We start from the raw sequence: 60,948 nt of genomic DNA on the forward strand, positions 1-60,948 counted from the left end.
ACAAAGGCGTGTTAAGATCTTAATTAGACCTCGTTGATCTCAACAAAAGAACAAAGCACTTCGCTTAACATGGCTGGACGTGGAAAAAATAAAGCTAAAGGAAGCAAAACTTGACTAAACGAGTGGTAATTTTTTTTATCCGTGTATATCCGCGGTTGCCAAAGCTAAACCGTAAATTAATTATTATAGAGTAATATTTTACACCCACCTTAATCTACTAAAAGTCATTCCCAAATACATACAAAGGCTTGGATTCTAGCCAGACAAAAAAAGAACAGTAAAAATACCCGATTTTTTTGGTGTCATGAATTCCATAATCTTATTTGCTGCATGCGCATGTCCTTCCCTTTGTTATCGTCAGACGTGCCCTAAAGTAGTGGTGTAATCTTAATGGTAACTAAATTTCTGCAACACAGATATGGTAGCTGTATGGTAAGATGTTCTGGACTATTGATCTCTAAGTCACTGCCACCTACAGAAATCCCGCTGTGCCGTCAACTTTCTTCACGGAATTTAAGGTGCCCGACGAACGAATAAATGGAGAGCTGAGAATTCAGACGCAATTGCAGGATGCTAGGAAGAATTCAAGCGAGTATTTCTGTATTGCAGGAACTGATAAGAATAAATCACCCTTTAAAAAATCATAATGGTGCCGACTGTTCGTTCTGAGATGATCTAGTCACGTGATCTAATACTTCGCTGGCTGGAGACCCCTCGCACGCAGTGTTGTGCGTTGTAAGCTGTAGGGACAGACAGCGGTGGCTAAACCATTGAGTAGCGATGTAAAGATTAAGTCTTGGCCACCTTTAAACCACATGTTATAATTTCAATTTTACTGTTTTATGGCTATTACAGAGATAAGCACCTTTTACTCGAATTCTGGATATTTCGAAACGAGGCGTTTATTGCAGTGCACGGCAGTACATTGGCCGCAAAATTATATATATAAATACTTCTCGCAAACGCTCTTCTTCTTCCCGCTGCAGGAACTTCACGTTGAATTCGTCAAAACGTCTCAGCAGCTGTGCTTGTTCGGAGAGACTGACGGAGCAGCTTGCGTCGTTTTGTGAAAAAAAAAAAACTGCGAGTTAATCTGCCTCGCACATGCGAGCACAAAGGAAACCGTGGGTACTACATACTCTCTCTTAAGCGCTTCGCCTCAATAAATAAGTCTATTATTTTGTCTGAAAAAGAGAAAGAGACGACAAGAACGGCACAAGCTTGACAGATGTCGTGAAGCAGTTTTCTGCTTGGAATTACAGCAGAGAAGATAGAAAATGTTAGTTATTAGAAGGCAAGGCACTATTGATAGCTGCATGGTGATGTTTAATAGTTGCTTTAGGCACATTGCTGTCCAGGCATCAAGATTTTTACCTGAACTAGCTGTGCGCGAAGCCTCGGTATGTACAGAACGCGGCAGTGTAGGGGGCCTCTGATAATTTCGATTACCGGGGGTCTTCCATGCGCACTGAAGTCGAATAGTGCACGGCCGCTTTGTGTTTGAGCTTCACCGAAACACGGCAGAAGCGGCTGGGATTGCCATTCATTTCACCAGGCTCACTAGTGTATAGCTCAGTAGCTAATCGCTGACCAACCGATGTCGAATCAATAATCATAATGCGGAAAAAACGTTCCAGTGCTTTATATAGCGCATCGTAAAGCACCACTGCTCGTAAGGAGTCCTCCTGAGCGCACTCTTTATCCCACTTCGAAAGGATCAATATCCAAGACTTCGAGCTCTCTCAATAGCGTTTTTACATCTTCTAGTTTAAAATCTTCGTTTTCGCCAGCCTCTTCATCTCCTTCCGCCGGTGACTCTTCGGTCTCCTCGGTAGCTGTGGTGCCGCCACATTCTGCCATGTAGTGTGTGGGCAGTTCCGCATGCAGAACGCTCTCGCCGCAACGGGGACAGGGGAGAGAGTGAAAAGAACAATCATCCTCGCAGTGCGTGAGTACTTCTTCCAGGGTTCCCACGAACTCGCAGCCATGCTCCTGGTTCCAGCAGTAAGCCTGAAATGCAAGAGATAGCGGGCATGACTTTAGACAAATGTTGACTGTGTGTGCCTGCAAGCTGGCGCTATTTTCGCATTGTTTATAAGGAAGTATAGAAAAGCAGCGCAGCGCGTCGAAAATAGTTACTCTTTGTATGACCGGACAACTCTCAGGACAGAAAATATCAATTTGCGCATTAATGTTTAAACAATATAATCAAGGCAAAGTTAAAATAAGGCGGTGTGAAAGGAATCATTTGGTGGGGTTGATGCGACTAGTGTCAATTTGTTGAGAGATTTATGTATGATCTAGACAGCGATTTTCTCTCTGTATATCTTTTCAATGCCGGATATTCCACGTCCGTCAACCCAGTGCGCAATGACAGGCATAATTGATATGTAGTTGTGCAGACATCAATGCATATCTTAAGAATCACGGTGCAGATCACAAATTCTGCCTTTGGAAAGTCAACACTAAACCGACATCCTTCCCAAGCCTTAATGTTTCACAGACTTTCCTTGTACGATTGCATGTGAGGCGTGTTTTTTGGCTGCTGGTAAGATGTCCAGCAATCAAACCTGTCGTGAAAGGCAGTCAGTCAACACATAAAGGAACTCTGCAGAATATAAGTTGGCCTGCATCAATAAACTATAGTGCTTTAAACGACAGATCATATTTGCAATAAAAAATGACCTTTTATCGCATAAAAATTATACAGAAATGAAAAATAGGTTCGTAATCTTTAGCTTATCACGCAAGAAAATTAAAACGGTGATGCGTTGACGCAGCTTTCTCTGTCTGATATATCTGTACGGGCCGACGTTATACCGTCATTTCCTTCAAGACGGTAATCTCCGGTTATTGTTTTGTGTGTGAATAACATGCGTTTGAATCGAGTGACAGAAAATGTTCGATACAAATTTTTTCACCAATAAAAGTGCTTTTTTTTGCGTTAGAACAACATGTGTGCACCTACAAAAAGGCAAAAATATCGAGTGTTCTTATTAAGATGTAAATTTATAAATCGTATACGTGCTACATACCACGCATTAAATGAGCTATAAAAACTCTTTAGAATCAATTTGATTAAGTAATAATCAAATTAAAGTAATAACGCACGAAACAAGAGCTGGAAACTTGTGAACAGTGGTATTTCATCACTGCGTTAATTTCATATCGACGACCGCATTGGGGGTCATTTACTGGTATTTGCGGAGCTTTTTTATCAGCACAAAGAATGTATGGAAGAGAGGCAGGATAGATACAAAATGTGTAATAATCGCAGGCAGCTAGGCCTGCGATTATTGAGCTATGAACTAAACACTCAGTTCGTAATGACGCTTGTGAAACGGAATAAGCTTAAAATTATTGCTCGTGCGGCGTGTGACTTCTTTCTTGTGTGCTTATCCTACACACATCTTTTTAAGATGAATACAAAGGGGTGGCATGGCATCGAATCTGATGCGATGGAATGAAAGAAGAGATATGGCCAGGCGATGTAAAGAGAAATACTTTAGACCTTGGGAAAGTCTGGAGAGACCGACATATTACCGTGGCCGGCTCCTTAGCAATTGCGTAAGGGCGCATTAATGACTATGCAAATATAGAAAGCGACGATGGCAAGTAAAATTGGAGTGGGCAATGAGCTACACCTTTGCTTTCGAAATCATGACACATTCACTCATGACGAGTGCCTACGTTTACTACCTTGGGTCCAGGTGGCCATGAATACACATTAATTAACGAATACACAAATACACTATAATACACTCTAGTACACCATTCCTTTCGGCTCACTTAAACGCACTGCTCACGCAAAGATATAAAAGTTTCTGTCGTAGTGGAAGGCCACGCCCACTTGAACGACAGTCAGGTCAAGTGTTATGCTTACTTATGTTCGTGTTAGACTGAAATCTTAAAATGGCACTAATCGATAGCGCAAACCACAGGAAAATCACACTGGCATGTCTACTACACCACACACACAGTCAAAAGTTATTGACGCCAGAAATGCTACTGAGATATCAGGGGGTCTTAGATATAGGACACAATGTGCATTATCGTCAAGCTTGGAGCGCCAAGGCCATTTACCTCATAACAATATCTGTAACGTCTAATTACTGTGAAAAACTTGGAATAGAAATAAGTACTGCAGTAATGGGCTTAAAGTGAGTCGTGTCTGAAGGACCAGATATATTTAAAGTGCCTAATGCAGCGCCGCATGCTGCTTCTTCTGGTGTTCTGGGGCCTTCATCAGTTTTCAAAGCAAAACACGTATGTCTGGTATGTGCTAAAATATATGAACACATTTGTAGAGAAACACGGAGTGGCCGCGAGCCAATGTTGCTTGTTGAATATCGTAGTTGCCGGTGTACAAGAACCCGGTACCTTCCCGCTTAAAAATTCATGTTTGCTGCTTGCCACTCCAACGTTTCTAAAACTACGCAATCTATTTTAAACAACGTCTTCTTAGCCATTTCAGCGTGATTGTTCACTAGGTTAAAAACGAGATGCGTCGACGGTGATGTCCCAGGAGTGTTGTCGAAGGTAAATAAATTTCTCGACAGCAATAGCATTTTCGGTATAGAAGCAGGGCCACTCTTTAGATTGTTTTTGATGATTGAGGACATCGAAGGCTATCGACTCAATAAAGAGCTGAAGGGAGCCGTGTGCCACATGTACTTGCAAGATGGCTTGGTGCTGAGACGCAAGACAGGAAAGAAACAATCTACACATCATGGCGCTCAGTGTTGTGAGCTTCTTATATGATGTGCGCAGTGGTGCAGCGTCGCACCTTCACTTATTGCTTGAGTATAAAGTAGACTAGAAACCAAATCATCTAAGCTGTGTTATTGGCTTCACAGAGGGAAGAACAGACAAAAAGAGAGAAAAATAGTGCATAAAGAGCGCTCAGAACACCCCTCATACCCACTCTCGGGGAGATTTGATGATAATACGCGACGCTAGGCACTGACCGATAATTTATTGCTTCTTTGCATCGTTGCCTCGTTGCATACTAAATGCATAGCCGAAGCCGCTTATGATCTGCCGTATGAAATAGATAATTTCAGTGGACTCTTTTGATTACTGCGGCACCGAGCAATCGTAAGTGCCAAAAGTGTGAAAGAGGAATATAACTATTTCTAAGTCACCAGTCTAGACAAGAAAATGTGACCCATTTCAGCTTAGCACATATTAATGTAGGCGACGGTGTCGCCCTCTGTTTGCACAGAAAATGCCTTGGGCACACTCTTTGAGCGATGCGTAATTGCACTCCGTGCCATTCCCTTTCCCATTTAGCACCAAGCAGCATGACACTAATAGGTAGAAGCTAGTGACGACTATGCGGTAATAGAAAAACTAATGGTAGCGCCCACCTTAACCACCTCACTGGACATCAGAATGCACACATTCTGGTCAAATTTCATAACCACCACATGGTTTGAAGTAACAATACGAGCCACATGACGGACGACATTACCAGCGGGTCACAGGAAATGCTTAGCTATCTCTCACCCTACCCACTAGAACGTTTACACGCACCCAGTTACGACCTTAACCTGGATAACATTGTCTAAGCACAGCTCTTGTGTGCTCGACAGAAATCCCTTATATAAATTACCTGTATACATATTCTTGGACACATTGTATTCCGCATGGTGACGCTCTTTCAGACATAATGAAAACTAAATTTCCCTGCCTTTAGCCTTCCTCAGAAATGAAAATGTAACAGAAACCGCTACAACGCCCCTGCTTGCGGACTAAACGATTTTCGGGCGCTGCTTACCAAACACTGTGCACAACAAGCAAGAACGGACAATGAAAGACGACTAACAGTGTTAAGCGCACTCAGCTGGCCTTAGTCACTTAAGCGGTTATTGCGCTTAACCGAGTAAGATCGTGCTTCATTGCCCTTTCTTGCGTGTTGTGCCCAGTATTTGGTGCGCAGCGCTCGAAAATGCGTTCATTAAATTAGCGACTGCCCGAATACAAGCTACAAATATAGTTCAACTTACGCCCTGTCCATGGCAGCTTGTACTAACCGCCTAATTATTAAGGCAATGCCGTTGTTGCGCAGCTGAACAACCTTTCCTCAATCCAGAGACTAATTCTATAGTTGCAGATATTGTTGTGTCCCTAATTCGGTGCAGTAGCGTGCTTAGGAAACAATAAAAACTTACTATACGAGTATGTGTTTATAATAAAGGTGCGTGCTGGAATCATGTTCGCGCAGGTAACTAGATGGGCTACCCATGTTACCAAGGTGAGCTTCTAAGAAGCCGGAATGGTGAAGAGAAAGAAACTGTAAACCAATAAGACTCTGATGGTCAAAGTCAAGTTCACGATTTGTCACAGGTACTTTGAAGAATAACGTTTTTGCAGGCACTGCTTTCCTCAATTCTTTCGAGGCACAGGCTTTTAGCTCTGGTCGCTGCAAAACAAATGAGGCGTTTGTCGCGTATAACAAACGGCAGCCTATACTCACTAAAATTAAGTATATCTGTGATAACCTAGCTATAAATATTAGTTACGGCTATCGTCAATTCAGTTGATACAATAACAGAGTATTAACTTAATTTCTTCGGTCACTCACCTGCAGAGTGTTTACTTTTTTCCCGGACAACTGAATCCCAACACAACGGCGCGTACGAAACGCTTTCCGGTCTAGAGGGCAGACTCCACAGACACCGTCGCGTTCTTTTAGGAGGCTTCCCTTGTGGCAGGACTCGCACAACACGTGCGAACAGGGCAGCAGCATCGTCTTCTTGGGGATCACTTTGCACAGGCCGCACGTGTGGTAGAACGGCACGTCGTCCACAAACCTCGTCGGCCGCCAGTTGACGCCGGTCAAGAGTTGACTCACTCGATACAACGCCGGCTCCCGACCATTTTCCTCCATGACAGCCGAGCGGACCGAGAGCGGCGGCGGCGGACGGGCGCGCCTAGGTGGTAGGCGTTTCACTGGAAGGAAGCCAAGTACGGCGGTGCTTGTAAACAACGAACGCGACGCCCAGACAGGCGCTTGCCCTCTCCCTTGAACATATCCCATTGAGGTCACACACGTTTTGCTGTTTTTATAGAGCCGTCGCGTGTTGCTTTGGCGGCTGCAAGTGCAAGCGCTGTCAGACGTCACGTATCCCATCATACGGCTCTCCGCATGATAAAACTCCGCGTAAAAAGCGATAAAACCGCAGAGAGACGCAGGCGGGCGGAATAAATGCTCTCCGTCACTGGTAAAGGCTGAAATGTCAGTGGCACTCAGGTGAGATGCGTTTTGTGAACAGCTTCGTGCGCTCTCTTGCTGATGTCACACTATGGCTGTTGACCCGTATGGTAACTGCAATATAAAAGTCCCAAAGGAGGAAGGCCTGTATATGGACCACAGAGGCCGCTTATGCGACGAAATACGAGCTGAAAAACGGGGTGCAGCAACACAATTATTGAACTATGCTTCATTTTTAGTGTTCTAGAACTGAATGCCTCGCTATAGAAAAAGTCGCCTTGCCTATGGATAAAGACTCGTAGCATTAATGAATTAAAAAGAACCACCCCAAGGCCGTGATTTGGGCATCGAATCAGGGGTTACACGACAAAATCCGCTCTACTGGTCACATCATCGGACCACAGCGCCACAGCGCCACAGCCAACGTTTGTTTTAGTTCTGCAAAGAAATGCACAATATTTCCACACGAACCATTAGCGGCATTGAAGTGAAGTAAAATGGATAGTTAATTTGTTTCTGTGTTTTTCATTGAAAAGCCCATGTGCTACACTGACCGTCTATCCGTCACCTCAGAGGACGTAAGCTCTCGGTGGTGACAGACTATCGCGCTGTGCTTTGCGCATCGCCGTTCTTCGTCGACTTCCCACCGAGCTGTAATAAAATTAAAAACTAATGGGAAAAGCAAGTTGCTCGCGTATCGATTGCACATTTGGACTATGCACCTGGCTTGCAAGAAAAATCAACTTGGCTGAGGTAGAAGCCTCAGGGTAATTAACAGAACAGCCACATGCGAACTGTCAAGGTTTACAAGTGTCAAAATAGACAGAGGAAGATCTTTTTCGCTTTGCAGGGAGTGACAGAAGAGACGAAAGACAACTGATATAACGCTGAACCTGTATATAATGAGAGTTTCGCCTAACGAATTCTTGATTGTGCTTGTCATTACTATATAAATCGATTAGGAAGGGCATGTGTGTTCGCATTTAAAAGTAACTGGCGTGGATTTAACGTTGCATTTAACGCCAGTATCACAGTCGCCAGAGTTAAGAGAGAATACACAAAGCTAAGCAAAGCGACTTTGCTAGCGAGCCTACCTGTATTTAGTTGAGCGAAGTAAATAAGGTCGTAATTTTATGTTTGTTTGTTTTTTTCTGCACAAATGGAGACAGAGGCGAGCGTGTTCTTAAAGGGAACGAAATGACGTCGTCCACCTGTAAGAAGTGGCAATGCACGTGCAAGTGCTTTGCATTCTGGAACCTGAGCAACTACTGGAGAGTGCGGACTATTGAATGCTGTCGTTCCTCCTGGTTATCTGGCTGCTTCGTAAATATTGGTATACCTGTGTGCCTCTCTGAGATGGACTGTGGCTTGCGCACGGCACGATGATGGTTAGGGTAACACCATCACAACTGAAAACTGAAGAAACTGGTTTATGTGACCGAAGCTGTAAATGATTGATGCCGCATTGGGCTACTCTCACGGCCTGAAAACAAGAGAGGGGGGGGGGGGGGGGGGGTCAGTGAAGGTCCGCGTTTAAGGATATAACGCAATATCGTTAAATGGCTCCCGCTGGCCGGCTCTCTTTGCGATTTCTCCTCGCGTACACGCACTTTTTGACTCGCTGAATCACCAATGCCTTAATGTGTGCCTATTTTATCTTACACAAACCCCAGGACGCCCAAGGTGGATATAAATTTCCGCTTTAACTAAGCCATTCGACCCACAGCTCTTTAATATTACCAGTTTCGAAACTTCCCATAGTGCTCATGTATTAAAAACGGCAGTTTTGATTGGTAAAATGTCGGTTGTCTGCGAATAGTGAAGGTGCCCACGGCCATTAAAAGAAACTGTCTAAATTGCATGCTTTCAGATTTTTATAAATGCACAGCCACCATGAAAATAAAATATGTTCAAGAGTTGCAGGAGCGGAAATTCTTAGAAAGAAAAGCCGTAGAGGTAAATAGGATCCCGGCCTCGGCGGCAGCTTTTCGTTGGAGGCGAAAAGCAAGGCGCCCGTGTGCTGTGCGATGTCAGTGCACGTTAAAGAACCCCAGGTGGTCGAAATTTCCGGAGTCCTCCACTACGGCGTCTCTCATAGCCTGAATAGCTTTGGGACGTTAAACCCCACAAACCAACCAACCAACCAGAGGTAAATAGGGTGAAAAAGAAGGAAGATGATTACCACAAGGCAACGACGGGCAATAGCAAAAAAATTCTGTTGACCGCTTCTAGTCGGCGCGACAATTCATAAGCACGGTGCGTACTTAAAACCAGTCACTTGTTGGTGTATGATCCAAAAGCTCTGGTTCGAACGTGTCTGTGCCGTTTATGGGCAGCGTGTCGAACTCAGGATCCAAGGGTGCCGAGTTCTATTTTCTTATCTGCGAGTTCATTCCAACCTTCTTATGTCACGGCCTCGTGGCGCCACATTTCCCGCCTATCAATCAGTTTCTGGCCATGTAACCTACCATATACCATGGGTCAGAGGAACGCTCGCGAATGTTCGATCATATTAAACACCGACTGCTCCTCGGCTAAGTCCGAATCCTCCCCGGAACCGAAGGCTTAACTTAGTTGCGCTTACAGCAGAAAATAAAATTGGCGATAGCTCATGAAGTAAGTCGCGAGGGTGCATCTCTTTCCGTTCTCTAAGAGAACCCAAACTAAATTTCCTCACTGCTACACTCAGTTACGCTAGGGACAAGCAGGGATTGAATGGCAGAAAATTTAATTGACTATGAAGAACATTCTTCCCCATCACCATATTGCAGCGCAACATTTCGCAATCGCCAGCTGTCGATTTCGAGATTGCAAAAATGTACATCAAAGTAAACCACCTGTGTTTTATTTCGGCGTCACGTTAGTGTCTGTGAAGTTGAAAATGTGAGGACCCTAACACCAGAGTACTCACTGCGCATATATCTGTCTATTTTAAATGCGTGAATAGTTGGCGCTTGCTTTTCGACAAGGTGAGATTCGAGTTACCACACTCTAATTCAATATCTAAAAACTATATATCGGTATCAAAAAGAAGTGAACACCGACGTTAAATCGAAACTGTCCTCTATCAATACAGTACCGCGTTCAGGTCGCAGGGAGACTAACCTAAAACAACGTGTTATAGGTTAGTTTGAAAGAGTGACATTGCGGTATCTCACCACTCGCGCATTTCAAATGAAGCTCATGCCGCAACAGGGTCGATTTGTTTGCATGGTGATCACTAGGTCAAATAGACACAAACGTATTCTGCGAGAATCAAAAATACAGTAATGGTATGCTAAGCATCACTTTCACGTCATGTACTCTTACAAGTATGCTGAACGCAGTTTAGGTTCGCCTCCGCGTTCGTTCACTCTTCAGGCCATGCCGCGGCGAGAACGGGGAGGAGAGCATTTCTTTATTAAAATATCCCTGTATACCAGGCGAAAAGCAAGGCGCCCGTGTGCTGTGCCATGTCAGTGCACAAAGAACCCCAGGTGGTCGAAATTTCCGGAGTCCTCCACTACGGCGTCTCTCATAGCCTGAGTTGCCTTGGGACGTTAAAGCCCACAAACCAAACCAAACCAACTTGTAACCTCCACACAGCCTAAGTCACTTTGGGACATTGGGCCATATAAACCAAACAAATCAAGAAAATGAATAGTCGGTAGTAAGCAATGATAGCATGGCTTTTAGAGGTGTACTTATGGTAGTTAGGGTAGTGTGGGTAAGTGGAAATGGAACTTGCATTAGAAGTGTTGGTAGCAGCAATAGTAGCCGTATAACATTTATTCGCTGTGGTGGCTCTGTGCTTAGGGCGTTCGATTCCAGAGTCGGAGGACTCGGCTTCGATTCCTGCAAAGGCGATCCCTGCCACGTTTCTATGGAGGCGGAACGCAACAAATCCGTGAACTGTGCATTGTTGAAGTAGACGATAAAAACCTCCAGATATAAGACGCTATCCGAACCTTTCTAACACTTCCAAGCCAACTACTGATAAAACTTTTGCGCTGTCATATTGCAAAATTATGACCATTTTACGCCGCAGTCCAAATGTTGACACTTTAAAATCACGCTACATATCTCTGAACTTGTTAACCGTCAGTGCGTTGACCTTCAGCGTTCAGAATGCTGACCGTGAGCCTATCACCACCTGAGCAGGGTAAAAAAACTTATATTTCTTTTTGAGGACGATCATTCCCCGCGTTGTCCAAAGCTAAGTAGCATCCGACGCTTCTCTTAAAATTCGCATGGTTTGTGATACATTTCAGAAACCTCATTCTAAAAAAATCAGCAAAGTTCATTGGCGTCTTCAACATTATTGCATGCCAGTACACCGAAGGGACCAACAGAGCGGTCAGGTTTATGAAGCACAGATAAGTCATCGGTCGCAAAGCCTTTTTCATTATCTTTATATGCCTCTCGTGTGGCGCTGCACAGATGCTTTAATTATGTGGAGCGCCACACGAGAGGCATATAAAGACAATGTTGGATGGAACGGAATGTGTTCGTCGTAAAATCGAGTAAAATACTTGTTTGTGTGTTTCAAGTCTTGTGCACGAAAATAAAACGTAGTTCACTCTGAGTTGTTCTCCTTGTTTCTGACACAAGGGTTTGCTTGCTTCCTTTCGTCGACAAAAAAAAAATGATGCGTCATGTGTGCGTAGCCAATGTGGAGGCGTCATAAAATCATTTCTATATTTTGTTAAATGCATGCTCCTTCATCTGTGATTCAAAACGGCGCGGAAAGCGCAAAATGTTCAGAATGCGTCGTTGAATGAAGGGGCAGGAGACATTTTTAGTGTAAATTATCTCACCGAACAGGTTCGGTAGGATAGCCTGTAAAAGATCCGTTATACACGTATACTGAGTGCTGCTAGATAAAACTAATACGAGTGCTATAGGATTGAATTGATATCATTCCAGCATAATGACGCGTCTAACAGAACTCTTAGGAAGTTGAAAAAAAAAAGATATAGCCTCAATGATAATTTTGAGTTTCACTAAAGACGTGGCGAATTCACGGCCAATTCTGCTCAATTGGTTTTGTTGTTATAATTAGGCTTTAGCCAGTGCATACCGCATAAATAAGTTTAGTATATCTACTCCTTCAAAAAGACTTCATAGGCTTCACAAAAGCATCAGGAACACGAAGACAATATCCATTGAAACTTTCCAAAGCGATCTTAGGAGCTCACGTTCCTTCAGCAGCATTAATCTTTGCAGATATGTTCCTGAGACTTCTTCGTTCGGAGGCAAGAGGACGCAACCATCGTACTCGCTTTTACTGTTCCTAGACCAATGCAAAATTTCAGCCGTAAAGGCACCTGTTCTGTACAAAGCTTGAAATCATGCAGAAAGCGAAATCACAACCCGTTCAATATCTGACAGTGCATTGTTTTTCCTCGCGACCGCTTGCCCACAGCACAGTAATATACCGGTTATTTGATTTGAATAAAATACTAGGTGTATTGCACTTTAGACAGTAAATACTGCAGGAAGAAAAATAGTCTTGTAAGCCCATAAGTTTGAGAGTCATAAATAAGAGGCTGGGAAATCATCTTGGCGATGGGCCGAGTGTATATTCTCTGAACTATCTATTATTGAGTAAAAAAAAAAAAAAAAAAAAAGAGAAGGAGGAGGGGGGAGGGGGGGGGGGAGGACACAAAAAGGCATTACCTCAGTACTCCAAGCCTTTAGGCACAGTTCTGTACGTAGCGCCAATAATTATAACGAATAAAAGTTCCCTTTCGTTCGTTCCCTCGTGGATTGGACTCAGTTTTGATAGGCAAACTTTATCTATATGATCTGATGGAATGCATACATCTCCATAGACAATCGCGAGGAGTGCGAAAGGAAAGCCTTTCATACCTGTCAAAGGTACAAAGTTAAGACACCGAGATAAACAAAAAATAGCAAAGTGTATTGGTAAATCAGAATAGGACAAGCCCGAACTGAATACGAAAGGCACAAGTAGGTTATTACCCAAAAGACATCATTATGTCGTTATAAAGACCAATTAAATAAGAGAGAGAGAGAGAGAGAGAGAAGACGTAGTTCTATATATTTCCTGCCACAATAAAATGCGAGGCCACTTATAACAGCGAAGTAGAGAACCACACTTGAGATTCAAACACTGTGCAGGGCTGCGTAGGGAGGATTATCAAGAAATCTCCAATAAATCTCGGATGTTATCAGGGCACTTTCTTGTTTCAATGCATGAAGGTTTTGGCTGCCGCTGCATACTTTCTTCATTTGTTGCGTTTGCTGTAGTCGATACGATCCATAACGCCCAGGTCTGAGTGGACGAAGAGAGAGATCTCCCAACGCACGCAAACGTCACGCTTGTGCACACGAAGTGGGAGCAAGAATTCGCACTCACAATCCCTCGATGGAATAGGGTTGATTAAATTCAGAAAGAACACCCTTAAATTTTTCGCGGTCTTGTGTCAAGGTAACTGCAGTTCATGCTACGCAGGGTTTGCTTGCAGATCACGCATATGCTCACATCCGCGACCTTGTTGTTCAGTTCGAAGAAAATCATTCACTTCGATATAGCTAGATTTCCGACCTCGCCTCCGCCTTGGGTGCGGACAACTCCCGTCTCAGCTGTGCTCGACATGCTGACGACGCACACGCATGATGTGGTCAGTTCCACTGTTTTGCTGGTACCGGTACTTCTACCGCCAACGCGGTACTCCACCTTGAACGTGCTCCGCACCTCTTGGCAGCGGTAATCACCCTTTTCGCTGCACACACTTCCCGCACAATTGCACTTCACTACAGGCAGCTCAGCCGGGATCCGGTTGGGGTCGACGTTGACGGTAGTAGTAAAAGTGCAAGTGGCGCGGTCACCAATTTCGGACGACTGTGGCACAGGCGAGCAGCCGCTTGTCGCGCACACTCCAGCCTTGTCCAACGGGAGCAATCCGCACAAAAAGAAACAGGCAGCTACTAGAGCCTTGCAATGCATCTTGAGATGGCAGCTTCGCCGCAGTCTGAACTTGGTGAAAATTTACCTTCTCAAAGTGTCGTCACAGCTGGGTGAAGGACAATAAAATCTGCATACGTTGTCCTGCCGGAACCTTTAGCACACGAAGGACCTAGCTGATTAAAGGAAAAGCAACGTCTTGCCAAACTGACATAATCAAGAACTACGGGTAGTATAGGGCTGCGCTTCCCTAGATGTCTATTCTCTTACAGGTCTACACTTTTTGCACAGTGTGCACATTGTACCTTCTATCTTGTCTTTGCCGAGCGGATTAAGAAACAAGCACCGCGCTGAATCCAGACTGCTGGCATCCAGGTGAATGATGTAAGCGGATGTAGATGCACCGCACAGCCTTCGTCTGCGCGCTATGAGCTCCTAACCATGCTGGAACGGGGAGCCAGGGCAGACTGCACCGGAGAAAAAACAGCTGCATCTGTTTCGCCGGAAAAGGAAGGAGTGTAACTATAGGGTACAGGACGCCGTTCTTTCAACCCCGCCACGCGCCCAACCTTGTTTTTCACTCCGTGCTGTTGCTTGTTTTCGTCAGGGTAAAAAAAACGAATTTGATGGTATATGTAGAAGATTCATGACGCATGATTCTTCCTGTTTTCGTTTTCAACCCGCTGTTTCTGCCGAATAAAAGAACACGGCGTTCCTACTTCCCCGAACCTCGCTTCAAACTTGAATCGATTCGCCATTCTGAGAACACTCCGACGAAAGATTGAGCAGCCGTGCTGCGAGACAGGCAGGATTGAGAAGATAGAAGTGCATGGTGGCAACTACAATTTTCTGCAATATAAAGCTTCAGTATATTATACGCCCGGGCATACTACACAAATTTGCTTGTTCTGACCGTCTTCATATGTGTGTGCCAGATATTCGAGACAAGAGTTTGCGACAGAAAACCTTATAACCAGGGTGGATGCAAGGTGCAAAATGCAGGGCCGCAAGCGTGGCTACCGCTGAAGACCTCCTGCGGGGCCCCACGTACGGCTACGGCTTTCGCTTCCTGAAGAATTGCTAGTAGGTTTGATGATAGCTGTGACGACAGTATTCCAATAAGATTCATGTCCAAAATCAATCGCGTGGCTTCAACTATGCCGAGGCAGCGCTGCCACAGACCAAATCAATCCTACCCATTTTCCCAAATTTATTATCGGGAGCCGCATCAGGTATTCTTAGGTTTAACTGACCGAAAATGAAAAGCGAACAGTTGTCAGCGTCACCTATTGCTTCATCTCTCTGTCAGACCAAACGCAATACGAAACAACTGCGTCACATCCGGAAGGGGCTTCGCCCAGAGCCACGCAGTCTCCGATAGGCAACTGAAGCGAATGAAAAGAAATTTTCGAAGTGGGTATATTCGAGTATACTGGCGTGCAGAGAAAATTGTACAAAATACAATGTTTGCCCAGGCGGCATTATCCAGTGGGCCAATATTGATAATGTGTTGTAAATGTCCGGCCCAACATAGGACCATTACCAACACAAATCCAGTATAGGGCCAATGTATTGTGCTGCATGTGTAAGTACGGCTGCCTCTAAAACATCACGAAGAATATATATCCCGAGTCCATTGAATTAAAAGTAATATATATATTAGATTTTTACATACTGGATTTAAAATGAGAAATAGACTCTTAATGTATCTGCCCTGGCTTATAGCCTCAGCACGATAGCGGATTCTGTGTACTGGTGTTCGTTTTTGTGTATATGTGAAACGGTTTATTTAAAACACCTCCTTTTTTTTTTTGCAAGTGTCTTATGAAACCTCTTTGGCCTCCATCGAGGTCACTGACCTCCTTGCAAAGCGCAGTAGGGTTGCCCTGCCTAGAATGCCCCCATACCAACGCAAAATCCATTTGAGGCCTGGATCAGCAGAAAATGAGGAGGCATTGTGAGGAAAATTTCAAGATGTATATGATTCTGGCTGGTGACATCGCCAGGACTGACTGGTCAACGGGATTTGTGACATTAGGAGACCATGCAATAAGTCATGCCAGGAGCTGCCAACTGTAGGCTTCTCCTTTTAGACCGGAGGGCATTGAACCCAACGGGATTTTCGGATCCTTAACAGATACGCTACTTCTAGGCTAAGAAGTATCATTAGCCCATTTCATTGTCTCGATGGCTCAGTGGTTAGGTCGCTCGACTACTAAGCCCAAGAAGGCGAAATTACATCCCGACGGCAGCGGCTGCTTTTCGAGGGAGACAAAAAGCAAGGCGAATGTCTACTATGCGATATCAGTGCACGCATCCTCAGGTTTGTCGAATTTCTTCAAATCTCTACTACGGCGTCTTTTGTAGCCTAATTCACTTTGGGCCGCTAAAGCATATAAACCAAACCACTATAAAATGCCAGGGTGGGCACATATCCACCATCAAGTCCAAATTTAAACGACGTTAGCTTAATATCTTTAGTAACAACTCCCGAGGTGGAGTATATAGAAGTTATATCATAACTAATTCATGTGTATTGCTGAACTGACGTCGACTGGACTTTGGGGGTGTCTCTTAAAACAGCGGATTGAACCAGGACTTCCAGAAAGATTCTAGTATGGCGCACATTACATTTTCCCATCGCCTCAGGTCTGTACTGTCACATCTTCGATCCTCTTGACCACCTGTTTCTGAAAACGGCGAATATTGCCCACCTCACCTGATCTTCTTGCCTGTGATATCGGCACTTAAAATCTCTCTGCCAGTGCCTAGGGCTGCTCAAAATAAAAGTCAACCCATGATCACTTTTGATGCCAAGCCACATTTGCGTATAGAGAGGTCTTGGCAGAACAGTTTCTTATACACTCTATTCTCCTGAAATTGACTGCGGTCGCTGAGGTCCTGCGAGTCTTGGGAGGCTGCAGGCTGGAAAGGCAACATCCTCCTAACCGCAGAAGCGACAGCGGGCTCTGTTCGTCGGGGCTCAAAGGCTGTCGAACGCAGCGGGCAGGGATGTCCTTTGCTGCCGGACAAAAGCTACATGGAGCCTATACGGATCCAACAATCCACTTGACTCTCCTTCGGGTACCTCTAAGTCGCGGCCCAAATTAACTTATTCAGCCTGCCTGAACAAGCCCCCCGTGTCCTCTTTGTCGCGCAGTTTTATTGGGAAGGCTCAGCGCGGCATTTACTGCCGCGAATCATTTTCACTCTAACGCGCTCATCCACTTGCATATTGGGTCATAAATGTGGCTCACGTGGGTTCTCCGCCTCAAAGTCGATGGACCAATTGCGCGCTGATGAATTGTCTTTCAAAACGTCGCAGCTGGACCGTCGTCGTTTATGCCTTATGGCGTGCACTTGCACCTCGTCAACGATCTTCGGATATGAGACGTTCCGGAACTACTTCCTGAATCGATCGTTGTCACCTGCGACGTTATCCCCAAACTAAGCAGCCATACATCGACACGGCATCCACTGTCACTGGTCACGCCGCGTTACGGCTGCTGTAAGGTGCCCTTCCACCTGAGCAGCCATATTATCTGAGGTGAAGCCTTAACGCCCGTCCAATTTCCCGCCAAAAGAAGAAGCCAATATGTGCATTGTGTCGCTTCTCTGGTGATGCTGGGCGCTCTAAGGCTGTGATTGTTCTTTTGGTGACCGAAGACTGGCCCTTGTTTGAAACGCTGCTTTCGGAGGTCGGCGACGGGTCTCCGCCATTGAAGGGACAGGTACAAAACACCAGCTGTCGTGCGCGCACGCCACTAATGCAACATCGCCAGCATTCTGTCTTGCATCGAACCTAAGTAGCAATAAGTCGATAATTGCTCCCTAGTTTTAACCTAATTTCAATCTTAGCCCCTACATTCGTCGATGTTATCACCTCTTTACCTTCATCCATTTAACACATGATTTGACCACCATTATCTTTGTTTTTTATTATATACATGTGGAATGAGAGGCGCTGCGCTCAGATCGACAATGCTTTAATTGAAGTTCGGCATTGATAGATGAGCAGTTAATTTTCTACCATGTTACATATAACTGGTTGTTAAGATTTAAATGAATAACAATTGACCATTTTGACCTTTGTTTAGGCAGCCTGCACCGGACATGTCATATCGCCAGTGTTTATGGAGAAAAAAGAATTTGGTCATAGCATCGACCATGTCGATGAATACAAGTTCAAAAAGAGTGTCTGTGTGGTGATTCCCGTGGGCAAGAACGCATTCCTGTTACCTTAGGAATTGAGGACCATCCCGACGGGCTTGTCACACGGAAACATAATCCTGTCCTACGTCATCATTGCATTTGGATGATCAGTACAAGCCGGAACATTTAATCCGACCTGTAGACAACCTGGGCTTCCACAGCCAACACTCCGGTTGCGGAAGTATTCCGCTGCCTTCCATCTGGTTCGTATAGATTCAATCCTTCGTATCCAGCTGGGTGATTCTAGATGCGCTTTGGAGATAATTATATGAAGTATGTTTTGCGTCCGTGGGTGACATCAAGTGCTCCACAGCCAAGTGTTGCGGCAGAAAAGTCTATTTCTCATGTAGTCATGTTATTGCTTATGATATTCGCAGTGAAATCGTAAACGGACAAAATTCTCCCACGGCTAAGCTCCACATCTGGCCCAGTTTATGACGAATAGCCTATTAGAAGACTTAACGTGCACTGAATTTGCATGGGCCCAGAAACTATCTCATTGCGCTGCATTTTCATGGGCCCAGAAACTGTTTCATTGCGGCAATAGGATAACATCTAGCCACTAAGTACCAACTGCAAAAATGAAGTGGAGCAAGAACACCACCCGAAAGTCTAGCGCCAGAGCGGTTAGCTGTGCGCAGGACACAGATCAATTGGGATGCTCTAGCGGAAATGTTCGCTCTAAACCGCGGAAATTCAATTGTTTCTATCTACCAAACCTATAATACTTCTATAAAACAAGTAGTTCATGAGGAGGACAAAATTACCAATCCTGAAGACATCGCTTATACTTTCAACCTTTTTCCTGTTCCATCTTCCTCGTATGTCACCGAAGCCAGTAGCTTTTCGCAATGCATGTAACCATTTTAATCATTTCCTGGCTTATCAGAGGCGTGGAAAGAGCCTTTGATCAGAGCCTGTCATAACAACCTCTCTGTACAGCGTGTCCCCGCGAACTGACACTTAATAAAATCCTGCCACACCAGGAATTGAACCAACCTCCCAATAATTATACATTAATCGGCAGTTAGTAATCAATAATTTGTAATAATTATTAATTAGTTATTAGTAAATAGTAATTAAATATTAGTTATTACTTAGTAATTGATTATTGATTGGCATATGGCCATATAATGCTCGCATTCGAGCATATCTTAGGGGTTCTCTGTGATTGGTGGAGACCTCCATGACATCATCCCATCTCGACCAATAAGAGCCGCCGCAAAAGCGTGACACTTTTGCTGACGACAACGACGAGGCAATAAAGGCTTTCGCCTTAAAAGATGAGCTTCCTTGGCTCTGGCAGCAAAACACTGTACCATCGCCGAAGCCGATCACGCCTCGTATTGTTCTTGTTTCCTCACACTAGATGGCGCATAACCACAGAGAGGAATCGACGAATCATTGGGATGCTGAAAAATTTTGCATGTATATTTATGACCAAAAATAAAATCATTGGTGTGGAAAGAGAGAATAAAACTGAAGTAAAAAGAAGGTATCCTTATCCCAGCGAGAGATCAACACCGTTGGATCTGTAGCCAATCGATTATTAAATATATATCTTGAGAAAGCCAAGGCTACCGCCGGAAGGTCGAATCAAAAATAAAACTGGCAATAGTATGAACTACCTTTTTTTTTCGCTCGTTATGCAACCAAGTACGTCTGTTTTCTTGTATTTATTATCACATACTCTGCCACCAGGGACAAGACACGAAAGCGCGGAACTGTAATCCAGGAGAATGAGCCCAGAGAGAACGGAAGCGGCATACACGTGAATGCGCGACCAACTGTTCGAAAATACACGATACTGCGATCATCGAACTGCTGGAACTAAAGCCAAGGTATTACAATGCCTTATTCTAAAACCGCCTTCACATCATGGCAAAGCCGCGGCAAAAAAAAAAAAAAAAGGAAGAAAAATGTTCTATTGATTCCTGTTTTCCGCAGAATGCGCATATCGTAGACAGCGATAAACCAGACACTGGCAAATATAAAATTAGGGAAGGAATACGGCAGACCAGCCTCGTTAAAGGCCCCAATCTGCCGTGTTCGACATATCTTTCTGTCCCAGAAATCTTTCAAATGTTGATATTCTTCAGATGTTGGTATAAATCCTGTTTACATGTTTAGCAAGCTGATTATATCAACCACACGTCTCTGCCGTACGCTGCAGGCAGGAGATTCAGTAACACTCCGGGCCAGAATAACAGTAATGAGGGCCCGGTTCAAGAAAACAATTAATATCACCTGATACCCCCTCCCCCTCCTCATTACGCCCCACTGTCTTGTGTGAGACTTGCAGCGTTTTAGAGTTCGCTGTACAGAACATACACCATATTTGCTCCAAGAACCGGAGGAAATGTTAGTGAACATTCACTAAGCTTATACCCTCCGGTCGAGCTCATTTAGACTGAGCTATTATAAGAAATGACGGAACACACAACTTCCTCCCTTAAAATTCAGAGCGCGCATTAGTAAAAAAAATTTTCCAGTAGTTACTTTCTTGGCTGATTCGACAGCGCAGGACGAAGTAGAGATGGGTCGTATTCATAACCTGTTCGTAAATTCTTACCGTAAATACGATACCAATCATCTAATAGGTTGGTGAATTCTTTCAGCAAGACGAATTGAGGCTCGCTAAAAGCAGTGTTTCTACAGAAACTGCGATAAAATATGTTCTATGTGCTAACAAAGTACCGCAAAAAACGCTTACCACTCCAAGCGTAATTGTCAAAATGCGGAGAGCTACATCTCTTTGTGATGGTAGCATACGTAGAAAACGACATAGTTACTGAACTGGCGCAAAATTAAAGCTTTAACACGATCGAATAATCCGTAATATACACTTTCATATTATGCAGTAAAGTGGAGTTCTGGGCCAATTGGTACGACATTATTTGCTGGGATGCTTAACGCGAGACAGACGTCCTGTGTGCCTCTCTTTTCCTCGTCTTTCTCGCGCTGAGCCAGTCAAACGTCAAGATCCAAGAAGCATCACAAGAAAAAACCACAATTAGACTCATTAAAGATTAGTGACAATTTGCAGAGCAAAGAGTCGAAAAAAAATGGTAAGGCTATAAAACATTGTGAAGGTGTATGCAAAAACAACGGTGGCACGAAGGTAATTAACAGAGCTAAATTGAAAAGATGAACATAAAAGCAAGGAAAAAGCCGTTTAGGGTAAGAAACAATGGCAAAATGGAAGAAGGAGGCGCAATTGTAGAGGTGAACATTAAAACCAGCTGAAACAATCAAATGAAACAATGACGGGATGGAAGTAACAAGGAACAGCTGTAAAGGTGAGCATAAAACCATTAAAACCAGGTAAAGGAATCATGTAACGCAATGGCGGAAAGTAAATAACAAGGAACAGTTGTAAAGGTGAACATAAAACCATCAAAACCAGGTAAAATAATTATGTGAAACAATGTCGGGATGAAAAAAAAACGAGAACAATTGTAAACGTGAACATAAAACTATGTAACGAACTGCATTTTCAAACCTGAAGAATAGTTTACAACCAAGCTTGGGACATGGAAGGTACCGTCTTTGCCAAAAGTAACCAGGCTGCAGGGTTTGCTCCTTAGCTCTGTAGTGCAGCGTTTATGGGAAATCTCAAATTTTTAATCACTTTTACAGGAAGAAAACCACTCACCCTTATCTGTGGAGGCCATTTTGTGCAGTTTGTAATAGATTAAGGGATTTAAACACGCCTAAGAAGCAAAGCCTGCAGCCTGGTTACTTTTGGCAAAGACGGTACCTCAAAATTTACAAGTGGCCTTCCAAAAACTCAATTTCATTCCAGGAAAGCAAAATAGATAGAGTGCTGACACATCTCTCACCAGTTTTTAAAGTGTGAAAAGCTTGAACAACCTCCCTTTCTGCCTTATCTCCTGATTTAAACAAAAACGTGGATTTGCGCCAAATTGCTGTGCAAGGTACTTTGTGCTTTCCCTTGCCCTTGCATTCACAGCTATTTCAATGGGGCACTAGATGTCCTCCAGTGTTATTCTTTATTGCAAAGTCATGTTCACGGGCCCGTTCGTTAAAACACCTACCAATCTGCCCGATGTAAAATCTGCCGCATTTAGGTATATGCCAGGTGAACTTAACGAACAGCGATAGCGTACTGCTACTTGATAATGATTATGAATGAGATAACTGGGGCACCAGTTAGGGTATTAATCATTATGTAAGCAGCAAACTACACATAGGTGAACAAGGCTTCGCACGGGGCACCGATGACAGGAGCCATGAACTCTAAGTAGCCTCCAAATTTTTTCTACATTTGAGTTATTAAATATCAAATAATTATTCTTCCTTCACGTCTATCACGCTGACTGCATACAATACCTCATTTATAACTGGCAATGATTGTGGTCAATATTTTTGTTTTGTTTTTTGAACCATCAGCCTAATTCCTCGGTTAGAATGAGAGAATGTGCCATCATTTGCGTGGGCAGCTGTCGTGCGCTTGGCAAGAACAGGAAAATTCAGCCACTTCCTCTGCGATTCGCAGCCACCGGACCATCAAATGTGGAAGGAAGAAAATGAAGTCATCGGGTATTTGGCTGTTGTCCTACGGCAAGTCATGCAGCGGGAGAACGGTGCGGCGGTCAAGGGCGAACGCCCCCTCAATCCCGTTTCACTGGTGAAAGTCTGGAAGCATTTAAAACTTGAACCTTCAGACAGGTACGTCCGTTTCTGTGTTTCGCTATTGGGCTGATGCCATCAAAACGTTCCCCACCTAGCATGCGCCATAACTGTCCGCACGCAGGACCACTACAGCCCTGTTCAGATTTTGCGGTGGCCGCTATTATGAGCATGAAGTGTTACCGAGATAGTGGCATGGTTTCAGTCTTGCTATGCCAGAGTGTTGCACGCGTGTAATGGTAAAAAAGGTGCTATCTCATTTTTAGGCTTGCGATTAAAACGTCTTGTTTAGGCAAAGCTTAACACATCATGCGTTGCCGTCTTGCAGCTTTCGCCGGGTTTTGTTTCTGCAAGCTGCAACTCACCGACTTTCGCTAATGAATCATCACTTGAAAAAATGCACCTGGCGATTTCGTGTCCATGCAGATAACGTGCTGTCAACGATGTCAGCCAGCTAGAAATGTTTTCATTCACTTTTATTTAATTTATTTGTACATACTGCAGCTCCATCTGGAGCTATAGCAGGAGTGGGGTGGAGGTGTGCATATTTTAAGAAATGACAAAATGAAAAGAAAAATCATACAGTACAATATCGATAAACAATTGAGCAAACAATCAAACAAACGCAGAAACAAACTAATAATTGAATTCAGGTTATAAAAACAGTGATTAACAGTGGCTGATTGCCCTAACAAATTCAAGCAATGGGAGGGAACGATGTGATCCAGGTATTCTGTTCCATGCCTTCGATTCTTTCAGAAAAAACTGCCTCATTTATAGCTTCTTTGAGGCGCTGTGACATTTCTTCGCGGTACAGATACCTCCATTCTGAAAGGGAACAAAACTTCAGCATTCAGCCAATGGCCACTTCAAGCTTTTGTATGGCAAACAAACTTCTCTCCGCGTTCTGAGCATTTTTTTTTTCTGGCTTATAATAGGCGAAAGCAATTTCCAGCTTTATAAGGAAATAACTAAAACAGTCTAGATTTTCCAGAAGCTACATAGTTGACCAATTTTATAATGGAAAGACCTCTCTGTACCTGGCACAATTTCTGGGCTACATACGGATTAGTAAAATGCTTGAAAAATGTGTAGCTTCACATCGAGTGCTATAACGTGTGATTAAGCGTAGAGCAGGAGAGAAAAGGGCATTGCCGAGCAGGACAACAACAACGCTGTTTATTACCGGCAGTAAGCCTTACAGCGTATCATATAAAGTGCATGTCACGTGTGCAATCAGCCGAGGCATACGTTCACCATATCAAGCGGTGGTCTGTGTTTCTTTTTAAATGTTGCCAAAACGCGCTTCGGGCATCACCTCATCACGGAGCAATGCGAAAGGGAAACTGCGCTGTTGGCAGGACTTGGAAGCGAGTCACAGACCTAGGCTTTTCGCACCTTTAAACCCAACGATATAGCGAAGCAAATTTAGAATCTTTGGCTTCTTTATGTAGGTATTTTCCTGTTAATACCACAGAATGTTAAATTCAAAGCACGAAGATAAAAAGATGGCGATATGCGTTCAGCTCGCTTCTGTCTGATGGACAAAATAAAAATGCTAAAGCCCATCTTCCGTCCTATGCAACACACGTTCATCTCGCGGCTCTGCAGATCGCACATGACACATACGAAAAGCATCTATTAGTTAAAACTGGTTGGAGAACACCAGGAGGCTTACTAGGATGCTTTACTGCGAGCAATATTGGCGAAAATTGGAGGAATTCCTTTCAGAACTTAAAGTCAGCGGCGCCATTGCACGCTCAGTGTGATATTTAGTTCGGTGATGCAATGAGAAACAACTAAATTAATGGCAATAACTCTTCGTTATTCACCCAAGTGAAGCAAAAAAGGTAAGGAGAAAACTGTAACTAATATTCAGAAACTTCACCCTCATCCGGGAATTAATCTCCGGCTCTCTCCCGTCGAAACTTTCGCTCTACCAACTATTTTAACAAGTACCGCTAGCACGTCTCCCTGCCTCGGTGACTCAGTGGCTGAGTGGTTACGGCGCTTAACTACTGAACCCAATTACGCGGGATCACATCCCGGCGGCGGCGGCCGCTTTTCGATGGGGCCGCAAAACAAGGCGCTTGTCTACTGCGCAATATCCGTATACATTAAAGAATCCCAGGTGGTAGAAAAACTTTAGAGCTGTCCACTACGGTGTCATTTGTAGCCTGAGTCACTTTGTGCTGTTAGACCCCACAAACCAAACCACTATAACATATGGCAGGGCGGGCCCAAATCCAACATCAAGTCGAACTGAAAACGATGTTAACTTGATATATTTAGTGATAACCCTCAAGGTGGACTATTTATCAGCCCTACCATGACTAATTAGTGCATATTTCTGATATCTACTGAACTTTGCGGGTTCCCATTAAAGTAGCTGAAGGAACCACACTTGCAGAAAGATCCTCATGTGGCGCACATATTTTCACATCGCCCCTCGTCTCTATTCTCTTCCATCTTCCATCTTTTTCCACCCCCTTGTTTGTGGAAGCGGGGAATGTTGCCCACCTCGCCTCATCTCCCTACCTACCGATACGGCTCTTAAAATCTCTCTGTTCCGTGCCTAGAATCGCTCACAACAAAGTTTGCTTCAGGAGCATGCTTGATGTCGAGCCCCATTTCCTTTCCGCAGGGAGATCTTCGCGGAACTGCTTTTCGCAATCATTCTTGTCTTGAGCGAGATTGTGGTCTTGCTGGCGCTGTTCTCGCCCAGACTGCGAGGCTTGTCTGAGGAGCCCCCGCAGGAACGAGACAACCGTCCGAAAAGTTTCTACGATGCTGACGGCTGGACAGCGTACAATAACGACGTGGTACCGGACATCGTGCACATTCTCAGGTAAGCACGCCTGCAGAGCTTAGCAAGAAAATATTTCTTCCGCATTAGATTGAACGCAGCTGTGCGACGGCAAATAAGTAACCCATCTCTGAGCTCATATTTTTCATATCTCGTTCGGTTAGTTTGGTCTCCTTGAGCTTCCTTAAGGAAGTAGTAAAGAAAGTGCCTTTGTTGTCCCAGATTCATTCTGGTCTGGAGCCTTAGAGCCTAAAGCACAGACTTCTTCCAGAATTGGCAGCAATCGTTCTGAGTGACAACGAAGGCGCACACTTCCATGCAAACCTAAAAAAAGAAAAAGAAAGACTCAGTAGTGTGAAGCGGTCGCAGCAGCAGGTAGTTAAGCGGGCGTCGTGACGCTCAGGTCAACTCAAACTTGGACTTTACTATAATTTCCGAGGTGAAAACATTCTAGAGGGCACTTAGCACCACTGACGTGCAATGAGGCGAAAGCCATTATTGATGCAAAGTGCACCACTAAAGTGCGATGAGGTGAAAGCCATTATTGGTGCAAAGTGCCCTCTGGAATGTTTTCTTCTCGGCGATCCTAGAAAGCCCAAGTAGCGCGGTGATCGTAGCCCTCCACTACGGCACCTTTATATCCCTATCTTCTATCACTCCCACCTTCCTCCCTTCCTGTAACGGCGTGATACATGTGTCCGCGGAGAATTGTGACAGATACAGCGCCTTTTATATCCGATAAATCAATTTCACCGAGGCTGATGCTGCAGTACTAACGCCTCCTAGGCATCTGGTTCTGCTTTGCTGCGTGATGCGACGTTGTTTTCACGTTAAAAGATTATAGAGCACTCAAGTTCCCGTTTTAAAAATAAGACTGAGAGCGTGGCTCCCGTCTGTATATGCCTCTTCCGGGAGAACCTGCTCGCGAACATGCACTTTGTCAGTCGCGTAATCACAAACCCACAAATTCTTCCTCTGTTGTCCCGTGAAATACAGATTACAATAATGCCGTAAGATGCCACATTATATGAAAGACCACTCGATACAGATATAAAACATCGCTTAATTAATTCCTATACGAACATGAATGCTGGCCTATTGGTAGAGCGTGCAACACGACATCCGTGTGTGCCAGGTTCGATTCCTATATGTCACCTTCCATCTCATAGGAGCTATCCGAGTTGGCAGCTCCTGCCAATGGCCATGCAGTGTGGTCTCGTCATTTCCCACCAGAGTGTCCACACTGTGGAGAAATAGCTACGGCTTTTCACATGGTGTGGGCATGCCAATTAAACTCCTTTATCGATAAACTTCCTAATCCCAATTTGGAACAGCGGAGGCCATTCTGCACAGCGAGGACCCCGACCAACAACGAAGACTGGTTCGCACGGCCCACTGTGCGGCGCAGGCCACTGGGCTGCCGAAATAGGCGGGCCACCCTCAACTCCGAGAATTCCCATGCACTCAATAAAGTTTACAATCAATCAATCAATCAATCGTGATTTCACACAGCGCGCCGGCCAATCAGTGCCTCTGGCACGTCGAATTCCAACACAACCTGCGAAAGGCATGCTCGTAACTTTTAGCTCGCTACGCTGACCATGCCGACTCCATTCTTTCGCAGAATGCGACACTTAACACTCTCGCGTTAAACGCTACCGTACGTTCATGCTTCTTGTGTTAGAAGCCCCGCCGGGGTGGTGCAGTGGTAAGACGCCTGACTACTGTGCTGGAGTACCCGGGCTCGAACCCGACCTCGGCGGCTGCGTTTCGATGGAGGCTAAACGAAGAGGCTTCCGTGTGCTGTGCGATGTCAGCGCACGTTAAAGATCCCCAGGTGGTCGAAATTACTCCGTAGCCCTCCACTACGGCTCCTCTTTCTCTCTTTCCACTTTCACTCCCACCTCTCTCCCTTCCCCCGCGGCGTGGTTGAGGTGTCCACAGAAAACAAGTGAGACAGTTACCGTGTCTTTCACTTCCTCTAAATCAATCAATCTTGTTTTAGAAATTCGAGTGACAGATGGGGCAGTGTCAAATTGTCTTGCCGGTCAATGTGATTGATAGTCTCGAAAGGGACAGTGGAATGACGTTTGTGTTTACGTCGCTAATAATAAAAAATAATAATAATTGGTTCACAGGAGAGGAAAGCAGTATCTGTCACACTTGTTCTGTGGACACCTGAAACGCGCCGTAAGGGAAGGGAGGAAGGTGAGAGAGAAAGGGGTGAGAAAGTGGAAGTCTCCGGAGTACTTTCGACCACCTGGGGATCTTAAACGTGCACTGACATCGTACAGCACACGAATACAGTTCACTAGAATATTCTAGTTCACTGTAACACGGACGCCACTTCGTTTCGCCTCCATCGAAACGCCCCTCTCATTTTCGCCACTTACAGGGTACAGTGAACTTCTTTTGCTAAGTGTTTTAACATGGACTTAGACGTAGTAACCAGTCGTGATGTGTGGACGGTTGGTTTGTTTTGTGGGGTTTAACGTCCCAAAGCGAGTGTGGACAGCTGGGTCGGGCGCAGGGCAGAGGCCACGCTCATCCATCAATACAACCGGTTTCCCAGCTTCACAGGTGCGGCAATGAAGACCAGTGAGAACGAGACGGAGAAGGGCAGCTGGCAGATTACTTCATGACCTCGCCAAGCGTGTCATGCCAATCTGCCACAAAAATGGCGTACATGCAAAAACGTGAAGAAAATGAATGACAAGTGCGGTTGCAGCACATATAAGTTTTTCGAGGCCAGCTTCTCCGAAGGTTGCTTTATACAACGGCAACAAATTTCTTTCTACTAATGGAAGAAACAGCCGTAGTTCTTCCTTCGAACAGGTATGAAGATGGATGGTCAAGAATGCACATGCAAATGAATCAGGATATCTTGACCGAATATTCGCTCTCCACCCCTGTCCGGATAGGAAGCATCTGGTCTTGGTAACCTTTTAATCCGGGCTCTGTTAGGAATGACTAGAAGTGATATTGTAGCTTCAATAGCAGGGTGGCGGTACTTACGGCGTTACAAGATGTAACGTAGAGGCAATCTGTTCCTTTTTTCTTCTGTGTTCGTGATGACGTCCTTTTTAAAGGCTCACTTCTCTTATCACCCTCTGCCGAACAGTTTGTGTTTGTTTAGTATTCAAAGTATTCAAAATCTTAGGCTTCGTGCCCAACATATACTACTTCCCTTTTACAGCTATACCTATATAAGTGTTGCTATATCTGATCATGTCACGTCGTTGTCGGCATCGTCCGCAGATGCCGCCCATCAAATCCCGAAATTCATATGCCAAACATCGCACACATCTAGCAGGTACCTCTTCCATCCACTGACTGCTTATCTTCCCCTGGCTATTTTACCATTATTTAAATCGAGACCTAGCGCTTTTCTAGGGAGTACGGGTTATGAATGCGTGACTGTACCTGCATGGCACACCGTAACGCACGATCACGAGTGTGACGTTAGAGTGACGTACTTCTACCTATCAACCCTACTTTCAAACCCCTACCCGTATTTACTAAACGCTGTTCCTGGCCTTAGAATTTGCAGTAAACCTAGCTTCCGGTACCCTCTCTTTCTGGCCTTTTTCACTTCCTGCCAAGCCGGAGTCCAGCCCTAAACAGACCGTTCAGATATCGTGAGGTTACGTGCTATCTTCACAAACTATCCGAGCCCGTCACTGCAATGAGTTCAATGAGTCAACCAAACTCTCAACGAAAGAAAACATTCACTGCTACCTACTCTTAGCAAGCGGCATAAAAGTAAAGAGATCCTACAGACATTGAGATGTGGGTTTCGCCTGCCGCTCCTCGACGCCTGTTCTGCCTTATACAGGATTGCAGTTGAGTGAGGGAACTCAGTGATGGCAGAATGGAGACGACTTGGTTCGTTAACATTTTTTTACAACGTAAAAAGTAAGGTGTGTTTCGAATGCATTAGTTGCCGAGTTTTATAGGTCTTACTTAATTTAAAAATAATTTACGGTGGGTCAGACAAGATGCAGTGTCTTGGCAACTTCACTTTCCGCGGCATCTCATGCCTGCGCACTCGCAGAAACGCCCATCCTTTGGGTTCTAACTTAGGAGCGAGGCATAGATCGTCGAGATGACGTAGACCACAACATCAGCATGTGCTGTTCCCAGGTCGGCCGATGATTTATGTGCATAGTCCCCACATGTGCGTCATAAGATGTGATACGGGAAGCCAGAATAAAATGGAAGAACGTACCCGGAAACTGCTTATTTGGTCGAACCACTGTGCTACAAAGAATGATCTATGTGTCTGCCCGTCTGCCATGCCAGGGCTAACACGTGACGAATAATTGAAAATCGGACCCTTTCTCCTCGATCGTTGGACTTGTTGGATCATTGGATCAAAAACGGGGGGGGGGGGGGGGGGGGGGGGGGGGGGTGTTAATCAGGTGTGGAATTTATTTTTTTGTTTTGTTTTGTTTTTTCATTTTAAGAGCACGCACTCTCGTTTCGCTCACCTTAAAGACTCAATAAAGGGTAATCAAAAGGCGCGGTCACAACATTAAACAGAAGTGCGAGAAAAAGCTCCAAATATTCATGTTTGATGGAACTGATAAATATGGCCCTGTTCAATTGATTGTTGACGCAGGTACAATGACAGCCATCTGACCTTCATGGACGTGGTCTTCCTCCGCTCCATGTACCTGAACCACCGACCACGCATCATCATGGTACACTGTAGCCCCTGTGGGTTCAGTGGACCTTTCGTCAGCTGGACTGAAGGCATCAACTTCACCTTCGTGCCGCTCGAGTTCCCAGAAATGGTCAGTGAATTCAAAGTTTGATTCCTTGTCGTTCTCCTCGTGATGGCTGCAGGAGGAGGAGGAAGAGGAGGAGGAGGAAAAAAATTATAATTAAAAAAAATGTAAACACTCTTGGGATTTACGTTATCGGTCCCGTTTCTACTCTCCTTCGGTGCGAGTGCGAAAGGATTTGCGTTGCCTCAAATTTGTCAGTACTTACATAACTACATCACAGCTACGGACAGATTCCTTTGCTAATTGCATTCCAAATTTACAAAACTCCAGATTTTTGCTTCATATTTTTTCATTCAATAACTTTTGTGATCTTAAATCTTTTGTTTTTGGTTAGTTGTCAATTATTTTATTACACTAATTCAGTTTGTGTAGGACATTTGGCAGTCCCCACTGAACCCTGGCCAATCCCCCTTCGTGGGTATGTGCCAAATATCAAGGAAGAAGAAGAAGAAGAAACACTCCCAGGAGTACCTCTTAGTCCAGGAGCCCTCTGGCTGTTCCTTCTAGCTTAGCCCGCTCGACCAGCCGCAACTGATCTGCAGGTTGCGTGGCTAGAAGGGCAGCCTCCCAGGAGGAGGGGGTGGGGTGTTTGACGGGAGGAAGTTAGCACCCAAAAAACCTCGACGATTCGGTGAGAAAGGGAAACAAGGAAGCGGCCTTGATAAGTGTTGATTATGACAAATTTATAAATTACCTACAAGAACAAACTAATGTTACCATTGCGGAGTCACACAGACCGTCTACAGCCGTGGCAAAAACGAATAATCACATCAACGATAAAGAAGAAACCTCACACAAAGAATACATATTATCTAGATAACTGCATAAACCGACAAGGAAGAAAGCTTGCCGGCTGAGCATGGAGTCACCAGTTGCAATCGGCTAGACAGGACTGCTACTTGTCACGATCTTACCGGTGCTGTTTAAAAGCAGAATGAAACCTCAAGGCGGTGACTTCGTTAAGGATCCCGTTCACCAAAAAAACCGGGTAGATGTCGTTGTGGCCGTTGCATCGAGAAAATCCCGATTGGTCGAGGGGTTCATGACGTCAAAAAATTGCGATTGCATAAATATTCAGATAAATTATGCTTATATGGTCACAACAGGAATGAAACGCAGTTCTGGTATGAGAAAATGTAAACTAATTGCGCTGAATAAAAAATTGGGCTAATTAGTTGTCAATTAAACCAACGACCGTTTGGTGGCGAATCAGATGCGCTGCCTCTAAACGATATCCAGTCACGTTCTTTCGACTTGGAGGAAGAAACAGCTTTTGCGCCTGATGATATTAAGAAAATTAAGATAAAAAAGGGATGTCCGTGTCTGAGAGGGGATCTTAAGAGGATCCCTGCCCGCTGAAGGGACTTAATACGCTATCTTGCCGCAGCCCTAAGCCGAACTTAAGTGTCCCTCGAGTCTTTTGCGGTGTTATTTGGTCGGTTGGTTGAGAGGTTAGTGATGTCAAGCAGGCTAATAATTTGCTAAAACATACGATAAATTGAGATTTGAAGGTGGCAATATTTCTCAGTGTTATGTAATGCCATTACGATATAACAGGGATGTACACTAACAGCACTGGGAAAACACTTAGGTTATATAATGGGAATCGAACGTGCGATTTTTTGCTCGGGATTCAGACATACATTTAGGCCGTCCAGGCAGGTTAGCTTCACTTGTATTACTGAAGTGCTTGTGTGTATTGTTGCGAGAAAACAAAGTAGAACAGTGCCCATGTCTGCAAAATGATATCTAAACAGGGCTTGAAACCGCCGAAGGGAACTAATAACGCTACCTCATTACACTTTTAATTAGGAGCCTAAGTGCCCTCCAATTATTCGAGCTTCTTGGAAGCCTTCACTTCGGTTGAAACTTTTCAGGTTCATTGCTTGTAAAAAAAAAACACCTATTGGCATATTGCAACGATGGGATTTCAATTGCCCGTACTCGCTTAAAGGTCTTCATCATCAGCCTGAATCCCAGTTCACGATTATTTACACAAAAAACCTGTTATAGTAGTCCAGGATTCGAGGACAATTCGTCTGGCCAGACATGGTAGTATGGTTAAAAGAATTACAGTTACTTGGTTAGCGAATGTAATTCTTTTTACCATATATAAACCGGTTATATATAGCTTTCGTTTAGTGGTTGAGCTCTGCAATTTACCGTGGAATGTATGCCGTAGATTCTGAGACCTTTCACCAAGTGAGATATGTGAAATCCCTACACGTGTCAGCTGCCGGGCAGTTAAGCAACGGATGCTATAGCTGCAGCAACTGCGGGGAGAGGTGGAAGGGAGGCAAGGTTTGCACACACTGCAGCTGCTGGGTCCAAAAAAGCATGGAGAAAGGTTCGCACTGCAGATGCAGCGGCAGTGTAGACAAGAAAATCTCGAACTTATAATGTGCTCGTAAAGCTCACCTCATCGCTGATTGGTTCCGGCGCAGAAAAGGGAAAGGAGAGTAGGCGAGCCTGCGTTGCAAAAGAATTGAATAGCAGCGGCACGCGTTGTTCTTAGCGTTGCCGGGAGTCAATGAAAGATAGTGTGCAAACCACTGAGGAGTGAAGGAGCGAACTTGTCCACTCGGATTTTAAACCCAGTCAGTTTTCTCTCATTAATGCAACAAGTCATTGAGCTTATCTCCACTCATTCTTTTCCTTTTGCCATAAAGAAACGCGGCCGTAGGGTGCAAGACTGTCAGCTGTGTTTTCATTCCTCATATTAAGTGTTATAGAACTTTCACCTGAAGACTGACGTCTTTAAACTGAGGGAAGCCCTAGCACGAATTAGCAGATACTATGTGTGCTGTTTTCTTATCTTCAGCTTGAAATACAGAGGGGAAGTTCGATGGCTGATCATTCAGTGTCTCGGCGTTCCGCACCTTATAGCTCTAAACTGTCATTTTGATGGACGCGACTTCAAGAAACGTTCAAAGGGCAATTGCTCCTCTGTTCATTACACGTGGTCCTCCTGAAGGCACCATGGTAATTCATTTATTCTAATCAGCGGTTGAAGTGAAATGCCCTGTATATTTCCTTTAAAAATGCAGCCTTACGTAAACGTGGTGCCTCAGTATTCTCTAGCAGGGACACGTATTAACCTTGTCCATTAAGAACCAAAGTAATAAAATATTATGCTTCGAAACAAAGGAACAAACAGAAAAATGTAACGATGCTCAATACACGCCGAAGTGCCACTCCCGTCCAAGCATGCGCGGCAGTAGTCTACACACCCTTAACCGCAGCTGCAGGTATATAGTATAGTCCGCCACTTTCACAACTTTCGGTATGTTGTGGGGCACCCTGGCAATAGTGTACCTTTTGTATCAGCAGAGCGCGCATAATCAGGAAAAAAGATGGAAATAGGACACAGTGCTGGCCTATTTCTAATTGTGTGCGCGCTGCTTATACAAAGGATCGCAATTAAGTAGCCCGGAATATCGGGTTATTCAATAGTATGCCTGCCCGACTGCTAATCGGGTTCTTGTGAGGTCCTGTTGATGTACTTCTGTTTCCTGCTGCCAATACCTCTGCATTTTCTAAGCCTTACACCACGTATAAGGCGGACATCTTAATAGGCAGCATTTCTTCATAGCCGTAGCTATACGCTGACTTCATATGGAGTCGGCATTTCTGTCGCCCGTCTTTGCTCAAAAGAGTGGCGCTCACCCACAGGCCAAGGTAAGTCTTATCCATTCTAGTGAGCTGAGAAGGAGAGACCTACAAAATATCCGTGCTTCTGCAGATATAATCGAGGAATTTGTTGTCAAAGCATGGACGTGCAATATAAACACTGAAATGAGCAATTGACGGTGGGGCTGTTCTGCTGCTACCCTTTCTATCACTTCATAGCTTTCTTCCAGGATACAAATATTTGACTTGACTTTTTTACCCTGTGCAATCCTTTTGTCGCAATGCAGGTGAGACAGCACTCGACCGTTGTTGCCAGACTTCACATCCTGAAGCGCTACGGGGGTATTTATTTAAGTCGGGACCTGTTCGTGGTGAGGCCTCTTCGGCGCTTTCTGCACTACGAGGCTACGCTCGCCTGTTCGAAGGGGGAATTCAATGGCACCAGTCTTATGATCTTACACAAGAACTCACGATTCCTCAAGCTGTACATAGACTTATACGACGATTCAGAAGAGTGAGTATGATCTTCGCCTGCATGCAGCATCCCTTTGTTACATGCGACTTCAACTCTTTAGCCCTATACATTCATAATAGGCAGCTTTAGAAGATGATCGCAGCAAATAGAGGGGCTCTAGCCACAACCTTTGCCCTTTCTGTTCTAACCTTATAGGCATGCCATTATGCCTCCGAATATTCCTCCATCCGCCTAACCATAAGGTCACCTTATTCTAAAGCTAGCCAATAGAAACAAAAACATACCACCGTCTTCCTTTTCGCTAAGTATGAGAGATATCCATATCATATCATCTCCATGATCATGGAATAATAGTTAGCCTTGAAATTGGATGAATATATATAAGAATGTCACGCTGCTTTCCCAATTATCGTAGTTTATTTTACCATTTATCGACATTTTCGGGCGGATTTTCAGTTTTACCTTGATCAAGGACGGTCCACCGTCCGAAACCATCGATAAAACGTAACATACACTAAGATATTCGGGAAAGTTATGCTATGTTAGATGTTTTACATCCGACAGCATGGTTCTTTAGCCAAGTCCTATCTCCATTGCGGAAGCACTCGTACAGCCATCACAGCCAAGCAACGTCTTGCTTTTGCTTAACTCCTGATCAGCCCACCAGATCGTTAACGTCAAAGTCCACGTGTTCAGGTTCGGGTAACTGAAACAGTCCTTTCACACGGCATAATCAGTCTAATCCTGTTAAACCCAAGATATAGCCTATAAAATTCACCTGACGCTTGTATACCTGCTTGTAGTGCTTTCGGACTAAAAAAATCCGGCAGAGCAGAGCGGATTCGAACCCAGAAATTTCTCGTGGGAAACTTGTACTTTCGCTGCAGCCAGTGCTCCCGCTCGCATAGTGAAACACTCTCTTTATCGCTGTCCATTCCACGCCCCTGTCTCCACCAACTTACATCTGTGCGCGAAAGCTTAACGCGTCCTACTCGGTTTAAGGCCGTCCCAGTTAGATGTTACCAAGTTCCTAAGAGAGCTGCATAACCCAATGAAAGCAGATTAAGCCTTTGGGGACTCGTGTATCCTATTTTTTTCTTTATTGCCGGTCAACAATGTACATACAGGCATAAAAATCCCTAGCCTACCTTGAACTTTAGTGATGTAATAAAGCTTTTTAAATTTGATCACTCTCTCGATCACATCCATCCACTGAGGCTGCTCAGGCTGACTACATCTCTGAGAAATGTTGCACTTTCAATGAAGTTGTCCCTGGCCTATCGCACATTTTCCTCTGCGTGCCTAAATGCCATCCGCATTTGCACCACAGCATTTGGTCGCGTATTCTAGTTCGCAGTCTTTTTCCTTCAAAGTTAATTAGCAAAAGCTAATTAGCAATCTTTTCAATTAATGGCTTGATGAACAGAGTGTATGTCAAAGAGTTGTATAAACAATCAAAGCTGGCTTCAGTGCTTCGACCTACGTAGGAATAAAGAAGCTCTGTTCAGGCGCCTTAAGAATTCTCATCTCGCCATGTATCATGCGCGAGTTGAACACCAAAACCCCACCTGGAATAGTCGAGAAAAAAAAATAGATGGTCTGCCTCGATGCGCGCGCATCGAAGCACCCTAGGTCTCTTAGATGTCTCTTAAAGAGGAGAAGGGCGAAAGCTTACCCTTGCTCTCCTATCATTTGCCTCTCATCGTTTGCCTCTTATCCGCGTTCGTTGCAGTTTTAATTGGCTTAGAGGAAAGGTGCTGCATCTGTCCCACTTTCTCCGACAAGTGTGCGTTTGTACGGTACACCATCGCTCCTTCGTGTGGCGTTCCTTGGCGCGAGTTCGTCTGGCATTGCAGATGGCAGGAGCGCTAGACAAGAATTAATCCCGTGGAATCTCACGAAATATGATAGATCTCGCGCACAGATCACGGGCATAACACTCGCGTAATCAATTTCGTTCCATGAGCCTAAAAAGGCGTTCGCCTTAAAAAGCGCATTTTGTTTTCTGAGACACGGCTTGGATCCCTGCAGCAGCACAACCGTTAGATGCTCGTTTTTTTTTTTTTTTTTTTTTTTTTTTTTTTTTTTTTTTTTATTGCGCGTTGTTCCCATGGCCGGTGAGGACTCCCCTGATGGGGCTGGGACAGGTGCCTTCTTCCTTTTCTTTCTTCTCTATTTTCTCTTCTGTCCGCACGAGGCCTATAAATCAATCAGTCAGGCAGCGGAGGTGGCTCAGCTACAGAGCCAGTAGCAGGCCCGTGCATTTTCTTTTCCTTCTTCCTACAGCCACAACAACAAACATGGCCGGTGAAAAAAAATTTACGTGGACAGCATCTCAATTGGTGCACATACTTTTTCCAAGATGAACATCAACATCAATACACCAAGAAAGAAATAAAATGTTACCTGATTACAATTTACTACTTCATTACCATCGGAAGCCCAAAAATATCCCAGACCAATCCACGAGACTCTAGAGACCCGGAGGCTGGATTCTGTCGATTAGGACATTCCATATTTATTCGTTGGTTGAATTCAGTTACAGTGCACTGTAATTCAGCTGGGTCGTAAAGCGGAGATGGTGGCCATATTATGCAGCATTAACAAGTCTCTTTGACGGCACGATGGAATCACGCTGTTTTACCGAAGGTTACCATTTTAAGGCGAGAGCATTTTTAGGCTCAGGGTGATGTTCGTATCTGTTCGCCTTTCAGAGTTCGCCTCATGAAATTATAAAGACCTATGTCCCCACCGGATTTCAAACCACTATTCCTATGATTTATACCAGTCGATCCATCCGCTACTCCCTGCCGGGCTCGTGAGAAACCGATCGTATTACTTCTCGTCTAGAGTGAGGATAATATAAGCGATTAAAATGATAGTGACAATGATAATGATGATATTAGCGATGTTATAATTACACTGAATTTAGTGATAACAATAATGATGATAATAGCAATAGCACTGACGCTGCATTTAGTTGTTAATGATGATAGTAGTGCAAGTGATGATGATGATGGTGATAGTAGTAGTAGAAGTAGTGATGAAAATGACGGTACAGTTAGCGGAAACAGTCCGGTATAGCGTCCTTGGCCATTTTTACTCTATTAAGCAACTTAAGCGCAGCCTGTTAATTCCTTTGTGCTTTAGTTGAACGCTTTGCATTAGCCCACAAAAAGCTAAGAACCAATAACCAACTGGAGATCATGGGCATGCACGCGTATGTGCATACCTCCATCGTGCTATTAAAACCACACCCGCTCGACTCCCCTCCCCTTTGAAGGCCTTTTTGCGATGCCAAAATGTAGGTAACATGGACAACCGGACGAGCTTGCAGGAAATTTTCCGGTAGAACACGAACCAGCAACGAAATGCTCGTATGATTTTTCGAGCCTCACGGTTGGTTGGTTGTACAACTTTTAATTCCATCGGAAACGGGGAGTCGTGCGCCCGCGGATTAGAGGCTGGCAGGTAGCCCTTGGCATGTTGCGGCCTCTTCCGCCAGATGGATGGTGCGGTGCTGGATCGCAGGGTCCGCGCTTCGCAGCAGGGTATCTCAGGCTTCTCTACTTGTAATATTTTGCCCTATCCCTGGAGACTGTGGGTACTCCCAAATTATGTGGTCGAGGGTCCCTCTCGCCCCACAGGGTTTGCAGAGAACGGCTTCAAGTGGCCGACGTCACCGTGCATTTTTCTTTCTTGAGATGAGGTCACTAACACTTACTCGGTAAAATTTCCTGTGCCCCCCCCCCCCCCACCTCCCTTCCTCTCGCTGTGCGGCGAGCACTCCGAAAGCGTCTTCACCATAACTTTGTGGACCTCATGCAGGTCGAACGAGTGCTACTGCAAGGATGAACCCCCTGTGGAACACCCCGTTCTTCCTCTTGTTCTCGAGCGGCAGCACCTCGTCCACTGCATGCGCTACGGCCTGCAAGGTGGCCTTGGCATGCTGGGTACCTACGATCCCCTAGCGTACCCTACATGGCGTAACGCCTACGCTGTACACACGCATATTCTGCAGCAGCCTGGTTCACCGAACGTCTCTTTGAAGGAAAAAGACATTGGTGAAACCAAAATAAGGAAACTCGACAGTGCGTTGGGGCAGATGGCACGATCCGTGCTGTTTGGTACCTCGGACATCGTGGGCACAGACGTACCTGTGATGAGCATCTTCGAGTTGGCCGACCGGAAAGAGGGCGGCGGATATATTGAGAGGATGACATCCTAGACGGTCAAGCCTTTCTACGGCACGTAAATACCCGAAAAGGGAAAAGATTTTAATTACGCCTTCTCCGATTTTCACTCAAGATCAGACATCGCGTATTACCGCACCATGCAGCGTCATCGGTTGCCGTATCGTTTGATGTTGCATCCTGTTCATTTTGTGGGCTTGCACACACCTTGCTTGAATAAAACAAAAAAAGAAAGAAAACACTGCCTACTTATTTGCTTGTTTACCACAGCTATTCGCATAGTCTTGTTCACAGAGGTTACGTGCAACGTTAAACCGAATACATTGTCGCGTTTGCTTCTTTTTGCTAGCGTGTTCGACGCATCTGTTCTGTCGCCGCGAAGTCTGCAGGTTTGTACGCGTCGGCCTCCTCTTTTAAAGCGAAAGCCTTTAACGGCTCATACTGTCGGTCATAATTCTGACACACACTTTCGCCACACCATAGCTAATGTGACGCCGCATCAGGTTAGGTGGCAATATCAAAATTTGTAGTCAAAGTGCGAAACTCCTCGGGATACCAAATGTAAATCATCCTGATGACGTCATCAGAAAACTAAAATTACTGTCTGCACCAGGAATCGAATCTCCATCTCTCGGATCACAAGCCGAGCGCTTTAACCAACTACGCCACACCCGGGAGAGTGAAAAGCTCATTATAATTCTCATTGTCTACCATGAGGATTACAGTAGCGATGACAATTCGCTGCAATCAGTGATAATGACAATGGGGACAGTAACGATGAAAATGACGCCGTATTTTGTTGATAATGATAAGAGAGTAAACGTCATCCATCGTGTGCAGCAGCAAAGCTTCGGCTTTCGCATTTCGGCAATGTAAAAGATTCTACAGTGCTCTCTAAAGTTTTATAATCCCCATGTCGAGACGAAATTAATCTTGCGTCTGCTCGATTACCTCCACCTCATTCAACCACATTTCTTTATGTAGATGTATTTTGTTTTAGGAGACCATGGCAATGCATGGCACCAAGCGGCACCAAGCGGGCGGCAGAAAATACGATGACGACGCGGCGTTTACGTGGGTAACGTGGCCTCAGCTAGCACCATTGTATTTTGATCATTCCGGTCTGAAAACTTCGCTTTGAATAGTGACTGGTTTTAGTATCCTCATTTCTGGTCTCGATTGTTTTCGTTTTTTTCTCTCTCTTATTACTTCTATCCCACGTGGTGGTGCAGTGATTAAGATGCGCGACTACTGCGCCGGAGTACCCGGGTTCGATCACGACCGCCGGCGGCTGCGTTTCCATCGAGGCGAAACAGAGAGGCGTTCGTGTAGCTCTGCGATGTCAGTGCAAGTAAAAAATCCACAATTGGTCTAAATTAACTCCGCAGCCCTCCACCATGGCTCCGCAGCCCTCCACCACACGTGCACCGCGGCGTAGGGCCCATTCTCTTCAAGGGCCCATTAAGCAAATCGTGCTTTTCGGGGTGCACCGATATACTTGAGGGAATATTGAGCGTGCTAACCCAGTACCGTTAATAGATAGTTTATTGCAAAGTGCGGTAACATTTCAGAAAAAAAAAATGGAAAAGAATGCTGCTACATGTGTCGATAACCAGGACGAAATGTTTCATAGACGAGGACAGGTTATTCCGCTTAGGGGCAACTTAACTTTGGATGATCGTCCCATTCCTGAAGTAGTCACTCTCCGAATTTTGGGACTTATCCAAAACAGCAGTATAAACAGCCTCATCATAAGAAATTCAAGCAGGTTACAGGTGCGATCTCGCACCTCACCAGCAGAGTTTTGGGCCATCCTCATTTTATCCTCATTTATCCTCAGCCGATTCATTTACACGATCCCATACCTCAGACTTAGGGGTGATATCACCTCGGACGCGATACTTCTCACCACGTTCAAAACTGGCCTCCACCTTCCCATCGGTACTACCACAGATAAACTACTCCATCTGGATCTCCACTATAATGTTGGTAAGCTTGTGGAGGCCCACAGACAGACCCAGTATTTTTGATTGACACAGACCACCCCCGGTCACCAAATCCTCAGCACCCACCCAGTTCATGTTCTTGCTAAGGACCACACCAACCGGGAGGCGTTGACCACACACTCCCCTTCCGCGCCTTGTCTACTTCAACCTTCTTGTAAAAACCCCTCCCCGGAGATCACAAACTCTATGGCACCGTCTCCATGCACGAACCCTCCCGTCCCCTTATACTAGATCCCGATACCACCAAGCCCTCACCAGCCTCTCCTGCTCACTTTGAAACCACCCCTCCCCCTTCCCCCGCGGGGTCTGGAGCACCTCCCCACCTGGGAGAACTAGATTCCCTGCTACGCTCTGAGGACCCGCTTTGGCAGACGACCGCCACGGACCAGCCTGTCGACGCCATGAACCACAGGGACATGAACTTGTGAGTGTAGTGGGGCCATGTGGGGTTCATTGGCTTGAGCACCCTAAACTTCTGTTTCAAAAAATGTTTTTAGTACTACAACCGCGAAGTGAAATGAGAACACTGCGGTAACCCGCACTGGAGAAATGTAAAGGCATCCAAATTTTCTTATCACTATATTCATTAATTCCCTAATAACTAATTTTTGTCTCATTGTTTTCTTTACCACTGCCTTCCTTGAATCTAATATTCTCATCATTGATTTCGTTGTCACTAATTTTCTTGTTACTAATTTTCTGATCACCGTTTCCTTTTCACTAATTTTCTCATCATTAATTTTGCTATTACTAAGTTCCTCGTCATGGTATCATTTTACTAAGTAGTTACCACTAATCAGGCTATCACTAATTGTGTTTTCATTATCATTATGTTATCACAGCCACTACCGCCAACACATTTTGGCTTCAGTTTTTACGGACCTCTGTTTTGGGCGACACAACATAGCCTACTAACACTTTTCCTTTAAAAATAAACACACTTTATTCAAAAAGCAAATGTCTGAGGTAGCGCTGACAGCTAGCCTGAGTTAGTGTGAGAAGTCACCTGGAATATGCATAGTTCATAGTTCCGACAAGACCTCCACTGCCGCGAGGCTGGTTGTTCCTGGCCCTACGGGGCTGGGACGGTAGGTCAACGCTACTTGCGGCGGGGGCTAGCCAGCCACCGAATTTTTATCTGTCGTAGGCCGTCATTGCACCCGCCACTGCTTCGGTGGTGGACGACGGCTGTTGTAGCGGCGCGCGTCTTTTTCTCCCTTTTCTTTTTTCGTTCTTCTCTATTTTCTCTTCTGTTGCCCCGCCGGGGTGGTGCAGTGGTAAGACGCCCGACTACTGTGCCGGAGTATCCGGGTTCGAACCCGACCTCGGTGGCTGCGCTTCGATGGAGGCAAAACGAAGAGGCGTTCGTGTGCTGTGCGACGTCAGCGCACGGGCAAGATCCCCAGGTGGTCGAAATTACTAGGTAGCCCTCCACTACGGCTCCTCTTTCTCTCTTTCCACTTTCACTCCCCCTTCCCTTACGGCGCGGTTGCGGTGTCCACAGAAATCAAGTGAGACAATTACCGTGCCTTTCCCTTCCTATAAATAAATCAGTTTTTTTTTCTCTCTCTCTCTCTTCTGTACGCACGAGGCAGGGGGATCTTTAACGTGCGCTGACATCGCACAGCACACAACGAAGAGGCGTCGTGTGCTGTGCGATGTCAGCGCACGTTAAAGATCCCCAGGTGGTCGAAATTACTGCGTAGCCCTCCACTACGGCTCCTCTTTCTCTCTTTCCACTTTCACTCCCTTCCCTTACGGCGCGGTTGCGGTGTCCACAGAAAACAAGTGAGACAGTTACCGCGCCTTTCCCTTCCTATAAATAAATCAGAAACAACAGGTGGCTCAGCTACAGAGCCAGTAGCAGGCCCGCGCATTTTCTTTTCCTTCTTCCTGCAGCCACAACAACATCCACTGCCGCTATATACATCGATGCAGCATACACTAATTTAATTTTGCTGTTCGCGACTATATTTCATCGCCGCTCTCGTGCAATCGACTAGTTTATAATGCGCTCGTTTTATTGCCAGCCACATGGAAAGAAACGCACGTGATAAGATCTGTTGACGAAGACGAAGCGTAGTGGAGCTCGGGCACGTGCGCCACGTTTCACAGAGGCTAGTAGTGGTTTCAAGAGGCCAACACCCGCATCTATTGCAATTCAGGAGCATTCGGCCATCGCCAGGCGCATCTTTCGGAAGCCTCCGCCCCCTCAGAAAGCAGGTGAGTGTTTGACATATGCTGGTGGTGTATGATTGAGGCCTGCCTTGCCATGATCCGCTTTGACTGGTTTTAGAGCTACCGGCTTTATTTCAAGAAAGGTCTCTTGCCGCTTAACCTGCACGCACGTAGAATGGATTTATCACCTTGCTTACTAAGGCCGCTCACGTGTCATTTGCCGCGCAGATCGCGTACCATTACATGGAGCCACATCCTGCGATGCACCGTTCGCGTCCGTCGTATTACGGGACGCAGTGATCATGCAGGCTAACGGCGCTATACTTGCTAGTTGGATTGACCCGCTCTTCAATCAGGTGTCGGCGTCGTAGGCGAAAAGCCTAGAGGAATCCAACGCTGCGGAATCGAATGCTGAGCGATAGCTCTCTTGATGTGCGACAATGATTGGTTCAATATCTATTAAATTAAACCGAAAGCTTTACTAGCCCGATTACGCGGAACTCTGCCCGCCGGCGCGTGAACTCAGTGGTAGCACAAAACCACGCCGTGAGAACGCCGCGAGATAGAAGCAGCGCCGTACCCCTAATCCCACACTTCAACGCGTGCCATGGCACGCCACGCGACAAGAGCGACGGTAACGTCCAATCTCGCACTCGCCAGGGAAAGTGCGACATGCACTGTGCCTTTCCTTTCCTGTAAACCCCTTATAATTATATGTAGCACTGCGACGAACCAGTGTCAAGCAAAGGCGAAAAAACAATAAATACGACGACTTTAGCGACTAAAGTAGTGCAAGGCGAAAGCTTGAGAAGTTTGGTTTGGTTTGTGGGGTTTAACGTCCCAAAGCGACTGAGGCTATGAGAGACGCCGTAGTGGGGGACTCCAGAAATTTCGACCACCTGAGGATCTTTAACGTGCGCTGACATCGCACAGCACACGAACGCCCCTTCGTTTCGCCTCCATCGAAACGCAGCCGCCGAGGTCGGGTTCGAACCCGGGTATTCCGGCACAGTAGTCGGGCGTCTTACCACTGCACCACTCCGGCGGGGCGAAAGCTTGGCTCATCTTGTCCGGCGTTCCTGCCATCTGCAGTCCCACACTTGAACGCGCGCCAAGGAACGCCACGCGATGAGCGATGGCGTACCATCCAAACGCACAATTGTCGGAGGCAACATTGAAGAAAGATGTTATTTTGAATTCCCACAGTGTGCGTTACTTGATAACCACCGAACATGAGCACGAACCCTTTGACATAATTTTCCATCTTGGACTGCACAGCCTGTGGAAAACGCGTATGCTGGATCGGAATGCTGAGCCTCTAGTCTCCGCCGCTACTCATTTCGGCCAGATGGTACAGCAGCTTAGAGACACGAATATAGTGACTATCAGCCGGACTGGCTGCCATTGTTGTGTTGTCTTTCTTTACCACCGTTTTGGTGAAGTTGTGCTAAGTCGTATTCTAGTTGTGTGGTGTTGTGTTGTATGTTTCAATTGGACTTTTCGCCTACAGGCTGATTACTCTGTAAATAATGTATATAGCTCTACGCTGAATTTAAAAGCATGTAATAAATACCATGCTGAAAAAAAAAATTGGCAGTGGCTTAGCTTGGTTAAGCGCCTGGTAATTGCGAAAGCCATAGCTATGGCTACGCCTAGGTTCAGCTGGTGGTGTAGCTGGTTGTGGAGCTTGTGACTGTGCTTATGGTTATGCAGTGATTCACTCTGGCCACGGCATATGGTTCAACGATTGTTTATTACGGGTGCTACCTGGTTATTCTATGTATAACTAGTAGCGAGGCAAGGAGTGCCGTGGCTGCAACGATATACTTGGTTGTGGGTGAGGTTAAGGCAGACGGCACCGGCTACAACGGCATTCTTTAAGCCAGCAGAAATGAAAGCATCCCTGGAGACTGCTTTGGTTCCACCTGCCGCTAGGCCACCTCCTATAGTATACAACGTTGCACCCCCGGCGGTAGCTGCGGCTGCAGCCCCATAATTGTTGTTAGCATTAGGAGCATGTGGCACAACTGCAGCTCCGCCCGGTCGTAGATCAACGTTGGGCTTGACTCTCGGTGTGTAAGGGCGTACCCGAACCGGCGCCCCAAACGTCGTTCTAAACGGTCTCACAACAGTCTCAGGGATGACGTCACTGCGGCTGTAGCGCTCCCTCACAGAGGGAGCGGGAGTTAGGCCGCGGCTGGTAGCTACCGCCTCGCGAGCCGACGGCGCGAGTTGGGGCAGCGCCATCTAGAATTCTAGGTGGCTCTGGTTGGGGCCCCTGATTTTTGCGGCAGATGGGATGAAGTCACTCCGGCTGTAGCGCCTCTCGTGGAAGGAACGGGAGTTAGGCCGCGGTTGGTAGCTACCGCCTCGCGAGTTGACGGCGCGAATTGGGGCCCCTGTTTTTGCGCAGCTGTGCTTGGCGGCGCGCCAAAGGTCACGCTAAAGGTCAAAGGTAGCTACCGCCTCGCTACGCGAAGGGCTGAAAAGTGAAAGTAGTAAAAAACCAGCAGAGAGTGATGCCACCTGGCGCCGGCTGTAGTTATGACGTCACTTCTCCGGCACCGGCGAAGCGCGGCAGCGACGGCAGCTCCGACACATCAGCTGCAGCCTCTGAAGGTACACGGCTCCTCGCGCATGCGCAGCATGGCCGACGATGTGCCGCGTGAAATGGCTCGACGACTAGCATAGTGTTGCTTTCACACCAAAAAATTTCCTCCACTTGGAATCGAACTCCTAACCCTCCTACTATGCCCCACCGGGCACGTAAGAAACATATCTTAGTCCTCCTTGTCTAGCGTTCCTGCCGTCTCCATGGCAACGCAGGGGCGCAGGGACGACGCCTTCAACCCAGTCTTCATCAAGGAGTATATGTAAAACTTTATATACTCTCCTTGGTCTTCATGACCATCTACCGCCAGCTACGAAGGCCAAGCGCCGCAACGAGTGCATGCTATCGCCGCCTATCGTTATACATCGCATTGTCTCTACAGCGATATATCATCGATATAGTGATGCAAGCAGCGAGTACTTGTCGCCAACCTTTTTGAATCTTTGCTAGTCGTAGCAAACGTGCCAGCAATAATGAAAGAGAAGGTCGCATTCCTACGGGTAACTTTCGCTAGTAGCCGAACTTTGGAAGAAGGCAAGGTTTTTCAATCGTTATTTCAAGAGCGACAAGCCATTCCACTATTTTGAGTTCAACAGGACCTAACGATTGGCATCGCCAGCGAACTATGACAAATCATGAAGAAAAATTGTAGGGGACAGCCTAATTCCTACTTTACTGACGTTAAAAACATGCCCCTAAATACACATGCTTGAACACATACGACCGTATGTTTTCTGAATTCTAAACACACGCAATTCTAACGACACTCCGCACCGCCGGGGTGGTGCAATGGTAAGACGCCCGACTACTGTGCCAGAGCTCCCGGGTTCAAACCCGACTACGGCGGCTGCGTTTCAATGGAGGGCGTCCCTGTGCTGTGCGATGTCAGCGCACGTTAAAGATCCCCAGGTCGTCGAAATTACTCCGTAGCCATCCACTACGGCTCTCCTTTCTCGCTTTCCACTTTCACTCCAACCTTCCTCCCTTCCCTTACGGCGCGGTTCAGGTGTCCACAGAGCAAGTGTGACAGATATTGCGCCTTCCCCTTCCTGTAAACCAATTATTATCTAAGGACACTCCCACCCCTGATATCACGAAAAAATATGAAACACGAAAGTTTGCATGAGAATCTTAAACACGCCATTTTGCAAGGAATAGCACGTAGACAAGCCTGCCAACGCATTTGCTCACTCAGTCGTCCAGCCGGAACCGTCGGAGTCCCGAGGTGGCCCGGCCTCCGGCGTGCGACCTCCAGCCTCTTGCGTTCAAGCTGCGTTCCCGCACTACACGACAGCCGGAGACACAGAACGTTCGGCAGATTTCGCAAGTATCGCATGCATGCGTTTATTTGATGTCAGCCATTTTATAGCCATAACAGTTTAAAGAGGCCTGCGATAGCCTGAAGCGAACTGTAATTGCGTTTGCCGAATATTTTTGCCAAGTTTTACAAATAACTTTTTGTTAAGGCAAAAGCCTTTCTTGGCTCATGGTCAATACTTCGCGAGCACGAGACCTGTTCCCGAGATTCCGCGAGATGTGTGCTCCTTGTCCAGCGTTCCTGCCATCTAAATTGCAACGACGAGCTGCGCTGCGCTGCAACGCCATATCGGTGGCTGGGACAGGTAGGTCACCGCCGCTTGCGGCGGGGGCTAGCCTGCCACCGAATTTTTATCTGTTGTATGCCTTCATTGCGCCCGCCACCGCTTAGGTGGTGGACGACGGCCGTTGTTGCGGCGCGCGTCTTTCTTTCCCTCTTCCTTTTCTTTCTTCTCTATTTTCTCTTCTGTCCGCACGAGGCAGCGGAGGTGGCTCAGCTACAGAGCCAGTAGAAGGCCCGTGCATTTTCTTTCCTTCTTCCTTCAGTCGCAACAACATCGCACAGAACACGGAAGATGTTAGTACACGTTAAAGATCCCCAGGTGGTCGAAATTACTCCGGAACCCTCCACTACGGCAGAATGTGCACTGGAGAAATGCAAAAGTCTGAGCATTGCTGCTGCACACGGTACCTCGTGCGCCACTTGCCGAACACAGCCAGCGTTCAGTTGAACGCATCAAAGTTCACTGGCGTTTTATAATTGGTTTACAGGAGAGGAAAGACGAGCATCTGTCATATTTTTTTCTGTGGACCTATGAAGTCCCTCGGAAAGGTCAAGGATGAAATCGGCTTCAGACACCGGGTATTTGAGGGAATGCGGCTAGTAGTGCTGCAGCAGCTGTAAAAGGTGATCGGAGAGGTGAGGGGATTTTAAAATTTTCGAATCTACGCACCACCCCTCCCCCACTTCCCTCTCATTTTCGGCATCGGGATCGTGAGAAACCGGAGTTCTTAGAATCGATTAAATACGTAATACATTATAATATACAAGAGCGCCTGCGAATATTGCCAACGTCAGTAATTTTCATTATTTTATTTGTGCAGCTTTACGCAGGTACAATGGGAGATGCCGGATCACCTGACGAGCATCCAAAACAACGTACGGCGGAAGCCGAAGCACTTTCTTCCCGCCTCCGTCCTGTTCAAATTGAGGGCTCCAGGAGTTACGCCATGGGCCATGCTGTCAACTACCACGCCCCTTGCAGCGCGAAATATGACCAGAAGTGCCACCTTGAGCGCCGTCTTACCCTGTGGAACATCCTACTTTATCCTGCGCGTTTCGAGCTGAAAGAATTGCCATTTGCTCCTGGCCGGCTCTCCCTGGTGAGCTTCTCCGATTCTCGCCTTGACCTCCCAGATCCACCCGAGTCCGCGTCGTATCTGGCCAGTAGAGCTCTGTACTGGATTCTCGCAAAACACCACTGCATCGTATCTTTGCGCACCACAGATGCACTCTCCGCCAGTTCCGAAAAGCGGCTTTGCGATGGGCTTCGGCACAACATGTCACTCAAGACCTTGAATATACAGTGTTCTGGAGTAGCAAGATTCGCGGATATTGCAGCAGCCCTTCAGTGCTTGACTAGCCTGGAAGAGGTTGAGCTCTCTATGCATAAAAAGTTCCCTGCTGGCTTTGTGGCGGCCTTGTGTACACTTCTACGCACGTCCTTTATGCTGACAGCCATCAGGATCCACAAGACGTCCTTTGACGCACAGGAGAGTAGGTTGATGTTGACCGCTCTGTTGGAGAATTCCACATTAAAAGAATTCACTGTGAGCGGATCTCTTGTGGAGGAGTCAGGTGGAGAGCAACTCACCAAGTACCTCGGCTCAACCACTACGCTGACTACTCTGCACATGGCCGCAATAAGTGATCACGCGCAACACTCGATACTTCGAGGCATTTTGCAAAATAGGACCCTGAAGTATGTTTCCCTGACCGATTTCACTTCTACCGAGGAAAGCAGCCGACTGGTGGCCAGAATATTTCGAGAGAATAAAAATCTTCGTTCTTTCAACATCGGTCCAGCACAAGAGAGCCTGAGACCTCCCATCCGATGGGACCACGACTGCATAGCGGCGTTGTCTGACAACTATACACTGCAAGAGCTCACACTTCCCATGTCAATATGGCTCCCAGCAGACTGGGCGATGTTCTTCATGGTACTGTCAGGAAAGTCCAGCCTGAACAATGTCTATATCCAACAGGACTACACCAATTTCGTCCTTGTATCATCGGTGTGTAAAGCCCTTGCCAAGAGCGGCGCTGAAGACAAGGTCTCTTTCGGCACCTATTTCGTCATTGAAAACATTGATCTCATAAAGTCCAAGGCATTTTCAGATATATGCTTATTTAAAGGAGCTACCGAGAATTTGAAGCTAGAAGCTTTGCGACAGCTACCCCAGTGTGCTCACCTAACTTGTCTTGGCATGGAGGTTCCCAGAGGAAACCTCGCGATCTCTTTGGCGCTCGCTAATTACGTAACGTCAGCACTGCACCTCCAAGAGCTGCAGCTCAACATTGGATGGGATAATAACCTGCTGGAAACCCTGCCAAATGATTGGTGGATGGTGATTGTAAAGAGCCTTTCTGTAAGTGCAAGCTTAAAGGAAGTGACAATTTGCACAAACGGCATGGAGAAGGAAGACTTCGAGTTGTTAGCATACTCGGTTACGGACAGCCAAAACATCCGAAAGTTTTCCTTGATGGAAAAGACTGCTGCAAACACCAGCGTATTTGTTAGGCGGCTCTCGATTGGCATCGCTCATAACTACACCTTGCGTAGTGTTAATCTTCGCGGCCAGCTGGATACGGAGGCAATGAGCAGCTGGTTCGACGTCCGCGAGGCTACGAGGAGAAACTCTGATATTCTCGCACGGGTGGCGCAACTCGTCGAATGTCGCCAACTCGACAGGTACCGACATTCCGACGTAACACAAATAGCACTGAAAGCTAATTTCAGCGATCAAACAGCATCTAATATTTGGGCTGAGATTTATATTATTATTGGTGTTATACATAATTTCAATATTGAAAATTGAAGTTCGAACTGCATATCGCCCAGAAGTAAGCACAAAAGATGTTAAAATGCCACGGTTACTTTGATAACGCAAACAATTGGCTCTGGTTTGACCAACCGCCATTCCAAGTAGAATTGCGGAAGCAACATCTGCGGCGAACGCGGCGGCGGCGGCGGCGCCTATGAGTCACCGCGCCGCGGAGGAGTCGGCGGTGGCCCTGGCGCGCCAGCTGTTCACTGTGTGACGTCAGTCCCTCCTAGCGCATGCGCTTTGCTCATTGGGGACTAGCGAAATGGCTAAGCGACTAGCGTAGTGTTGCTTCCATAACAAAAGTTTCCTCTTAAATGTGTGGTCTAGCTATCTGGCCGCTGATAGTTGCAAGCATGCATTACAGATCTCGGGCTGGAATTTTGTGTGTAAACACCGACAATTAAATTGTCTAGAGTTTAACTGATTCAGTCTAGGCGTAATCTAGGTACCTGGGAAGGGACAGTTTTGGCAATCAATTTAAACGAGTCTTCCTGGTTCAAGGCTTGCCTGCGCAAGATCGAAAATCTTAGCTGTTAGCCACAGCTGAGAAGACGCGTAAATTATCGAACAATTTGCTTCAGCTTATTTGTGACGACTTTGTAAGTGACAAGCCCTCCAAAAAAGATTCGGCAAATACTTGACGATATGCAATCGACTAAGTATGTATAGTTCTTTCATAGTTTGCTGATCAAATATAAGTTAGGCAACGTTTTGCTTATAAACTTTACTGCAACATTTTCTGCCAAATTTGGTACAACACTTCCGGAATTCTGATGATTCTTTTTAAAAAAATGTTATAGTGCCACCTTCCGCGAGTTTGAAATAATAGACCCGTGCTTTCAGATTTGGCGTGTGATTACGGACTGCCACTTGATAATAGAGAGATTTAGCATACCGTGATCCGCGATCCGCCACCGTGACCCTCTACCATTCGTGGGCACGCTGATTGGTTCCAATGCGGCAGGTCTATGTGTCGACATCAAGTATGTGGCGCCATCTATCGGCATCAAAGGGATCTGGGCATGCGCAGTGGAACGCGCGGTGGTGGATCACGGTAGCAGATCGCAGATCACGGTTTGCTAAATCTCTAATATGGGCATGTTCGAACGCAGTCCGAGGGAACGATTTTAGGTTTGCGGAAGAACATGGCCTCATTAAAGGTTCCACGATCACCATGGGCACCTAGTTTTGTACGCTATAGGGGTAGGCCAAAGCGACGCTGTGATTTGGTACCATGTCAAAGAAAACTGCCTACGCCCGGGCCTCTTCGTGATCTTACATTACAATGGGCACAAAAAAACACAAAACTGTGCAGATCCGTCAGTTAAGGAACGAGAGACCATGGCTCCCCAACTATTTTAGCTTGCTTTTCAAGCTTAAAAAAAAAATCACTGCATCATTTTTTCCTGCCGTGCTCAGTGCGCGAGTGAAGCATATAGCTTTGTCATTTGCGATCGCCAATTAGCACTCATTTCAAACTTTCTCTAAAACGCACGTCAACCGCCTTGCCAACTTTTATGCCAGCTCTTTAATAACATTACAAAGCAGTTTCTAGATTGCGTCTAACATTTTTCCTTCCTATTTTCGGCAAAAAAAAAATTGTTTCAGCTCCAGGTACTATCGACAAGCCCGCTGGAGGTTATCCTAAACTTCAAAAATAAAATCATAATTCTATCTAGCATGAGCACGGAAGCGGTTCAGCTATACAGCGCTGTATTTGTTCGATGAAGACACCTCATCTGAGTCGTGAACATTGCCAACAGCCCTGCGCAGCAAAATATTCGTATATCTCAATGCCATTTTAAATGTTTGTCCCACGCCAGCCGAAGCAACCTGTGTAGCTATGCAGATGCAAAGGATTCCGGCTCCTGGGAAGCATGGCCGAACTCGAGAAACATTTACAAATGGGTTAAATTTCCAACCACAGCGCCGCTGTAGTATAATATAAAGCTTTGCTTCCATCACGCATCTGTCTCTCGGAAAGTAGGATAGTGTAGAAGGGCATACTTTAAAGCCTACTGCAGCTATAGTTTTCGCCCCTAAATATATTCGATCAACTGCAGCTATGCTTTTCGTATTCATGCAAATTCCTAGATATTATTTCGTAGCGTTAGAGTACCCCTGTATTTGCTCTATCAACAGGTGCGGTGTCGCTGCATTGGAGCGCGTCTCCTTACACTCTGCGCTGATCGAAGACGCGGCTGAATGGTGCAATACCACGAAGAGCTCAATGTCTGCCTACATTCGAGCGCACCTCAGGGTCTCCGAGTCGTTGGACGCATTCATGAGGCTCGCCGGCGTCGTCAGGTACCGAGTTGTCTGCCACCCACACGACCATGGTGCCTTGCAACTGGACCAGCTTAACAAAGACTGCTGGAATTACGTGAGACAGTTCCTGATGCTCGAAGACATCAAGAGCTAACTGTCTAATCCCACTAGTAGGAGGGTGCAGTCTTCAACATCGCATCACGTGTAAACCTCCTGCGCCACCCCTGTGCACTGAAGAGTCTTGTCTTATCTACTTTTGTCAAAGGCGTCTGCTGACAGCATGACAGCATGCTCTCAGACTAAAGTCTAAGCCAATAAAAAAATGAAGTACATTACATCCCTTAAGGACTCTCTCTGAGTACAAAGTACCCGCGCACTTTGCTGACCGCCTCTGGATGTCCATGGACCATTAATTTGCAATGACCAGTCCTGCGGTTTTCAATTCGACATCCCGAAAATTTCTGAACTCATTCTTTCTGTCATTCTTTCTGGTGAAAACTCGTAGGTGACACCATTATAGCATAGCATGCCATCTTTTCCCACCTTTTAAGGTCGAATGTAAACCTTGACTACGCTTCGGCATTTGGTTCTCACTAAGATCAAAGCAGCCCGCCTTAGAGCACACCGCTGTTCTCCTTGGCTAGGCTTAAGTAAGCTTTTTCTGTCTACTTCACTACTTCGCCGTGATATAAAGCAACAGAACTTGCACAAGAGAAGTCGCCGCGAAACCAAAGAAAGAACTCTGTGATGAGCGCCTACTTTCAACAATAGTGGAAGAAATGTTAAACGCGGTGATTTTGGGTTTACTCCTATTAAGAAATTTACGATGCCTCCAAAACGAGTTAGAGAAAGACGGCGGTGCTCACTCGAGCTTAAAAGCTTTTTCATGGATTTCCGTTCTGGCTACTGCTTAAAACACGTGAGCTTCTTCTAGCACTGCAATAGAGAATATGAGTGCGGAACTAGTGTTCTACGCAGTTCAATCTTCGTTCACGCCCACTGTAGCACAGATGTCAAAATGTTTACTTGCTCGTTTTGAGTGCCTTCATTGTGTATCCGTTGAAAGAGGAACACGAAAAAAAAATTTGTCATGTCGCAGACCTGTTCAAGGCCGGAAAACGAAGTTGGCTACAAAACAACACACAGCCGCGCAGAAGTACATTCTTCACACGCAGACAAGAGAATGTACAAAACAAAACAAAAAAAAATAAAGGAAAAGATTGGCTTCAGTAATGTTTTATGCTGATGAGAGAATTTCCGTTGTGGAGGAGGAGGAAAAAACTTTGAATGAATTCGAGGCACGCAGGCATCTTTGGTCTCCGCCCACTCGCGTTCTAAACGTTAATGTCATGTTGATCCATGACGTATGCGACCCGGCTGACAGCGATCTTCTGCTTGGCCGGGTCTGCTAACCGCCGTGAGGTCTCCTCCTAGGTTTGGAGAGGCACTGGCACGGTGGGGAGAGAAGACGAGGATAAAAAAATGTGGGTATGGGTGGCCTTGGGGTTGGAGCAAAAGTGCATATGGGGGATATTGATGCTGTTCTTGTGAGGTTCCCGCTCCCGCAAAATATGCAACTTCACTGAGCAGTTCAACTTTGCGAGATTACTGTTTACACGATATCATTAAGCCACTTAGCAGAATGAAAGAGAACGCCAATTGCACGTTTTCGAAAGTGCGCACGGAAGGCGAGTTGCTGTTCATTCGTCGCTGCGGTGATAGCCGACGTTCGCGGCAGCGATTTCACGTGATAGCGAATTAGACCTTTCTTTAATAACGTTGTTTATTGCCTCAAAGTATGTGTAAAAAAAAAACGACGGAATAAATGAAATAAAAAGAATCCTATGGGGCACTTTGAATCATACATGGCAAAATTACTTTTGAAAAAGAATTAAATCACATTACTAATTACTTCGCTGAAAATCGCAGAAAAGTAATTAAATTACATTACTCATTACTGCTCGCCAAAAGTAATGAAATTACATTACAATTACTTCTACTGAGTAATTCAATTACTTTGAAATTACTCTCTAGTTTCCATAAATGCAAAAACTAAGTAAAGCTATTAAACAAAACAACTCGTTCTCCAGAGTATTCTAAGTGACTTTAGTTCTGCTCAATTTGTCTCCTTTTGCCAATCCGTTACGCTGGCTTCGGATTGCACGTTCCTGCTTTCGCGCACTCTACTTTGTTGTCTATTGAAGGAGTGATGGCGCACTTTGGTAAAAGTAATTTCGAGATGAATTAATTACTTTGCTGCAAAATTACTACCAAAAAGTAATTCACTACATTACTAAATTACCAAACCGAAAAAGTAATTCATTACATTACAAATGACCGAAAAAGTAATTTCATTACTGTAATTCAATTACTGCCATGTCTGCTTTGAATCAAGTACTACACTGCAATAAGGCGAAAGCCTCTATCGCGCGGTGGTCCGAAGCCTTCCATTACGGCACTTCTTTTTCTCTGTTTAAACTCCCACCTTTGCGATGACGCAATAAAGTCCCGCCTTATCCGAGACGTATGAACGTGATTGCGTCTCCTAGAGATAACACGAATGCAAGAGCCTTGGCAGGCTGTTTCTGATATCACCCTCACATATGAAAGCAGGGGCCCGAGTTGACAGCTCCTGCCAAACGTAATATCAGGAAGCCCTATGTCCAGTTAGTGTTCAGCCATGTTAGCTGCCAGCTACCGCCTCCTACGGCTGCTTCTTTTTCTTTTTTCTCCTCCTTATTCCTCCAGCATTTGGATGTAACGGATTGAAAGATAACGTGAGGATGAGTACTGAAAGGCTTTCGCTTTAAAGAAGATTGATCTAATACAGTCCAAGAAGGAACGATATGGCCTCTGCGTTGTTTGGCGAAATACCCACTGATGTCATGACGCCGAATTGTCGTCGGCTTTAGCGCCAGGCAAACCTACATTAAGTGGTGAATATCTTCCTCGCTCTTCTGGGAGTTGCAGACAGGACACCCTGAGCGTGGATATTAGTATCGAAAATGTGGCCACGTTCGAGTGACACCAGAAGTGAAGGTAATCTAGACCTGGATCCTCCAAAACGCAGCCTCCTTTCCACAGATAAGACCGCTGGGTAGAGTTACCGCACGCGGAGGGAACGTGTGAGGCGCCGCAAGTGTTCCTGTTTTGTGAGCAGCATGGGCTCATTCATTCTGAGAAACTTAGCAGTTGATGAAGGTAGAGTCACCGGTAAGGCTGCAGGATGTGCACAGCTTTATGAACTGCGTAGATCACGTAGAACCCATTCAATTCGAATGGTTTGCGGAATGCGAGCAGACTGGCGATGTATATGGTGACAGATTTATGGGCTGTGACTAACGCGTCTGAGTAGACGTGTTACTTGAAGAGCGTCGGTGCGGATGACAATTTTGGCTGTGGGTAGCAAGGTAATGGCTCTACAGAGCGAAGCGCTTCTTGGACGGCAACCAATTCGGCACAGAAGGAAGTAGAAGGTTCGGCGAATTGAAACCTGGATAACTCATTTAAGTGCAGGTTTGCAATGATAGTGAGGTGCAGCTGTCATTTCGCATCCATCAATACTGGCATCTGCACATGTGATTATCAAGCCGCGGGGCAGCTGGGTATCTTGTTCCGGGGTCCTTTCACGAACGGATGATGCCGCATAGGATGAGATTGGTCGATGAAGATTCGTAGGTTTGTTGTCGCTCAGCTGAAAAAACATTTCATGGAGGAGGGAATTTCGTGGAGGCAACAATATGATGTGCGATGAAGCATAGGTCCGAGAAAAGTCAGGCGGTCCGCGTTTTCGACTTATGTATCGACAATCCCAGAAGTTTCAACGCCAGACTTCCTTGAAGTATTGGACGTTTTCAGCCGAAAAACCGTCCTGGTAACCCACACTCTAAACACGAAGGGAGTAGCTTGTCCTCTTGCGCATTCTCTTCTCGGAGCACTGTATTCCCACCAAATCCTGAAGTAGATTTTCGACACTATGAAATCCTATATTTGGCAGTAGAATCTTATTTTCTTCGTAAATAATATTTATTTTAATATCTTTGAGAATATGCTGTTAACCGCTGCACCACAAATTTTGATGTTATTGATTGGAGGACACGGAAATTTCATTTAGCAACTTCGTAATTGCGAGAAATTCACGTATATTGAATGGAGAATTTGCTTCCGTATTTATGGTAACGAAAACCTATACCCAAGGGCTCTGGCAGCATGCTCCGACTTTAAGAGGGAGTGCGCTAAAGGACAAGCTACTCTCTTTTTACTTCTTTATCTGCTTATTCGTATCTAGAGTGCAGAGCTAGAACTGTGACCCAGAAACCTGTCGGAAAAAATACGCAGTTCAATAGAACAGATACATCGTCCTTGGGGGGTTCGAATCATGTTTACTGTATGACAGGCGTGCACGTGCTGCATATGTAGATTACGAAGAGTAGTTGGTACCAAGTGTGTTGGAGTTGCACCAAGTGAGAGCGTTATTGAGCGTATGATCTTATTAACGTGCATTTGGGGGTGTTTGCTTGTGTTAGAGTACTACTATACATATTTAATTTGAATATTTAAACAAGGAAAATCGAGAAAACGCGTAATGAAATGAAAAGTCGCTATCGCGTATAATCGAGTTGAAGCATTTTCGTGTGAACAGTGAACAAACACTACGCTATCAGTCGTGTTACCAGCCAAGCTAGCAGCACACAAATCTGAACTGCACTGTTTCTTTTTTTTTCTTTTTTTTTACCGTTTGAATATTTATACAACGAAATATTATTGCTATAGATATGCGCTGAAGCTTTTTACACAGCGGCATGGAGACATGTGGCATCGCAGCATCCTAGTTTCGGACTCAGCCACCAGGGTGGTGGTGGTGAATATCGTTTATTGATTTTTGAGCCTTATTATCTGTATTGATGGGTCGGCTCGATATCGCGTAGGTTGGCTTGTGGCTCTCAGCGACTCTTAGAGCCCAGCCCACCAGCTCCTTCTGTGCAGCCGGGTCCGAGCTAGACACCGCTATCTCCCTTCGCTACATGTCTGTTAGTTGCCAATTGCGGGGTGGCTGGAGCTCAGAGCACATGTAGAGGATGTGAATAAAGTCTGCTTTGGGTGCCCCGCAGAGGGTGCATACAGGGGAGAAAAGGCTGGGGTGGACATGGGCTATGTGTGCTGGAGATAGGAAGGTACGGGCTTGGAGCTGGCGCCAGGTCACCTGCTCGAGTTTAGATACTGATTGGTGTGGGGACGGATACTGGAGTCGTTGCCCCCTGTAGTGGAGAGTAATTTCGTTACAGGCAACCAGGCGTTCGCGTGCACTGCCTCGGTCTGTAGCTGGCCCTGCTCGGTTGACGTGCGCTCAAGCTGTGTTGTGGGCAGCTTCATTCCCAGGGTTGCCCGCATGAGTAGACACACATAGGAGTTCAAGTGATCTGGTCAGGGGTTGCATAGAATTGAGAATTTTGAAAGCAGGCGTGTGAATCCTGCCTCGTGCGAAATTGCAGATTGCTGTCTTTGAATCAATAAAGATTAGTGTGGCAGTGGTTGAGGAGATTGCCAAGGCAACTGCGGCTTTTTCTACTTCTAACGAAGATGCAGCTTTAATCGAAACAAACTATAGGGTGAAGTTTGATCGAAAATATGCTCAAGGAATAGGCTTGTTGAGTATCATATTCTGTGGCGTCCACATAGACTGCACTGGTATCTGCGTGGTACACCACTGCAAAAAAAAAAAAATAGGAAGAGAAAAAAGTACTTTCCAATGGCATTATGCAAGAAATGAAGTTTCCCTTTCATCTCGTCCATCTCTTGTAATGCCCGATTTCCAATCTTTAGCGTAACTCTTTTCATTGCCAATTGTTTTCTTCCATTCTTATTTCCAACAAGAGCGTAGCTCGCCTTTTGTGGTGACAGTTCCCGGCCTGCATCGTGGACGTACTCATCTAGTGTATATAGGCCATCTTGCAGATAAAAATGTCTCAAAGTGTTTGCGAGTAGACCATGTTGTGACTTCGTCTAATTAAATAATTAACTGCACCTCTGATATTTCAGCTAATTTCCATGCCAAAGGGTTCAGTACAATATTAAACAACAAAGGTGCTAAAACTGACCCTTGCGGCACGCCTCTGGATGAGGTGAAATTGCCGATTTTGTTGTCCGTTTATCCGGACAGAAAACGCCCTGTCCTTAAGCAGGTTATGCACCGCTTTTATGACCTGTAGGGGATGCCCATACTTTTCGTGTTAAGTATCATGGCATGTAACACGTTAACGTATACCTTTGCCACGTCGGTAGCCACCGCGGTACGTACGTACAAGGTGGCTATGAGGCGATACATGTACGACCTCTTCGCTAGTATAGCCAATCCAATTTCTGTGCCAAGGATTGTACGGAGTCGAATTTGACGGGCATAGGTATTTTTGATGACTCTTGAACCACCATGACAGGTGGTCATAAATCTTGCAAATTGTGGGCGTTAACGATACTGGCTGCAAGGACTCTTGCAGCTTGTAGCAAGCTTGTAGGAGGTTTTACAAGCTTTAATATTGGGACCACCACCGAGTGTTTCCAGCCGAGTGGAATTTCTCCTTGCCAAACCTCATTTATTACACACAGAAGGCTGTCAATTGCGTCTCCTAAGTTCTTGAATGAATGATTCTCCTTGACTTGACAAATAAAAATTTATTAGTGAAAATATTCGAGGGAAAAAAACTACGGGAAACCGAGAACAGCGCGCGTTATTAGAGGAAGAAAAGAAGACGAAATGCGATGATTGCTGGACAGCCAGGCGAGACCGCAAGTGGCGGTTTATAAGATTGGCACGACAGCATTATAGTAGCAACGCTCTCGCAAATTTTACGTATTACCGTACAAGTAGTGTCATTGGAAATAGGCTCCTCAGGTCCGTGTTGCCACACTGTTTGCATAACGTTAGTAGCCCTAACAGTTCTTTCCGTGGTGGTCTCGTCCCAAGGCCTAACGATGTCGCACCAAAGCAGCGACGATCATCCGTCGGTGGGGGATAAAGATAAGCCAGCCGGCAGCGTTTCAACCACAGACGTAGCAGTTGCGGATGACGTAAATACCATGCCACTGCTTTCAAGCATTGATGTTCCCACCACTGCCACAGCACCGAGCTCGGCTGAGACGGCCAGTCAAGAGCCGCAAAGCTCCAAACCTACGGACACCGGAGCACTTGGTGCCTCCACGCACTTCGTTTCAGAGACGAAAAACGCGTCGCCGTCCCGAGAACAGACATCGGGAGCTTCTGCGCCTGAGAATAAACTACGTGCGGAGCAAGTGACGGAAGCATGTCAAACGCCGGAACTGCCGCTCATTGCCTGCAGGTCTCTCACACTCCAGTTCTCGCCGCACGGTCAGCACCAGCTACCGTCAAGGTTGAAGTACGGAGTGTCTACAACCAGCTCCGAGTCCGGTACGCCGGAGGGCCAACAAAGTCCAATAAGCCCCAGGTCCGTGGAGTCACCACAGTTGAAATTTAGGCCATTACGTGGAATTTTGAATACCTTGTCGGCGATGAGCTCCGACTTCCTTTCTTCTACACAGCAGGCGGGAGGCGAAGACGAACCAGCTCAGGAATATAGAGCTGTGACCAGTCCCAGGGCACTTGTGCTAAGGAGCGAAGCACTGAAGACATCGGACAAGGAGTCTAGACCTCCGCGCGTCGTGACTGGCTCTTCGTATCCGCTAACCCACTCACCTGCGCCTGTAGCCTCCCCCGCTGTTGTCTGGCCTAGCACGAGGGGAGAAGGTACGACCATCCACTCGCCAATGACTTACGAACGGTACGTGCCTCCTTGCACACCTTGGGTGACGCTGCTCGTGATGTGGCTTCAATTGCGAGCACACTGGATGTTCTTGCACAAGCACTATCCGGAACGATGCGCCAGCGTGCGTACGATACTGATGGACGGTCACTGGCAGCGAGTGCTGTTCGCCGCCTTCCATCACACAGATGCTGAGCACTTGCTCGCCTGCCTGCTCTGCTTTCTCCTTAAGGCCCTAATTCTGGAGGCCGCACTCGGAAAGCTGCACTTTGCCTTCTTACTGGCTAAAGTTGCCGTACTCGTGGGTGTTGTGAACACTTTAGTCATCCTGCTAGTCTTTGAGTTGACTGCGATGAACGGCCTGGACACAATGTGCACACGCACGTTCTCGGGCGTCATTGTGGTGCTCGAACTGCTCATACGGAGGCACTTTGGCAGCGCTAAGATCCATTACGGCAATCGCGAGCTCCGTATCAGGAGCCTAGTAGTCTTCGCTGTGGAATTGCTAGTGCTGTTCGTCTGCTCTGACATGAGCTGTTTCCCAATAGTTACCGGACTTCTGATAGGCGTCTTTCTGGCTAAAACATCGCTCGGAAACTTCGTCACCAGGTGAGATTTTGTTTCCTAATTGAACCCCGTCTGAACGGCTGACTTCCCTGTACAAATTAGCGTTCCTTTATGAAGTGCAATAACGGCCATTTATTTCGACTGCGCTATCTATCCATTTGTCTTATCTCGACGCATTCGACATCTCTGTGGCATAGCGATGGTCGAGTGTTCAAGAAAAATGAAATAAATGA

General features: G+C 46.0%; 2 protein-coding genes across 2 annotated transcripts; one reads left to right on the plus strand and one right to left on the minus strand.

The window, feature by feature from the left end:
- Positions 1-931: 931 nt before the first annotated feature.
- LOC146178490 (uncharacterized) lies at positions 932-7,070 on the minus strand. The gene is made up of 2 exons (XM_084578308.1): positions 6,587-7,070; positions 932-2,010 (listed from the first exon to the last, which is right to left on the minus strand). Exons 1-2 carry the CDS (start codon positions 7,040-7,042, stop codon positions 1,699-1,701), a joined length of 768 nt encoding a protein of 255 aa, XP_084434434.1. The 5' UTR covers positions 7,043-7,070; the 3' UTR covers positions 932-1,698.
- Positions 7,071-22,872: 15,802 nt separating this feature from the next.
- On the plus strand, positions 22,873-38,920 carry LOC146178491 (uncharacterized). The gene is made up of 5 exons (XM_084579983.1): positions 22,873-23,030; positions 25,636-25,839; positions 30,419-30,593; positions 34,505-34,731; positions 38,521-38,920. Exons 1-5 carry the CDS (start codon positions 22,873-22,875, stop codon positions 38,918-38,920), a joined length of 1,164 nt encoding a protein of 387 aa, XP_084436109.1.
- The last annotated feature ends 22,028 nt before the right edge of the window (positions 38,921-60,948 follow it).

Source organism: Amblyomma maculatum, chromosome 9 (genome assembly GCF_055883805.1).
Source record: "Amblyomma maculatum isolate TAMU_Amacu chromosome 9, ASM5588380v1, whole genome shotgun sequence".
Lineage (NCBI taxonomy): Eukaryota > Metazoa > Arthropoda > Arachnida > Ixodida > Ixodidae > Amblyomma > Amblyomma maculatum.

Excerpts from the sequence above, each read along its gene's own strand:
- LOC146178490 (XM_084578308.1), bottom strand. The coding sequence starts at position 7,042 with ATGGGATATGTTCAAGGGAGAGGGCAAGCGCCTGTCTGGGCGTCGCGT. Across the intron at positions 2,011-6,586 it reads AAAAAGTAAACACTCTGCAG|GCTTACTGCTGGAACCAGGA; the intron begins GTGAGTGACCGA and ends CTTGCATTTCAG.
- LOC146178491 (XM_084579983.1), top strand. The coding sequence starts at position 22,873 with ATGTGGAAGGAAGAAAATGAAGTCATCGGGTATTTGGCTGTTGTCCTA. Across the intron at positions 23,031-25,635 it reads AAACTTGAACCTTCAGACAG|GGAGATCTTCGCGGAACTGC; the intron begins GTACGTCCGTTT and ends TCCTTTCCGCAG. Across the intron at positions 30,594-34,504 it reads CGCTCGAGTTCCCAGAAATG|GTGAGACAGCACTCGACCGT; the intron begins GTCAGTGAATTC and ends GTCGCAATGCAG.